Here is a 69,225-nt window from a genome sequence, read left to right as displayed (position 1 = left end):
TAGCAGCAAGGAATTGTATATTTAAATATTCAATACGCAAACCTCTTAGCAAACCTATAGGCTATAGTTTGCAAAGAGGTTTGTGAAAAACATATTTAAGGCCGATATTTATAAATAAGTTTCCCTGTGCATATTTTATCACCTCCATGCAGTCTTTGGGCTCAGTCAATGGAAGTACAATCAAGTATATATAATACATCCATGCTCTGTTTTTCGGTAACGTGAATTTGTTTATACATTTTTAATGGCATTGTCAATTTGTGTTATTTCTGCATAAAAATGTAACCAGGATCAAATTATTTCTTTCACGATAAAAGTGTCTTGTATTAATCACTGTTAAATTTAGTCGCCCCGCTTATACATTAATTTTAGTTATTATAATCATAAACATAAAATATTTGAGTGTAAAAATAAGTTCCTAAAAATAACTTACCATGATTAGTTTTTCCATTTCGATGTTGTTTGACAAATGGGTAATTTATTGAATACAAAGGTTTTTATGAAATTTATCTGTCAGAACTGGATTTTTCCAGTAATACGCTTTATCTAATTTTAACTGTCTAAAAATAGAACATAGTAAAACCCAAATATAGATCTAGAAATTGCCGGTAATCACTTTTTTAGGACTCTTTGACTATTGTGAAAGTTTTCTTTATTAATTACGCAATTTACAAATATGCGCAAGCATAATCATGTGCATAATTAAGCTCAGTCATATTGGCAACATAATTCTTAATAGAATGGCACTTGTATATGTTTTAGTATTTAAGCTAATGATATTTTACTGTTAGTTCTAATATACAATATTTTTATCGAGCCTGCGACTTTAGTTGCAGAAAGCTCGACATTTGGATAGTGATCCGGCGGCGGCGGCGGTGTTAGCTCACTTCTTAAAAGCTTTATATTTTAGTAGGTGGAAGACCTGGATGCTTCATTTTTTGTATATAGATGCCTCATGTTACAAAGTTTCCGTCAGTCACATGGCCAATGTCCTTGACCTCATTTTCATGGTTCAGTGACTACTTGAAAAAAAAGTTAAGACTTTTTGTAATGTTTAATTCTGTCTTATTAGTAGTAATAGGATAACTATATTTGGTATGTGCGTACCTTGCAAGGTCCTCATGCCTGTCAGACAGTTTTCACTTGACCTCGACCTCATTTCATGGATCAGTGAACAAGGTTAAGTTTTGGTGGTCATGTCAATAACTCAGATACTATAAGCAACAATAGGTCTTGTATATTTGGTGTATGGAAGGACTGTAAGGTGTACATGTCCAACTGGCAAGTGTGATCTGACCTTGACCTTATTTTTATGGTTCAGTGGTTATAGTTAAGTTTTTTGTGTTTTGGTCTGTTTTTCTTACACTGTATGCAATAGGTCTTCTATATTTGGTGTATGGAATGATTGTAAGGTGTGCATGTCTAGCTGGCAGGTGTCATCTGACCTTGACCTCAATTTCATGGTTCAATAGTCAAAGTTAAGTTTTTGAGTTTTGGTCTTTTTTTTTCTAATTCTTATTCTATATGCAATAGGTCAACTATATTTGGTGGATGGAAATATTTTATGATCTAATTGTCAGTTGCGCACGTTTTATTTTACCATGACCTCCTTTTCACGGTTCATTGCTCACTGCCTGGCATTGTCCATCTGACCTTGACCTTATTTTTTAATGGTTCATTAGTCAATGTTTAGTTTTCTTCGATAATGTTAAGTTTATGTGACAGTTGTAATAAAGCTTTATATTTAGGACTATCTACAAAATATCAATGATTAGTAAAGAAGGCGAGACATTTCAGAGTGTGCACTCTTGTTTTATAAATGTTATCAAATATTTCATGTTATACGCAATGTTTTATATGTATATTGGAATTATAATGTTATACAAGTGGTGAGAATTTAATAAAATATTGAATCTTCAAGTTGAATCTATTAAATTTGTGTATGATTCATCATGTTAATTGTTAAATTAAAATTTATAATGCAGTTTTTCATAATTAGACCACCTGTTGTCTAATTTGTTAATTGTATTCACACCAAAGACAATAATAAGATTAGTTAGATTGCTTTCGATTCCCAAACGAATTTCAACGTAGACCTAATCTTAATTAAAAACGTTGTTCTGAGTTTCATTTTCCGTCAAAATCTAACAGATCATAACATGCAAAAATGAGTGGAATAAAAAGTATTTCCTTTTCCTGCTTGCTGAATTTTAAATTTGACGGTGATAGTTCTTACATAATATAAAAAAGAAGATGTGGTAAGATTGCCAATGAGACAACTATCCACAAAAGACTAAAATGACACAAACATTAACAACTATAGGTCACCGTACGGCCTTCAACAATGAACAAAGCCCATACCGCATAGTCAGCTATAAGGCCCGATAAGACGATGTAAAACTGCTAGAAAATTCCTTCTCTAAAAATTTGGAATTTTAAATATTGTAACAGTCATGCACATTGAGAGTAACTTAATTTAAAAAGTCCAAGTATTAAATCTACAAGATTTGTATCTAAATTCATGTCTCTTTTTAGCAGCTCTCACGATAGGTTAGAACGGCACTGGACTCATCTTTTGAATATTTAAAAAAAAAATGCATATCATTGCATCCAAATAGCAGCCTATCCGGTGCAGTGCATGCATAAAGTGCAATAATGCTAGTGTTTTTATTTTTTTTATTTATATGATTGCTTGATTATTTAATTTGTAACGCTTTTTTGTTTCTTTATTATCTGCATGGTGTGCTTAATATTCGTAATCAAACTTTGTTTTAATAAATACTTTCTTTTAAAATTAAGTTTCCCATAAATATGACTGAAACTAATCTTCGACTAGCTGTCAGTAACTGTGAGCACTCTAAGATCTGTATACTTATTATCTTTTTGTTATGGGTTGTATAAGTACCGTGCCACCTCCACTCTTTTTTTATATGCAGCTCTGCTTTGGATCAAATTGATAAGTTAAGCCCTTTTCAACTGATTTGTATGGTTTCTTTGTATGTTGTTCTGCAGTTCACAACTGAACAAGATTAGGGGAGTTGGCGTCGACCGTCAAACTACTTTATTCTATAATTCTATGTTGCTTGTACATAGACAAGGTCCTGGGATTCGGTGGATATCGTTTGTTGATGTATATCATATTTTTTTTTATAATAATTTTGTACAGCGCATAATCGAGCCGTTACTGAGTTTTCTCATTTGAAGTGTTATTACATTTGTCATTACGGGGCTTTTTAAAGCTTCAACACAGCGGCCGAGTAATTCTTGAACACAACGCGTGCATGTATATAAGATGAAGACGATTTTTACTTGTTTTTGGCTCCGCCATGTTGGGATGGTGTTAACTGCAATTACCATGATAAATTTAACACCAGTGGAACAGCAAGCTATATAAATGGTCACATAATAGCTAGTGTAAAGAAAATAAACAGGAAAACCAACTATATAAACTCAGATCTAAAAAAAACATGGTTAACCCCGTCGCATTTATGCGCCCGTGTCCAAAGTCAGGAGCATTGAGTATTAATTTGTTAATCATTTAGTTCATTTATATTTTTTTTAGAGTTTAGTGTGATTGTTCATTTTCTTTATATTCTCATCTGTAACTATGTGCTATTGTGTCCCTATAATAGGTACATACATGCACGTACATGTACTGTCATATATAATTGTAACCATGCACTCAATGACCTCTTAATTTGATAAAACTTATATTGTTTTGTATAGGATATGATCCTTGTGTTCTATTTTATTCTACTATACAATGACCGCCTTCAACAAATTGAAGATTATGTAATAGGAGGGAACTTACAACAAGACATAGATTGATATACAGTATACAAAATAAAAAAATATATAGGAAAAATGAAAAATGCTTTGTATAATAAAGTTTGATGTCAAAGTTGAGTTAATATCGATGCTTTGAAATATTTGAAAGACTTTAGAGTCTACTGAATTGCAATTTACAATGTTATCGGGTAGTTTGTTCCAGCTGTAATAAAAAGTTCTTGGAAAAATGAATTCTTTTCTGTACTGTGTTTTGCAGGATGGAATTTGTAAGCTGTTCAATTTATTATGTCTTGTTTTATTTTTTTGAGCGATTAATTCATTATTTTTAGGTATATTTATGTATGAACTGAATTTTAATGTGCGTATTGTTATGCGTTTACTTTTCTACATTGGTTAGAGGTATTAGGGGGGGTTGAGATATCACAAACATGTTTAACCCCGCCGCATTTTTGCGCCTGTCCCAAGTCAGAAGCCTCTGGCCTTTGTTAGTCTTGTATTATTTTAATTTTAGTTTCTTGTGTACAATTTGGAAATTAGTATGGCGTTCATTATCACTGAACTAGTATATATTTGTTTAGGGGCCAGCTGAAGGACGCCTCCGGTTGCGGGAATTTCTTGCTACATTGAAGACCTGTTGGTGACCTTCTGCTGTTGTTTTTTTTTTATTTGGTCGGGTTGTTGTCTCTTTGACACATTCCCCATTTCCATTCTCAATTTTATTGCAATCTTTTCATGTTCAATTTTATAAACATATACTTATATTGAGCCTGTTCTTTTGTCAGAGAGGCTGCGCCATTTAGTGTTGTAACATGTTTCCAACGCTTGAGGGTTTGCTGTATTTGTTGGTATCATAGAGCGCAGCCCTCCTTTGAACCTTTTTTGGAACACATGCTTGTTTATTTATTGTGTTTGTTGTTAATGGCAATCCATATATTGTGTTTTATATGAATAAGCTATTTGAATGTTACTTTCTTGAAAATACTATGTGAACTGATCTGATATAAAGTTGCTCTCACTAAATGTGACTAGAATGAAAAACATGTTTACTGTTATAAGTGTTTAACAACAATGTACTTTAATAGAATATGTGCTAATAAATGTGGGCTTCGTCAGTGTGGTCGACTTCTAACTTAAAAACTTTGGAATCAATATGTTTTCAAAAGAAAATTAAGAAAAAAAAACAACTGTGAAATCAATAACTAGCCAAATCTAGAAATATGAAAGAATATAATTCCTAAATCTAACAAAAAATGGACTCGGTGAGAAAAATACAATTTCTAGCACAATGTTATCGATACTAAAATTAACTCAGATACTATATTTAAATATTTTTGAAATTGGGTAAAAAGATTTAATTTTATATTTCCAACTTCAAATCTTAATTGGTTATACAAATGATTTAAACAATTAGTCCTTAGGCCACTTCTTACGATAAGATTTTCAAAAACCGGTCAATACTGGTATACTGGTATTGCTCAGGCCAGCTTTAAATTCAGGGAAAATACTGGATAATACTGGTCAATGCGGGTGATAGTTTGATAAGCCGTTACTATGGGAAAGATAACAGTTCCCACCTGCTTAAAGGGATAGTAGCTACGATTTTGACAAAATTATGAACAAGTTTTTAAGCTGCAAAAATCAAAGATATGTACTAAAAATAGGCAATAAGATCGCTAGAATGTTTTCAAAAACTGCAGAAGTGTTAATAATTGATAATTTAACGTGTTGCGTGCCTGTTCATCTCATTAATTATGCATCGGGTTTACTTCCCGAACTTTGCCGACACAGCGAGTGAGCTAACCAAGATAATAATAGATATAAACACGTGCTTTTTGTTTTCTTACGTATTTGATAATTACTTTATTTTAAACGTACATATTTGACGCCATTTATCAAATTATGTAAATAAAAAATATAACAAAAACCGGCATATTATTCCAACCCAAGATTCTCTAGCAATGGCGATATTATACACTTGTTATTACATTTGTATGACCAAACCATGCCGATAACGTATACACGTGTTAGGTTAGTGTGTTGAATAGGGGCCTCCGTGAAGGATACAAGTGAAGAACAATACTAAATTGTAGCCGTTGATTTCCATTTTTTCTAAGGTGGGAGAATCCTGCCCGTAAATTTATCAACATATTTTGACAATAATGAACACGTTGCGATTTATTTTCATATGATCTGGAATTTTTATGTAATGTAAAAGTTAACAAGTTACGCAAACAGTCGGCTACAGTCACTTCTGTTTGACTTTGCCTACGTCGCAGGTGTTTTGAGTGATTTTAATTATCGATCTCATCGCCGTTTTTTATTTTTAATTTACAATAATTTGTCTGCACCTCTTTTTTGTTTCTTTTCTCGCAGAAACTGTAAATTCACGTACCATTTCCGCGATAACATTTCCCTGTTCGACAAGTTTCCCTTCGAGGCACAATGTGCGATTGCGCATTGGGAACAGAAGAGTTCAAATCAACATAGGTCATATGAATAAGGGTTGGGCTTAACATCGAATTATTATCTATAGACAAGAAATAAATTTAGGTGTTAAACGTTAAAAAGCTTCTAAATGATAAATGGAGAGTAACCAGTAGTTGTTTTAATCATATTTATAAAACTTTTTGTACAAAATCCGGCATATAGCTTAAAAAAGTAATTTTAATGAAAATCGTAGCTACTATCCGTTTAATTACTAGGACAATATATAGATAATGACAATGCACAGAGTTATTTAATGGTCCAGTTAACAAGTTTTTGAATACTTGATTTTTTTTAAAAATGCTTTGCACAGTTTACAAAAAAAGTCATTTTAAACTCCAATTAAAAAAAAAGTAATGCATGTTTTTTATAACTATAAGGCTAGTTTTTATTATAAAACTTAGTAAAAAATCTTTATTATTTTCTTTTATAAATTTAAAAGAAATTTCATTTTTGAATTGATGGCTTCCAGACAACAATTCGCCGACATGTTTTCCGTATGCAGTTACCTCTTGTAAAATCTGGTGATCGCAATATGCAAGTGCGAAGGGAAAACCCCAACTGGCAGAGAGAGTTAACTGCATATCCATGCTTCTTTGGTGATTGTTTACAAAGGTGACAATCGGTAAACTTCGGCTTCAAAGCAAGACCATTAATTAGTTGCCATATTTTCACAACAACAATAAACGAGTGAAATTTTGAACAAATTTACAAAATGGATGCGTAAAAAAAAAGATGAAATCGTAAAATATGCATGACTTATGCTTTCCTTCTATTGGCAAACATGTCATGACATTTTAATTATATATATTCTTGCTGCGTTGAAGACCCATTGGTTGTTATGGGCTGTTTCTGCAATGTTGTCAGGTTGTTGTCTCTTTGACACATTCCCCTTTCCATGATCATTTCTTTATAGTCATGCTTGATGATTTTGACGCGGACTTTGTACAGCAGTATCTGTGTTATGGATTTCCACTGCATATCAAAAGTATAGATGAAGATGTAGAAGTTATATGTGTCAATGGTGCAACAAATGGATTAATTGACATATGCCTTCCTAACGTCTAGTGGCACATATTTCATGATCATTTGATTTTCAGATATATATTAGTCACACTTTGATACTAGTTATTATATATGTGTCATAGGATGGTATTCAGTATGCATTTGGAAAAAAATCGTGATGTAAAAAGTTAAAAGTGATACTGTCAAGGTCACGTGTTATCAACATTTCGGAATGTTACATGTTTTATTTCAGGAAGTTAAATTTAATGACTTGTAATAATATATTGAAATAAAATATAATGCAGGAAAATCGTTGATGGGAAAAGTATAAATATCCTTATTTCAACTACCTCAACGCTGTTTCGATTGAAGAGGCAGACATTTTTTCCATTTAGATTTACAAATGACAAAATATATATATAGTTGGCTTGGAAAACACTTTCACAAACAATTTCAAAATTGGAATATATTTCAGTGGCGGATCCAGGGTAAGTGTTCCAGGGGTTGAACCCCCTGTTTTTGGACGATCAATGCATTTGAATAGGGACATTTAGTTGGACCCCCCCCCCCCCCCCCCCCCATATATTTTTAGTTGCATTGTTATGCGTTTATAATTTAGTGTATTTCATGAGGTGGTATTGTATGGGCTGCGTAATGCCATGAAGAAGTTTAACTAGCTTTAGTCATGGATGCTCCATTTTAGCAAGTATATTCGTAAAAGGGGTCATGGTAATCTAAAGTTTAACATTTTTGCCGCGATAATGCTAAAACCCAAATATCAATTCTATACGAACGTTCAGATTACGGTTTCTACACATTGGTTTTGTAAAGTATCAACCGTGAGCCTCAATGTGAGCCTTTGTCTAGAGCGGCTTATATTTTAAGATATATACACAGCAACCCCGATAATCTGTTTATCGAAACTATTTTTTTTTCTCCAACTGTAAGAAGTTAAACACTTGTCAAAAGTAAAACGTGATCATGTCTCCTTTCACATTGTTACTTGACAGGTGATATAGAAAAAGGAAAGCAATTTCTTGATCATACTCGCAAATATCCTGTGGTTTATTTGACAATAAACATGAATGAAAAGAGCATGCTGACTCTCCAAGAGATAAAAACGTGCGTCACAATTATTGTAATCGACAACAAATACATTTCCAGCAGTATAACTTGAACTTTGTGGAAATCTGTTAATTTCTTGCTCTTCAAGTTGCCAGTGACGGACTTAACCTATAGATTTCAACCCACCCTCTTTTAATTCAGACCAGTGGACTACATACACGCACATAAAATATCAAACAGGAAAAGTCATAACAGGAAAAACAATTAACATTTAAAATATGCATTAACAATTAATAGTACTGTTTTATGTGGTTTGTTTGTTCCCGGTGGTAGCATCCTTCTAGTTTGAACAGACAGTAGATTATCCCTCTGCCCGCCAGAAATGATATAGTACATTATGTAATATTTCAGCAAATTTTAATTGGTATTCTAACGAAAGAAATAGCCCGGAATAATGTAGACCGGTATTTGTCTAATTTTTTGTTCCGAAATTTCAAGTATACACACGGGTGCTCCGGAAGGGTTAAGCAGATCATGATCCATAAGACGCAATGGGGTAAATTTGTATTCGATACACTATGAAGTCGTTATCCAAATACATATATATTATTGTCGATGCATATTGATAGTTTTCAATAATTTAGGCGATTTTATCATATGCTATCGAAAAACATAATAAATGCATGGTATATAATTCCACATATGTAAGTTTTTATGTAAAAAGAATTTATAGAATGAAAATACCTATTGTCGCAGGAAATATTGTTTAGTCACGTTCTAGGATGTGACAACATGGCACAAATCATGAGGGCTACTATTAAATTAGTCAGTATCCGGTTAGTCTGAAACCGGAAACTTGAAGAAGCTTATACCAATTGCATTTTTCTGGAAACTATTTATAAACTAACATGAAACTTTCATTTTAATTTCTGTTGTGAATCAAGCAGGTTAAAAGTTTCACAGTATTTGAAATACAAAGACAGGCTGACCAGTACTTATACGAATCAATGTAAACTGACCGGTCCTATGAATAAACTTATTCTTAAAGGTTATCAAGTTACCAATATAGTATAAGATCTTTATCAGTACGAACATTGATTTTATTTTTGAAAGTTTAATACATGACTTAACATGTATATTATTAACCAGTAATTAAGACGTATCGTCCTGCATCCTGTTGATATTTATATGCTGCCAATGGCATATCTCAAGGTCAGGCTATTCCCAGACTGCTTATGACGTTTTAAATCTAAATCCGTTATCGGTGAACTGCTGGATATTTAAGTGAGTGAAACATGGTCAATTTATTAGTAGAATCTGGGCGTTGAACTTGCTTTTAGTATAGATCTACGAGTACACTTAAGTCGGTACTCTGTGTCCAAGGTCATTTTAAAATTTCGATTTGTGATTTGTTCCGATCTGATGATCGAGTTCCCTTTCGACTAGTTTTATATAGTGTGTTCTGTTGACACCACTGCCTCAGGTTAGTGGGAGAATTGAACTCTTACAAACATTTCAAACCCCGCCACATTATTTGTGTGCTTATTACGAGCTATGCAGGAACCTGTAATCATCCAGTGGTTTGTTTTGGTTTATTTGTGCCATATATTTGTTCCTGAATAATGATAAACATGAGTTGGTTTTCTATCAAGGTTTTTTCTTACTTTGTATCCAAGATCTGGGAGCCCTTTATTAGCTACCACACTGTATGAGTTCTGCTAAAGTATCATCAAACCTGTTGTTTTTACATCATTGCCCTTTGTTTTTATGGTACAGGCATTCGTCTCCGAATTTTCCCCCCTATACACATTGTACTTTTATGTTATATATAAAAGTTTAAAAAAGGAAAAAAAAAACAAAAGTCAGAGACGAGTGCCTGTGTTTTATGGTGGATAATTGTTTCATGATAAAACGAGGAGATGTGGCATGATTACAATTTTTGTCTGAACGATATGAATGAATGTAAAAATATATATATTAAGGTCACCTACGGCATTCAAAACTACATCTCCTTGTTTTTATATGGGACAAATCTTTAAATTTGATATTTTGGATAAAACTAGTTCTTACACAATAATTCAAGGTTTAAAGTACCTGTTTCTTCATGCTTTAACTATTTAATAGACAATTTAAGTGGAATAGTTCAAATGGAAATATACGAAAACATTATCATGAACAAAGGTGTTAGATATATAATACTTTCTGTTAAGTTTGTACAGGTAGATATAATATGTAACAAAGATACAAGATTTGACAAGTTATATACAATATAATTCAGGTATCACAAATTTACCTATTTGACCCACTTAACTGCAGGACACTGACCTTAATAGTAAAACTAATGGGAGTAGTATACCTTTAGGACATGAGTGTCATGTGCATCAGGAGCACTAGAGGTTAACAGGAAGCCAAATTTTCAGGTTGACATAACTCAAGTGAGGTTGTTGACAATATAAGCAGGGCATAGTCACAGGAAGTTATTGGGTTAGGTCGTTTACCGACTTCATGTCAACCAACTAAAAAAGGATGTACATGTTCTTCCATTTACTAGTTCTAAATTTTGGCATAGTATTTTTTTTCGATAAGACAAATCCCCAGGACAAATCTAGTACTCACATACAGATTTTTGATGTCAAAGTACGTAGGGTTTTGGGGTGCAAAGTATGTATATTTTTTTGGGGTGCAAAGTATGTATATTTTTTTGGGGTGCAAAGTATGTATATTTGTTTTGGGTGCAATCGATGGAAACAAAACTAGTAGATATCAAAAGTACCACAACAAGGAGTCGATGATTTTGAATATTTACAACCATAACTGAAATCAAATGAAAACCTGACTAAAAAGTTACTTCTAACATCGAAATATTTTGTTTAGATAAAAAAAACAATTTAAGTGATTTAAGAAAAAAAATTGACATCTTTACTATGAAAGTACTGACTCATGCAAACCAAGAAGTCTGAATAGAGAGAAATTTAAATGTTTAAAACGTTACATTCCTTATAGGTCACACTTGATGTACCGAGACGGTCAAAATACCTTGTAAAATGTAGACAACACACCTAGTAACATACAAGAAATAGATCAATCATTGTCGGCCATACAAAAAATACAGAAAGTGCATTGGATTTTAATATATAATAAATACGTCTACCTATTTCTGCATATGACAATTATTAAACCGCAACTATATTTGAAATTGCATATATGCAAAAGTTAGAGGATAGTGAAAGTAAAACCTCAACCAAAAGATATAACAAGACAAAATTAGACGCTATCAATCAACGCAATAATGAAAAACAGCAACCATATTCCCGACTTAATGCAGACATTTTCGACGACAATGGTGGGTTAACCCTGGTTTGATAGCTACCTAAAAATTCCACTTCATTAAGCCGATGGCCAAGATGGACAACACAAAAATTCACCAAGCACATTCAGCTGAAGAGTTCGGTCCAGCAATAATAAAAAAGGCATGATTACGATTCATTAAAAATATCCTATTAAAGAACAGACACGACTATGGATAAAATCAATTAAACAAGTATCTGGTCTTAGGGAGGGATAAATGTACAAATAGAACACATTATCTCTAATTCAAACCAAAAAATCTTTGAAATCGACACTATCAAGATACATTTATTTCTTGATTGACACCATATTTGTTACGTTTGTGTGATGATTTTTCAACAAACAGTCGGCATTCCCATGAGACCCAACAGTGTTTCTGTTATTGCCTTCTTTTTATCCTTTATTCATATGATGCTGACGTCATACAGTAGCATCCTAAGAAGAATGAAAGTACGCTAGCATTACCGTTGAACTTCACTTTTCTCTTTGAAGATGATTTCCTCTCATTAAATCATTCAAAGTTATAGGACTATTGAACCTATATATGCTGAACGCATATGTATATACCATTATAAATATCAGAAACATCTATTTATTCAGATTTATTAAAGTTATTTATACATTGAATATATTATACCGTTATTTCCATTGAATGCAATTAATCTAAGACGTCAAGACAATAATGACTACCTCAAAATCCAATTTAATGCAATGATTGCTGGTTTGCCTTTGTAACACTTAAGTCGTATCAATCGTTGATTATATTGTGCTGTTGCAATTTGCATACAGAGTACAGCGGAACATTCATGCTGAGTTTGTTTTCATAATGGGTGCAACTATAAATTTCAGAATAATCAGTGTACAAGTATAACACCTTTGTACATTTATTCTTAACTGCTGTCTAATATAAATTATATGAGTTTTAATTAGAATCATAACGAATTGATACATTTATCAATGTTAGCGTCGAATTACTAAATAATTATCCTGTTCACATTGCGTTTTACTCAAGGTGTAATACCACCATTGATTGTCCCCTATTAGTCTTTGTTAAATTTGCACTTTCAAAAAATTGTGCAGAATTTATCTTTGTTTCAAATAAAAAAAAAAATTGGCATGAGTAAAGTTTTATCCTGTCCAGTTCTATAGAAAAAGTTTCACATAACATTTCATTGCATATAAGAAAATAACCATCATTGGAAGTTAACCAATCAAATTTCTCCCCTTATTCTATCTGTGTATAAGGTTTAGTCACCATGTAACCTCAAAATTACAAAATTTTCTATAGAAATCACAAATAAAAAATAATGGTGTTTTGAAATACCCAAGACATATGTTTATGACACAGAAATAGTTTTACTGCAATAAAATGTAGGATTAATTACCTACAACGGTCAAATTCAAGGGAATATTTTTTAGACCTACTTTCGTATGCAACCGGATGTGACGTACCATGATTTAGTGGTATTACACCTCAAATAGTTATCAAAAGTACCAGGATTATAATTTAGTACGCCACACGCACGTTTCGTCTACATAAGACTCATCAGTGACGCTCATATCAAAATATTTTTAAAGCCAAACAAGTACAAAGTTGAAGTGCATTAAGGATCCAAAATTCCAAAAAAGTTGTGCCAAATACGGCTATGGTAATCTATGCCTGGGATAAGAAAATCCTTAGTTTTACGAAAAATTCAAAGTTTTGTAAACAGGAGATTTATAAAATTTATAAACAAAGCATAATCAAAACCTTTAGATATTCAGTGCTCATCAACTTCGAAGTTGGGTTGGCCTTCCAGCAGTTGGATCATCACTGATGTGAGTTATTTAGATAAAAAGACGCGTCTGGCAAATAAAGGCAACAGTAGTATACCGCTGTTCGAAATTCATCAATCGATAAATCTCACGTGTTCCTCACATCTCTGTTTTATGCTAAAAACATACCTACCTATACTTTTCGATACTTATATTTTGGAATGTTAAAAGATCGTGTTTTTCTATAAATATAATGTCTTCATTACAATATTTCCATTGAGGTTTCATGTATAACGATTGCTATTAATTGTTATGTTTTGCGCACAGGGACTCGGTTAGCAGATTAAAATTTTGTAAATCAATGTTTTTATTTTATTTTTTATTATTTCCTGTCTATATGCATTACTATATTAACGTATTTAAAGTTGCCATCACTATTTCTTTGTTTTCTGGCAATGTGCAGTTTACTATCCATATCCTTATACTGAAAAAACCTAAAGGGATCTAAGTCGCCATCTTGGATTGCCTTCCCTACTTTAGATAAAAAATAATTAAAAATATTAATAAATTACTCTTTACCTTACAACAGCCATCATTTTCTTCCGAAATTATTCTTCTATCACATGCATATTTTTATTTGTGGATTAACAGAACCCTTACGCAGCTTCAGTTGCATTCGTGTCAGAATATTCAAATTTCCCGGCGAAAGCAACGTATCATTCGGAAACTTCCGGGTTGATGCGTTTACTACAACGATAAATCCTTATAAACAGACGAGTGCTGTCCCCTAACTTCATACCTACGCCACACAAAGATATCCTTCATATCAATTAAATATCAAACAAAAATGACTTTGAATAGTTAGTGCATGTATTGTTTCAATATCAGATTATCCTCCTATACACCTTTCGGAAATAGCGATATTATCGCTATTTCCTCTTGACCCGAGAATCTGTTCCGCTTGAACTATTGGCGTCATACAACAATCACTTTTCCATTGTGGCGTCAGACATTTTGAATTATGACGTCAAAATTTTACGGGACCCTGTGTGATGTCCAGTAATGGCGGACAAATAGCGATAAGGTGTATTCTTCCGCTCATTGAAAATATCAAATGATTGTCCCAAACTATCGGGTTGTATTTCTGACAATCGTCCTGATATTTTTCAAATCATGGATTTATGCAGTACAACACTTATATAATCAGAGGAATATGTATGTATATGGGAAAGGGGCCTTCTGATTGAACTTCATACATGCATGTATATGATAAGTTAATATACTTTTTCAAAGTATTACTCCAAGTTGATCAACCAACCGGCCCTCCCCCTTTTTTATATCCTGTTACTGTTAGTAAACCTTATAAATCCCATTGAACGTGAATATTTTAAGTAACTTCTTCATTTTATTTATGTGTCTACGAAAAGTCAATGATTTATATGTTACCCCGTTTGAAGAAAGGTTCTATTCGTTAACATGGGTAATAATTTTGCGCTCGATATGTAATAATAAATCAGGGGACAGCACTCGTCTATTTATAAGGATTTATCGTTGGGGTAAACGCATCAACCCGGAAGTTTCCGAATGATGCGTTGCTTTCGCCGGGAAATTTGAATATTCTGACACGAATGCAACTGAAGCTGCGTAAGGGTTCTGTTAATCCACAAATCAAAATATGCATGTGATAGAAGAATAATTTCGGAAGAAAATGAGGGCTGTTGTAAGGTATAGAGTAATTTATTAATATTTTTAATTATTTTTTATCTAAAGTAGGGAAGGCAATCCAAGACGGCGACTTAGATCCCTTTAGGTTTTTTCAGTATAAGGATATGGATAGTAAACTGCACATTGCCAGAAAACAAAGAAATAGTGATGGCAACTTTAAATACGTTAATATAGTAATGCAAATAGACAGGAAATAATAAAAAAATAAATAAAAACATTGATTTACAAAATTTTAATCTGCTAACCGAGTCCCTGTGGTTTTGCGTACTCTCATATCTGTGCTTTTGATCTTTAGTGGTTTTGTTTGTTGCTTTTGTGTATTGTTTTGAAATGATGAGTTGAGCCCTTTTCAACTGATCCAATACATGATGGACAGAGGGAAACTGTAAACAGTTACATAATTAATTCAGCCACATACTGCCTGTAGAAGCACAATCTATGGCTTGAAGGATTCTTGATAGTTATTAATAAAACACCACACGAAACCCCGAAAAAAATATCATAATTGATAACAACACTTATATATAATATTTAGAAAACATGTATTAAATCAAGCCGATAAATCAACGCAATGCGTGTACTTACACACAATGAACAATTTCACTGTAAAATACGTCACAGTTCAACTCATTAAATATTTAATCAAAACATTACTACCTGTGACGTACGATAAAGTATTTGACTTGTCAGAAAATCTAAAATAGAAATATCGTTCCTCATTTAGCAACAACATTAAAATAAACAAATGATGCGTTAAAACTATCAACAAGCAGTTTAAGCTAAATATATAATACCTTTCCATGGTAAAGCCCATTGCAGAAATCAGATGTTATATTTTGTAAACACAGCTCTGCTAAGCTAAGCAAAAGTAAGAAGCAAATACAAATGAGCATTCATTCTTATCTCGTATGAGGTTCAAAGGTTGTGTCTAAATTACTTTTTACATCATATGCAGAGATTTGGTCATACTACCCGTATATCAAAAGCTTAATTATAGATACTTTGCAAATACTTATATAAAACTTAAAAAACTTTCAATCTGAGACCAAAAATCAACTCTCCATTTTTTTCTCTCCTTCTAAAAATGTCCTGTACCAAGTCCGGAATATGACAGCTGTTATCAAATTGTCTGACGTCATTATAAGCCTGGTACCTTTGATAACTATAAATGTTTGATGGCGTTTGTTTGTTGTAGTTCAGTGTTTCTGTTGTTCCGTTGTTTTCCTTTTTTATTTTATTTTTTATGGCTAACGTCTTAGTCTTTGGTCTCTGTCGGAGTATTGCCTTATTGCCAATCATACCACATATTCTTATTTGTATATTAACGTGTGCAGGAGAACTAAATCAAAATGATATAAGTTTTAGTAAAATGTTAGTAGAGTGGAAGTAAGCAAGTCATTCAAATCAGGAGTATGACAGTTGTTAACCATTCGTTTGAAGTTTTCATGCTCTTGATTTAACCATTTGGTAATCTGGTAACGGACTGTCCGTTTTTAATTTTCCTCGGAGTTCGGTATGTTTTTTATTTAACTTTTTTCAACTTCGTTTGATGTGATACGATGCAATTATATCACCAAACAAAGACTTACAAAATCACTCGTCATCTGGCTCATTTAAACTCTTCTCTAAAGTGATCGATTGTGATCAAATGTACATCAGAAGTTGCTAATTCTATTACTGGAGTATTATCATTGAACGGCATTAACTTAATCAAACGTACCGGCAATGGGTTTTACCCAATTTGATGCTGAATCATATATGTATATATTGATTTATTATTGTATTTGCTATAAACCAGACAATTGAGACCAAGCTTTGTATGTCGATTTGATGCAGATTTCTAACATCATTTAGATCAAAGAGTTTTAGTTTAAATTCGTTTGGGCTAAAAAATACTGTTGATGTTATTTGATAATAACAAAAGGCTATCACCATAATCCATAACTACAGGACTATAAATGCAACCTAGAAAAGTAAGAAATATTATTACCGAACATTGACTATATCATTGAAAAGTCTACAACTAGCCATATAAAAGGAAGACCAAGTGTTTTACGATACTTAAACTTTATCTAAACAGAATATTAAACGGATGTCTTGAAGGTGGAATCAAGTACATAGCACAAACATTCCGAAAGTTCCAAAAAGAAAAAGTTAACATATAAGAGATATTTCTTGTCAATTTCTTGAAAGATTATCTGACCTTAATTAAGATATTAAGGTACTTTTCAGTAGTGTACCGAGAATCAAGGTTAAAAAAAAAACAGAAATTAACATACACTTATAAATTATTGGGATGCCAAATGATTTTAATATAATGCAATTCCTCAAACGTAATCCAAAAAAAAATAACTTCATATGTGACAAGTGTTTCATTGTGTTTTTTCTCTCTCGTTCTCTCTTTACTGTAATAATGCACCATTTAAAATCAAGCGATCATTATACACTTAAAAGGTAGAACGCCATTTAAAGTATGCATTCGTAATGAATTATTTATCTAAACCAAATATTGAGTCTATCAAATTCGATATAAGTCTACGTTCTACATTCTTTAAATTTTAAATGTCAATCAAGTACGGCAAAGTGAGCACCGGTATATCACCTGTGTACGTAATATCAGTATACGTCACAGAATTTTGTAATCTGAATATAAAGTGAAGAAATGGGACCAATGGAATTAGGCTTTGTGGAAATACAACGAGGTGCCCTAAAGAGTAGTAGTTTCATTAGTAAAAATATAATACCAAAAAAAATGTCAATGAATCAATTATCTCCCAAAGTCAAAATGAAGGGCAAATAGAAAAAAAGTAAGATAACAAAACTAACGAACTACGAGAAAAAAAAATCAACGGAAAGTTCCTGTTTAAAAAGCAAAATCAAAAGCTCAAACACGTCAAAGAATTGGATAACAACTGTCATATTCCTGACTTGGTACAAGCATGTTATCATGAGAAAACTTATACGTATTTTAAGCAAGCTTATGGCATTCTCTAAACAACGAGAAAAGACCATACCGTATTGTCCGCTATAACAGACACTGACGTATTAACATGGATAAATGTGACGTGAAAACCAGAAAAAGTGCTATATGTTAAAATACAAAACAAATTGCAAAATAAAATCAGTTATTACGAAATAAGAGATGTTGTACATGGTTGTCAAATTGTAACCTGTTGTCAAAAGAAATAGAAGAATTAAATAAACTCATCATAGATACCAGGACTAAATTAGTATACGCCAGACGCGCGTTTAGAAACCATTGTTTGTCAAATAAGCACAACAGAGGTGAACTGTACAATTAACGTTGTGCGTTGAACAAAGTATCCATGGAATTCATATATATTGGGTTTGGGGCCTATGGTTTGAAGATGGTGCAAAATCTCAATCTTAAAGATGAAAACGTATGAATAAAAGGAAACGTTTGTTATACATCAATGAAACAGAAACACAACGACAACAACAATAAACGTGTCCATAAGAGTAATTCAGAATTATGTGCAAACTTAATTACATAGAAGAAGAATCATATCATTTTTGTGTAGATTGTAAATAACAAAAATGCCAAACTCCATGTAAAATTAAAAACAGAAAGTAAGAAATCAAATGGCAAAATGAAAAAAAAGAGCTCAAACTCATTAAAAGAATATGTAACAACTGTTATATTCCTGCCTTGGTACAGACATGTTCCTATGTAGAACATGGTGTATTCAAACTAGTTTTATAGCTAGCTTAACCTCTAACTTGTATGACTGTCACTTAAAATGTCATTATATTGACAACGGTATGCGACCAAAACAAACAGACATACTATAAGGTAAAATGCCAAATAGAGGGGTACAACAGTCCCCATTGGTTTGATATCTTAATCACCATAAAAACAAACAAATGTTTAGTAAGTAACAAAGAAACACAAAAAAGGCATATTGACAAAGCATATTAGCAAAAAACAGAATATAAAAATTTACCACAGCACAGTAACACAATGACGAGATGTATAAGTACAGAGCCACGTCATATGTAACAAAGAAACAAAAAAGTTACTTAGTATATAGACACAGCACATTAGCAAAAATGAAATACAAGAATACAACAATGTTTCATAGGACAATAACACAATGACGGGATGTTAAAATACAGACCACGTGGAATGGGTTTTACTAGATCTTGACAGTAAAAGGAATAGTTAGAACATATAAAAGAACATTCATAACGAGACGTTATTTGGCATACCAACTGGTTCATCAATAAACTCATAATAGATTGAAATTTTGTATTTGCAGGTATATTCCTTAGGTAGAAAAGCCTTTAATGGGTTTATAAGTCTCACTAGCAGCTGCAAGCTCTTGAATACCGAATAAGTTGGTAAATGTTTATCCCATATGCAGGTAAATTCTGGATATTGCTACTGAGGTGTGGGGGGATTGGAAATTTCAATACTAAAACTGTTTTGTTTGTCATTGACTATTGTACTGAGATGACCGCGTATGTCAAGTTCGAAGTATAAGTTAAAAATTGAGGCGGAGGAAGCCGTGCGTGTTGGTTTTTTTTATCCTGATTCTTGAGGATATAATAATGAAATCCAATCAGAAAAGTTTGGATTGTTAATGAAAAGAACATCATCAATTTATTTGAATGTGAAATTAAATTATCTGACTTCTTGATCTATTTATTTTCGACAAGTGTCTGGTGGAACTCTGACTCATATAAAAATAAGAAGAGGTCGGCAAGGAGATGTGCACTATTTGTTCCCATATGTATGCCGACAAGGTGATACAAAAAAGACGTCCTCCAAATTTAACAAATATGCTGTTTGTAAAAATACTTTAGCATACTGATTATTTGTTCCTCTGTGTAGCATGTTAATACCATTTGTGGATTCAGAATGAACCATAATCTATTTTTTTCTATAGTGTTTAGTAGGAAAATTCGATTGTATGAAAGATTTTATGAGTATGAAATACAACGATGAAACCGTATTATGAGACACACTTCAAATGCATATGGGAAGTTCTTCTTTGGAAGATAAAATATTTATTATACCGTACCTACTGAATAAGTTGTCTTCATAATTGCTATAGTTAAGACATAAAAAAAAAACATCATAAAAAGTTGTGAGCTAGAATGTGAAACTATAATTGGACAAAGATTACTGGTGGGGTTTTCCTCTTGAATGGTTTTACCAGCCAATGCAGTCGTCAGCAAGTCTGTGTTAAAATTATCATTGAAATATCGAAAATTAATTGTCCACACAAATTTCAATTTTTCGAAAATAATTAATGATTTTCAACAAGTTTTATCCTGGTATCTATGACGATGAGCTTAATAATACAGCTGCTCAGAAATCCAGAATTCCAGAAAGGGGAAAATTTTAACTTGCTAGTATACATATTAACATATCTGCTATAACTATAACATAGAAGATATTTTGACTACATGAAACAATACTCCAACGAATTATGAATGTATTAAAGGCATACAGTTTTCAATGCTATTCTACATAAAAAAATTTAAAGAAGGTCTTCGATGATGAACCAAACAGTTATACAACGGATGTTTATATAATAGTTGAACCGTAGATAACACATGTAGGTGTATAACTGTAATATATTGGCGAATAATCTGATTACACACAGTTTTGAGTTTAATTCTTAATAAATACCTTTGCACTGTAGAGTCACAAGGGATTACCATAGTACACGAAGTGCATTCTGTTTCACACTTACTTTTACCCATCCTAATTGACCATACCACCAATCGATATTTATGACAAAGATCCTTAAAGCATTACAAATGTAAACTACTAATTTCAAGTACAACTATTCATCTAATCAATATATGGTCAAATTAAAAGAAAAAAATCACAAAGACACAAACAAATAAAGACAGACAGATAAAAAAAAATAAAGGCAGAAAAGATGCGGAGAAACTGTTCATGATAAAATCGAAACACAAAAATTCAAAGAATAAAGAAATGTTCGCCCTCAAAACTGAGAGTAAGATCAAATAAATCACATATGATGCCAATTAAATGACTTTTTACTCTAAGATTGTTTGTCAAACTAATCTTAACAGTTTGGTATTATACTGTACTGATATTCCACTGTCCTATGTTATAGGGGAGGGATGGGAGTCAACAAACAGATTTAATCTCCGTCACATTCATATTCAGTATCATATCAAGTTAATGCAGTGTAATTCAGTGATGTAGTCGGTTGATGTCTGTAGTATTTGTTTTTCGTAAATTCTTTGTTATAAATCAGGTCGTTGGTGATTTGTTTTTTTCTCAATTGTTTCTCATTCACTTATATCGAAACTATTTATAACTTACTAAACTTAGATTTCTCTCGTTGTTGGCGGGATACAGCCTATAATTGCATTAATCCACCTCATTTGAACTCAATTAGATAGTTGTCTCATTACCTTGGTAATCATACCACATCCCCTTGTTTACCACCACAAATAGCATTAATTTGAGTAGGACGTTTAACACCCCAACTATCTAAATAATCTCATTCTCTTTATATTGGGATTAGGGTGTTCAGGGAAACTTGCAGTGGTTAAAATCCTTCAATAGTTACTTCCCGAAGGAACCCGAATCAGATAATACTTTCGGTTAAATGGCATTCTAAATTAAAAAGGTAAAATATTATGACTGCTATATCTGGTCTCAGTCAAAACAAATACATGTATCACATACCATAGAAGGATACTCCATCATATATCAAATTTACTGAACAATACACACTGTGTAAATTAAAACAATGAAAATCAAATTCCTAAATTTTGAAGTCATTTCATCTATTCTGGTTTTGCTCTTGACAATTACCTTACAATATTACAACTATTGAATATCAGTGCAAAAGCTGTTTCAATGTTCATTTTGATATATGTTGAATGTGTTCAATCAATCAATGGTCATCGAAAGTTACAGATTAAAAATAAACTGACAACGCCGTGGCTAAAACACATTGACATGGTACTGCTGAATCTCTCTATTTTATTCTTAGAATTTTAATACTATATTTCGTTCTGTATCCTAACAATACGATGTTGGTCACGTGCAGTTATCTTTTCAATTTATACACCATGAATATTTACAACATGAATTGTCTGGATTACTTACAACAATGTTTTAAATGCATCAGTTGTTTACTGATGTTCAAGAATGATTCAATATTAAGGTTCATCATAACAAATGGACAAATATGGCTATTTTTTCACCTCAAAATTTTCTTGGTTTTTGATGGACATTTTTTTCCTTTCTGCAGAAGGTGTAAAATTAAATAAACACCTGAATTACTTTGATACTGTCCACTCACTAACTCAGATAAACTCTTTAACTCACCTATAGTTGTAAAGATACCTATTGGTCCAAGGACACAGTTATCGTCCTTTGGTTTTCGTTGTCTACGAATATAGTCCCTAGTGTAAGCAGTGTATAACTTGCATGTTTTATTTGATACACTTTCCCAATTTATTTCTTGATATTAAATGCATGAAATATTAAGTAGGGGGATGTAATTACATGTTAAGAAAATTTTGTTGCTGAATCTTTATGTTAAGTAGTGATTTGGTCCAGTTCCAAAAGGTCAAATTTTAGCACGTCTGAAGCTAACAAACTGAATTTTACACCCCCTTTACACAGAATTGTCAATATTTTGAGTTAGAGCTGGTAGAAGTTTCTATAATTTTGATATTATTTGTCTCACTGGTATTACACTACACTGTAAAAATCTTTTTGAGAAAGAGCAGGTGCGATTTTTTTAATTTGAATTTATTGTCTTAAAGAAATGCACTACGAAATAACTGTGTTCTCGGGCCTCTTGTCTATGTCAATTAAGGACAATCAAGACTGTTTTTTACCTGAGGGAGCATCACAACTTAGCTAATTTTTACACCTTTTGCATGAAGGACAAAAAATGCCCATCAAAATTCATAAGTGATTTTATCATTCTGAAATACAAAATGCAATTGACTTTATTATATCTAGTGAATGCCAGGCATTAGAACTTTTCCAACTTCACAGATAAGTCTGTCCTCGGATTAGTTTTTGGCATGACAATACAGCCATATTTGTCCGTTTGTTATGAAGAACCTTAAAATTCTTAATGAATGGCCATTATTTATTTTGAATTTATTGAACCATGAAACTATTTTTGACTCTTCACATTGAATAATCCGCGAAGCGGATTATGTAAAATGTGAAGAGTCAAAAATGGTTCAATAAAATCAAAATAAATTATTGCCATTCATTATAAATAAATTTTTATCGAAAATAAGGCTCAAAGAACTTTTAATATTATTTATCTTGATAATAACAACGTACACACATGCTGGCGTATGAATACACAACGTCAGAGTGGGCGTGTCGCCATCAAAATTGACAACATTAAAAATAAAACTAATAATTTTAACCAATCAGAAGACAGTAAATACACAAAATTTATTTATTTGTTTTTGTTGACAAATTTGTTTTATTGTATAATTCTTTATTTGCAAAACATACAAAAACCAGTTTTGGTTATGGCAAATACAGTGACAAAACAAACAAAATCATACATAATGAAAACTCCACAATATTATAAGAGATATGGAAAAAAACAGTTACTGTTCTCCTTTCCTGAGTTCTAATGATTCTTTAATAAAAGAAACAACTGCTTTTACATCATTTGGTGTTGATGGATTTAGTATTATCCCGAGTTTATCAGAAGAATTAAGTGTATTAAAATTTACATATTTTTGTATATAATATTTTAGAAAGATTTCTCTTTATTTTTTATTTATTTTACAGTTGAAGAAAAAAATGAAATTCATCATTGCAAAAAATCATGAAGTATTTTTGATCAAAGAAACTGTCTAGTACTTACCTAATTCAAGTTGTGTGTTATAATCCAATTGATCATATTAAATATATATATATGTATGTATGTCATGATATGTGTATTTGTTTTGATCGTTTAAATCACGTGTCAAACAACCGTATGTTACGGTGTGTTTGATGACCTATATTCAATTGACCTATATATATGTTTATTTCAATTTTATTCTGTTATTATACAAATCTTATACCACTTCTGTCAAGCTGTATATTATGTATATCTGCCTCTTGTAACAGTGTAAACTGTCAGAGTGTACAATAAAATCTTGAAATCTTGAATCTAAGTTATTACATATTTTACATTTTCTTTCATTTCGTGGTATTTTTGTATACGATCGCCCAGTTTCTATTAAGAGACATTGATCGCTTATTCTAAATTTGGTTAACATTTTTCTTGTTTCTTTACTTGGTTGTGATAGGTTTGTATTTCATTTGGTTATGTATATTAAATTTAAGAAATTTATATAGATATATTTTATTATTTTCGTTTAAGTTATTTATTTTATCATCAATTAAAGAGTTTGATAATAGTTTGATATAACTTATTTTTAATTTGGGTTTTAACATTTTAGTCTGTTTTAAAGTTTTAGTTTCCTCAATAAGTTTAATGTCAATATTTATATCTTGTAACACATTTTTTGCAAAAGTATACCAAGAGTATGTTCCCTTAGTATCTAAACTTTTAGTTAATTTAAAGGCTTCATTAAGAAGTGGGTTTAGATTTTCATTATTTAATCTAGATAGGTACATCATAGTTTTGGTTTTTATGAAAGTTTCTAATGGCAGAAGTACTATTTCATTTCTAACAGCTAGATTTGTTGAGCTTCTTTTTATAATAATTAAGATTATAACACAATGATGAATTTTGTACCCCAACTTTTGACATTTTCCCAATTATGTCTGTTAGTTTTTCTCACGTATTGTTGTCTATATAAAGGAAGTGTTTGCGACTGTCATACAAGTGGTAGGTTTGCCTGGCTATAAAACAAGATTATATAACCCATTCTTCATACAAGCACCAATGGGAAAGTCTGGAATATAATAATTGTTTTCCATTCGTTTGAGCTTATGATTTTGACATTGATAAAGGTCGTTCCGTTTTCAATTTTCCTTCCGAGTTCCGTATTTTTGTTTTTTTATAATTTATATCTTAAATATCAGATGTTTGCTAGAATGTTGTTTACAGACCAATTATTTCAGATAGAAATCTAACATCTAACGACAAATAAATGTATGCAGTTCACAAATGGACTACGTTTTATCTTTATGAGAAACTGGTGAGAACCTACAATTGCGTAAATAAAGGCAACAGTATATATCTTTAATACCAAAGTCTAAATAAACTACAGGTACACATGTGAATTTCATCAACATCAATAATGCATACAATACATACATTAACACAAACTATTTGACAAAATAGCAGAAGTGGTTGTAGTAACACATAAACATTATTTTATCATTTCGGTTCTTTCCTTAAAAAATCTAAACATAAGTTATAATTTACTCAGCTCTTTTACTTCTGTGCTGACATAAATTATCTTTTGATTTTTTTGAAATACTCAGGCTTTTCTACCTCAGGAATAGATTACCTTAGATGTATGGATTTTGGTCCTCAATGCTCTTCAACTTCTTGTTTTTAACTTTTTTGGGATCAGGCATCACTGATGAGTCTTTTGTAGACGAAAAGCACGTCTGTTGTAAATACAAATTTAATCCTGGCATGTATGATGAATTTATTTATATTGTATTCATAAGTTTAATAAATTTGTACATCGAGGTTTTCCCCCAATAAGGTCATAATAAATAATAGGTTTGTTTGCCCAAACGCTACCATCCCAGAAAAAACTGCCTATTCAAATTCTTTTATTGTCCTGATTTGAAGAAGGTTTTTTCAATCAAATAGGCATGAAGACTTATAAACATCTGATACTTCAATATCTTTTTTTTTGAAAAAAAAATGCCTACCTACGTACCTACCCGCTGTCTCAACCTTTGGGTAGGGTTTGGGCAAGCCAAAATATTTTTAAGTGTGGCCTAATATGGCTTAGTATAAATTGTTTTAAAACCTTGAACAAATGGACATTTGAGGATGAAATTATACTCATTATAATAAAACATTACTGAAACATGTACCAATATTACCTTGAATTTGTATATATTTAATTGATAATTAAATAGTGTCTCAATGGAAAAGTGCTTTTCGTGTCAAAGTTCTATTTGACATACGCTAGAAGGTGTTTAACCATGAACCAAAAGGACTCCAAATGTTCGTTCAACCTTACAGATACATGAATATGTTATGTTTCCATTTTAATCGTACCAAATAGTAACCCGATCACACACCGTTTAGGGTTTAATGCTTAACAATCACTTTTTCACTGAACAATCAAATGGGATCAAAACAGTACGCGTAACTCATCGTATGATTATAACAACAATCAATATAGTTATGATAAATATCCGTAAGGCATTCAAAATATATAAATTTAAAGTTTTCGATCAGCCTTTCCTTCTTACACATTTAAAAAACAATATGAAATAAAAACATGCAAATAGATAATTAAACAAAAACACAAAAAAAACTTATAAAAGAGTACGGAAAAACATACATATAATAGCCATTTTCAGCAAATAAGATAAATCAAAATTGTGATTGAAATTCATATTCAAAGTTTTATTTAAAGTCGAAATTAAATAAACTAAATAAACACAAATTTTAGTTAGCTTTTCGAATAACAGAATATATACACACATACAAAAGAAGTGAAAACAACAGAACCCTAAACGTACAGTGCATAGTGAGGTACCATAGATGACATATACAAGTTAAAAACATAGCATACAAACCAAATGATGCCAATTAATAACTGTTTTCTGTAAATAATCTGTGATTAACAAAACCCATGTCCAATGTATATACAAATAATAAAATAATAATAATAAATAATAATAAAAATAATAAAAATAATAAAAATAATAAAAATAATAAAAATATATATATGGTAGGGGGACTGACGTTTGTATCATTACAAATACAAGTAACACACCAGAGGCGAAACATGATATTAGAGATTATTTGAAAGGTATGTATTTCGTGGGCACATAATACATATTGCCGAGCTTGGCGAACCGAAAGTTTTATTCGGTGAACTCTGTTTTGCTAAAAATAATATAAATCATAAGAAATATGATATTTGTTTTCTACTTTGGTGATCAAATTGGGGTGTATTCGCTCTTAACCATATCCTGGGTCCGCTTCTGTATTCATTAACCGTTTACACGACGATGACCTTCCAATGACGTAACTGACCCTTTAAAACTATATTACAACACGTTGCTCAAATCTTACATTAACAAAATTTTCACAATAGAGTGATAAAATTTCAAATCACGTATACTATTTATAACATTAGTAATAACCATTCCTAAAAATAGTACTTGCCTAATACGGGTGTATTGTCAAATCTACTTATGACGTTAAACCCATACATAATGTATATCATATGATATGACAATATTTTACAATGTACAAATCTTTAAACATGAATGGTATGTGGGTCATATAGCAAAGGAGTTACGTACTGGTTTTACTCGAGTGTAAAATCTTTTTAAATGTCTGCGTAATCGGCCTACAAACTACCTGAATAATATTGTTTACTTAGATATATCGTAAATATTTTTCAGTTTATAAAGTAGGCGTATAGAATTTCGTGACCATAAATGTCTTTTCATTGTCCGCTTTAGGAAGTACGCAATGACCACACCTAACGTGTCCACTATAGTCCAAACTAAAAATTTTGGAATCAAGTGATCTTGGTGAAAAATTGGCACAATATCAAATGGACTATAGATTCTTTATTTCGTATAAAATATATAACCGATCGTTATCTATATTCGTGTTAACCCTTGTCCACATTTTCGTAAGGTGGCGGGATTTTTAAATTAATATCTTAACGTTTTACATGTTCACAAAAAAAACTCTCATATAGTACACATCATTAGCAGTCGATAAGCTCGTGTCCTGCAAATGTGTTTTTATGTAAGAATTATTGTACCTTTTAGTACACGTACTTCTTATATATTATATATTTTATAGGTGACATTAAGATAAGGTAAACAAAGGAAGTCTATTTATAGAATTTTACTTCCTTTTCTCGATTTAAAGTTCAACGTATACGGATTAAGATGTAAGTAGTTGTGGGTATGGGTTAGTCACGAACATAGGTCATAAATATAAGTTCAAATCAGTGTATAATAAATATAACCACAAAAATACTGAACTCGGAGGAAAACTCATAACGGAAAGTTCCTTATCAAATGGCAAAATCAAAAGCTCAAACACATCTAACGAATGCATGATAACTGTCATATTCCTCACTTGGTACAGGCATTTTTCTAGTATATACAAAATGGTGGATTAAACCTGGGTTCAACCTCTCACACAAACTTCAATTATATTGACAACGATGTGTGAACCAAAAAAAAACCAAGACATAGTGGGTAAAAATGTAAAAAAAAAGGGGGGGGGTACAGCAGTCATTATTGAGTTATAAACACACTCTTTATTATAAAATAAAAGTCTTAAATAAGTGTTTTAATATCATATTGAAACAGTTTCTTTTTATTTCGAAATGAAGGGATCATCGAATATCATTAGTGAGATTCAATTAAAAAAAAGATAATGCTATAAATGGGGAATAGAATTCAGAAAAGGATGACATTAACAAAAAAGTATATGAAAGACAGAAACCATCGAAGTCGGATGAAATATTTTATGAACAGACAAATGACAGAAACAAAACATTACCCTGAAACTACTACTTAAACAGCAGTTGTCCAACATTTAAATCGGGTCAGCTCTTCCCGAGTTATGTGTTCCAGTTTAAGCTTTTTATAAGAGAGGGACAAAAGATACCAGGGGGTCAGTCAAACTCATAAATCGAAAAAAACCTAACAACGCCATTGCTTAAAATGAAAAGGACAAACAGACAAATTACTTTTGGAGTGTCAAGAACTCGTTGGAAGTACTTGATAAATTGCATGCTTATATTGGTGATTTTGAATCTGTTCAAAGTTTTGATTTTTCTACCCTGTATACCACATTGCCTCACATTCTCATTAAGAAAAATTCACACACCTAATTAAATGGGCATTCAAAAAATCAGAATGTGAATATATATGTTCAAACTCTTTTAGGTCATTTTTTAGTAGCAATAAACAAAAAAACTATGTTAATTGGACATGCTTTGATACTATATATGCCCTTGAATTTTTACTAGATAACATTTTTGTTCGCTTTGGGGATTCCGTATATCGTTAGATTATCGGAATTCCAATGGGGACTAACTGTGCACCACTTATTGCGGACCTCTTTTTGTATTGTTATGAGTTACAATTTATTACAAAAATAAGCAAAGACCCATCAAAACAACATCAGATAAACAAATTTAATAATACATTTAGATATTTGGATGATATTTTGGCTCTCAATAATGACGACTTCAGTTTGTATATTAATGAAATTTATCCTGCTGAACTTACTTTAAATAAAGCTAATACTAACAATGACCACTGCCATTTCCTCGATCTTGATATCTATATCACTAACGGAAAGCTGAATACTAAATTTTATGATAAAAGGGATGATTTTTCATTTCCTATTGTCAATTATCCGTTTTTAGATGGTGACGTTCCCTTGTCACCATCTTACGGTGTATAGCGGGTTATTTTCGCGGGGTGTAAATTTTCGCTTATTTTCGCGGATAGAACAAATGCGCCAAAATAAATTCCGCCAATTTAAAAGTGTACATGCAAAGGTAATGTTTAAAATGTTGAATCCGCCAAAATAATAACCGCCAAAATTTTTCGTATACCTAATTCAATGAAAATCGCGAAATTTTACACCCGCGAAAATAACCCGCTATACGGTATATCTCAACTTGTACGATTCGCTCGTGTATGTAACAATGTTTTAGATTTTAACGAGAGAAATTTATGTATTACTGATAAATTATTACACCAGGGTTTTCGATATCACAAACTAGTCAAAACAGTTACTAAATTTTATCATCGGTATAAAGACATCATTCGTAAATATAGCTCAACATGCAGACTTCTTATACGTTCAGGTATTTCACATCCAATTTTTTATGGAAATATTCTGTATAAAGCACAAAGGTGTCAGTATTCACCTCAGAAACTTACAAAACCTTTGAATAGACTTATTAAGAAGGGATATAATTACGATACTGTTGTCAAGTCATTAAAGATTGCATATTTTGGCGTTAATATTGAGTCACTGATAAGGTCTTTGCGTCGGAACTAAACACATTTATTCTAAAAACAGTTGTTGGCATGACACGGGTTATGTTCTTCTCATATATGTTATGATGGTATGATACTAAACCCCTAACAGGAAGGATTGTGCCTGATGTTCATATGATGAAATCATAATCTTTCAGTCAGTTTAATTGAAGTCTGGAGCTGGCATGTCAGTTAACTGCTAGTAGTCTGTTGTTATTTATGTATTATTGTCATTTTGTTTATTTTCTTTGGTTACATCTTCTGACATCAGACTCGGACTTCTCTTGAACTGAATTTTAATGTGCGTATTGTTATGCGTTTACTTTTCTACATTGGTTAGAGGTATAGGGGGAGGGTTGAGATCTCACAAACATGTTTAACCCCGCCGCATTTTTGCGCCTGTCCCAAGTCCGGAGCCTCTGGCCTTTGTTAGTCTTGTATTATTTTAATTTTAGTTTCTTGTGTACAATTTGGAAATTAGTATGGCGTTCATTATCACCGAACTAGTATATATTTGTTTAGGGGCCAGCTGAAGGACGCCTCCGGGTGCGGGAATTTCTCGCTACATTGAAGACCTGTTGGTGACCTTCTGCTGTTGTTTGTTTTTTATTTGGTCGGGTTGTTGTCTCTTTGACACATTCCCCATTTCCATTTTCAATTTTAAACAATAGTACACATGACACAACATAGTAAACTAAAGAATAAACAACACGAACCCCACCAAAAACTACGGGTGATCTCAGGTGCTCCGGAAGGATAAGCAGATCCTGTATAATGTGTGATGTCATTATATAATAAAGCTTACCATTATCACCTTGTCGTGTTGTCCGAATCAATGTTTCGTTTTCTGTTGAATTTATTGTAAGACTTTGTATGTCTGTTTTGCCTAATATTAAAAAAAAGACATATATACGTCCGGTGGCATAAATAATTGCCTATACGTGAATATACTACCCCTCATTTTAACTCTGGTGAGACTGGTGAGTGGCTGTCTTATTAGCAATCATACCACATTTCCTCTTTTTTTTGTAAAATACAACCACCTTACATGTAGTTCTATTGGGATTAATTTTATAACACCAATTTTTACAATCGATCAAGTTTACTCTGGGGTTGCAGTCATGAAACTTTGCTCAGTGTTCCGAGCACAAAAATCATGCTCAAATGTGAAATCCAACATTTCGATTGGTTGATTTTTGAGTTTGAGTACAAATAATGACTAGAAAGTCATTTTGCTGATGTTGAAAGAAAACCAATATCTTCAATAGTTAGCCTAAACAATGGACTGGTCGTGAATTAAAAGCAACTGGATCAGTCGAACTTTAAAGACATGCAATCATGCATTCGTGCAGTACTATTAAGTTTATGCTTCTATATGTGGACTGATAATTCATAATTGTGTGGTTCACCCGGCATTTAAGCCTGCAGATAGACTGTTTATTTCTATGAATATCGGACATCCACCATTAACTTGATGTTTCTGCATGTAGGTCGCTTATTTACATGGGTATCATTTACCCAGTATTGGGTGGGTGCTTAAATAGTTGGACTGCTAATTCCTAAGGGTTTAGTTCACCCAGCATTAAGATAAATTAACTATATATGGACTACTAATTGCAGTAATTTTTCATGCAGATTGGCTCTATGCAAACTTTAATGTCAATATATAGATTTAAAAATATCAGAATTTATATATAACTTGTAATTAATGGTAGCTTCTTGTCATTAACAAATATATTATGACGTCATATTTTACGTATTTATATAGAAGTCATATGCTCGTGTGTTTATTAATAGTGCTGGTCGATATCAAGCCTGGACAATTTTAAATGGATGTCAATGACTTCAAATTTTACAATAAAGGAAACAAAATCTGTAACTAAGAGAAATAACAAATAATTAATTGCCATGTTACTTAGAAATATTGATAAAAATCAATTTTATTTGATTTTACAAAACTTAGACGCAAAATATAAAATACAACTAATAAAACAACAGAGACATGCAAACAAACAACATTGAAAATTAAAGGTATACAAATGGAATTTCCATGATGGGAGTGAACTCTAATGCTCCTAAGAGATTTAACAAATCAGATTATGGAGAAATAGATGTACATAGGTTTAGCACATAAGCAAGTAATATTCAGCAACGCATTGTCACTGACGGTGAGCTATTATATACTAGTATGCAAAATTGAAGTTTATGTCCAACACAAATTTCTATAAGCAGCTAGTGAAAAATAATCAGATATAACTCACATAATTAGTTATTTTGAAGAATTAAAAAATATGGATTTTTTTTTAATTTTCAGTTTTAGTTCTTCGAGTCAAATTTACAGGCAAAATTTTACCAAAATAAGTGATATATAGCACATTTGCTGTAACTTGATGGATCTTAAACATTTATAAGTCTATACGACAGTTTCTATATATTTTTGGCAAAATAGTACACATATTCTTTTGCTTTTTTTAATTAGATCCTTGGTTTCTGCAACCATTTAAACACAAAAAGAAGCAATACAGGAACCGATTAACATAGTTGATAATCATGATAATTTAATCAAAACCCTGGGTAAAGAACTGAAAGTTAATCGTGTTCCTAACTGAAAAAAACGGGATTTTATCAAGACAGGTGTAACACCTGTAAATGTTTGTACACAGAGTATATACATACATCTGCATATCTGTAATTATAAAGATGTGTTAAATTCATATAAAAAGATGTCTTATCAATTTACTAAAATTTCTAATGCGAGTTTATAGTTATTTTCATTGAAAAATTTAACCAAAAGAGGCATCAGACTGATGGCAAAACTGAAACACTAGTTCTGTGATGTTGTTGTATCAAAGTAAAATACATAACTATTAACATTTACATGTAAGTATCAAGTAACTGGTAGATATTATTACTGCTGGACTGATAATCACCATTGATAGAATTCGACCGTTGGTAATGTGGTTGTATATGGTAAAAAGTGAAATCACAAAAATACTGAACTCCGAAGAAAATTCAAAACGGAAAGTCCCTAATCAAATGGCAAAATCAAATGATATAACACATCAAACAAATGGACAAACACTGTAAAATTCCTGCCTTGGTACAGACATATTCAAATGTAGAAAATGGTGGATTCAACCTGGTTTTATAGCGATAAACCTCTCATTTACACGACAGTCGCATAAAATTCCATTATATTTATAACGATGCGTGAACAAAATAGACATAATCGAGGAAACACCTTCAAAATAAGAATACAGTAATCATCGCCGTGTCAAAATCTCCGTTATCGGTATTGTTCTATACATTGGATTTGCTCTTTGCATTTCAATGCGAAGACAAAGCCGATTTCGGAAATTTCTACTTTTTTGTGGACCATGTTGTTGTAATAATATTACTTCAGATGTATGCATGGTAATCAATTAAGACGACCTCGGGTCACTTCGAGATATGTTTTCTCTCTATGCAGGTCATACAGACAATAAGCACAAAGGGAGATTACTTTTATATTTTATAAATCGGTATTATTTCAGCTGTTGCAAAAGTATTTTGTAATCTAGGCTTCATAACCAATATCCAACTTTTCGGAACACTGCAAATACATTATACAATCATAGATAATGACTTATCAGTAATACGTATCACAAGATGTCTCCATATTACATAGACTTACTGAACTTTATCGTCGATATTAATATCGAGTTTCACTCAATACCACATGGTTGCCATGATCATTATATCCCTAAAGCTCAATAGATACAATTCAGTGGCGGATCCAAATGGGGGCGATAACTGCTAATGAATGGGGAGATATGGTTGGATTCCCTCTTTTAAATTGACTGGGTCCGCCCCTGTAATTTACTGTATTGCCATATGAAAATCTCAAGTGAGTGACTTTGTTGAAATTTTTAATTATCGAACTGTGGAAAGACAAAAAAAGGGCAAAATTGAGAACTCGTGCAACACATTTTTAAAGGTCGGGTTAGGGGATGGAGGGGATCGAAGGTGTTGGAAATACCAAAAAAAAAAACGACATAACAAATAATCTTCTTCAGAGCCTGCTTGAAATAATGTGCCGATCCATAAAATGATGGAAATAGTTGTGCATACTATAAAGAAAAAAAGACATCCCTCCCCCAAACCGATAGTATGACATGGTCGTCCCTTGTGTCAGTTTTCATATTATGACAAAAGGAAAGTAATCATAACTGTGATATCATATGTCATCTTATGAATCGGTCTAAAAAAAGGTCACAAGATACGTTCTAAACCCCAATGATTTCCGTCAAGATGTTGCATATTCTCAACTCAAACACTGTTGACATTTCGTAATGATTAATTTAAATAATGTGTGGTTGGTAAATAATATCAAGTCATACCACAAACAATTCTAATCTCTGTTGTTAAATTACCTGAATGGAAAAACGATTTCTAATAATTAGCATATATTTGTTTATAGCTGAAGGGAATTCCCCAGATTACTAGAACAAAGAAATATATACTTCCTTGTATCCAACACGACAACTTACTGGTTTTATTACAAGAAAAAATAAATCTTAGTTAGTAAAGCCAAGATCAATATAGGTTAAATGTTGACATATATCCCATTTCTCAATGTTTTATCCATGTTCATTTATATCTTATAAATAGCAAAAATTGTTAATTTCTTTGTAATAATTAATATATCCTGGATAATAAGCAGTAAACAAAATTACATTGTTCTAGTATATTACATTGTCCATCAATATTTTAGTACCTCCATAATTCTATTTTGTAAAGTGACCGGTTAAGGCCATTTCGCGTTTTCGCCTTTAATATTCTATCGGGCGAAAACGCGAAATCGCGTAGTCGAAAACGCGAATTCCAAAACGCGAAAACTCGCAAAACCGTTTTGCGTTAACAATTTCGTCTTTTTGCGTTTTTGCCTTTTTGCGAGTTCGCGATTTCGTCTTTTCGCGTTTTTACGATATACGTGTTCTTATAACATAACATTTTAAATATAATTGGAGACAAGACAGTAAGTATAAGTCATTCAAATGATTGTCATATAAATTTCATATCTGTGACGTATTTTAAATATTTTTATAAATAAGACAATTTTCTTACATTCTTTGTTGCTAATTACTTAACAAATTTAAAAACAGATGCCTTTGTATTAAATGCCTTTGAATATACAATTTGCTGGAAGTTATAGTTTGGACATTTTAAAATAAAATAAAATAGATGAAATTAATCATTATTATCGCCATGGTTACTTAAAATACATAATCTTTCATTTAATGCTCTTGTTGTGAATCTATTTTTTATTTTTTTTTACTTTTTGAATTAGCTTGTGTGAAAATAGTTTAAAATTTAATACAGTGTGGAGATAAGACTTTTTTCAAATAAAAACTTGGGACGGTTTCGCGAAGCTATCCTAAGACCTGTTATAAGATACTAGAATATAACAGAACTTACAGGAAAAAGTATTTCCTCAAAGGAAATAGTATTTCCTCAAAGGAGAATTTGAAGCCGCAAATTTCCTCAAAGGAAACAGAATTTCCTCAAAGGAAATATTTATGCAGCAAATTCCATAAGGGAAATCTTTTTCCCTTGAGGAATAAAAAATTTCCCTTGAAGAAAAAACAATTTCCCTTGAGGAAAAATCTTTTTCCATGAGGGATATTTGATTTCCCTTGAGGAAAACTACTTTTCCTCTGAGGAAATTGTTGGAAAAGGGGCATAACTTTTTCAACAGTAGTGCTAGAGCCAAAACATTTTAGGACAAATATCAGGGAACCAATACCAACCAAGTTATCAACTTCATTTTGACTTAACTCCAAAAATTAACGTGACAACTTTTTCACTCAGCGGAATTGCAAACCTGTCCCGGAGACTGTTCATGTCTTATGATCCTCTTAGGACTATCCCATACCTCGCCTCTCAACTGTCGTAGGTTGATCTTAGCAAAGATATCATAAACCTGTCGCATGTTCTTTTAATTTAAACAAAAAGTAACCTGGATTTGTGGCAATCCATGTAAATGTAGAATGTGTTTCCCATATATTACTAAACTAAGTTTTCAAGAAAGGAATTTGTTCATCTACAGGAGACACCAAGGGACAAGGGATATACTGTTGAATGCGGTAGACAATAATTCAACAATCCTCCCCGTGTCAGAACCAGATTAACAAAACAAATAGAGAAACTGAATCAAGTCAATTTACAAATATATTTTAAAATGTCAAAATATGATTTCAAACAAATTGTATACTCAAAGGCATTTTGTACAAATTCATTTGTTTTTAAATTTGTTCATTAATAATAATAATAATGTCGGGTAAGATACAAAATTATCATAATACAATGATTATATAAACATTAGTGAAATACACAATACGTAATAATTACATTAGATGTAAGTTTCATTATAATACGTTATTCTGATTGGCTAACATGTTATTCCGTAAACAATTGCATCAGACAATAACATTTATCATGCATGATGACACGAGGTCCCACAAAAAAGTGCACAGGTGAATTAAATAAAACTGGATAAAAATCGTGTTTTCATGATTTTAGCTAAAAAAATGTAATTATAAGTATTGAATACTTCTTTTTGAAACTTTATAGGGTTGTAAAAGCGTTGACCGTGCGTACATTTTTAGAATGAAGCGCTTCCGCGTTTCATACAAAATGTCCTTCGGTCAACGCTTTTACCACCCAATAAATTTACAAAAAAAAGCATTCAATTCTTAAATACACATATAATAAATTGATAATATAAGCAATGTAGGATATAATTATGGTAAGAGGCATTGAGTGTAATGAGGCCGATTTAATATTTAAAGAATATGATATAAAGTTTATCAATAGGGAAACAAAAATAGTAAAAAACTAGTATCTCAATTGTTTGTAAAACAATTGAAAGGTCTTTCCTGTAAAAGTGATGTTTTCGTTATGTACTTTGTACGACCTTTCGTTTGATATACGACAAGCATACCTTTTCAAACTTTTCGCTTTTAACACTTAATGACCTCATCCGCCTACAGTTTTGAGATCGGAAGTATGATATATGTAATACAGAGTAGATGAGCTTTCATTTGATATGCGACAACGCCATTTTCTAGAAAGTTTGATTTTTGCACTTAATAACCCTATCCAACTAATTTTTTGAGGTCGGGAATTTGATATTTTAAATGTACACATCATGACCTTTCATTTGATATACAACAACCCTATCTTTAAAGAAAATTTATATTTTGCACTCAATGACCCCATCCAACCCATTTTTGGGAGACGTCAATTTGAAATTTGAAATGTACGCTTTATGTTCTTTCATTTGATATGCGACAACCTTACCATCTGAGAAATTTGAATGTTTGCACTAAATGAACCCACCCTGCCCACTGGGATGAAAAGGGGGTTCAAAATTTCCATTTTTAGGTAGAGTTTATTTAGACCTTCAATTTGATATATCAGATGACCCCATTTGACAAAGTACAAATAATGATGCAATATCAACTATATAAATAGAAGTTATGAAACTTACAAAGTCAATGCAAAACTTGAAAATTTCAAAATGATTTTTTGGTGTATTTTTCCATGGAATGTTTTTGGTATTTGGTCAAACATATAACTATGTCAACCTCTTCAATTTCTTAAACATTTTAAGTGGTAAGCTCTTGTTGATTCAGAAATACATGCCTCCGCTCGCAAAACTTTAAACTGCAGTATCTCTATAACGACAATAGATATCTCAAATCTGTTAAATGATAAATGATCTACAGTTGAAGGACAACATTATAGAAAAAGAATTGGGACAATTTCAAAGTTCACCAAGGTCACAATTAATCATCAAATATATGATGCAATACCAAACTTGAGAACCGGAAGTCATAGAGACATGGGACTATCACCATTCAACTCAGGACCACTTGACCTTTCAGAGATCACAATGTCAAGGTCATAGTATAATGTGAAGGTCAAGGTGAAATTGCATCATGACGTAACATTGACCTCAAATTGAAGGTCTTGAATTACTGATCATCTTTGCAGTATATAGTAGGTTGATATCTGTTACCTTAAAAAAGATATACACAAAATACTAGATTTTTAAGAATCATCCCGTTGTAACTTTTGAACAGACGGTCGGACATTTTTCGGTTAATAATATAAAATGTAGAGCTCGTCGAGAGGAACATTTTATACGCTGTATGTATGCAGCAAAGTCTTATCGTTTTCCTAATATGTAAGCTTGAAATTGCAGCGTAATTTTTTTTGCACTCAGTGACCTTTGACCTTGGGTGCATATTCAAGGTCACATGAATTACAGATTATTGGTGCAGGTCCCAAGTCTCTACGACTTCCGGTTCTGAAAATAAAAAAATTCTAAAACTGTTCACAATTTTTCAAGGGGAATAACTCCTTATAAGGGTTAATAACAAAATGATTGTATATGTTCAATAACATTGCCATCTGTTCTTGTACATGTTACCGTTTTCAAATCGATTCTGTCTTGAATACTTTTTGCTAAAAATGTAAAAGAAAGAAATTGCTTCAAGGGGACATAACTCTCATAAGGGATGATGAAATCCTTAGCAGCCTCATATGGTAACATATCATGATAAGATCTAGCTATTGTCCAAATAAGGTCATGATATCTTTTAAAACATTTAAGGGGGGCCATGTTGAAAAAAATCAATAAAAGGGAGATAACTTCTAAAGGGGATGATGAAATCCTACAAAAGTTCATCTGGTAAAAGTTCATGATGAGGTCTATCGATGGTCCATATTTGGTCTTGATAACTTCAACAGAAAGGGGAGGAGGCCTTGTCAAACAAATGTTGGAAGAAAAAAAAGAAAAAAAAGAAAAAGAAAAAAAAACATTAGAAAAACAATAAGGTCTTTCCTCACCTAGGGGAAAGACCTTAAAAAGGAACCAAGAATATAGTATCTCATTCTGGTGTAGTAGTTCTCCTCGTGACCAGTGTACAGCAGTGATGGACTTTTACATCACAACAATACAAAGGTCATCAAGGGGAGATCCTTCAGACCTAGCTACAGATACATGAGATTACTCCAATAGTGATTCTCCTCATGACTAATGCACAGCAGCAAGGGTTGACATAATTAGGCCATTTCAGTTAATATCTGATAATGGGGGATGGATGTTTCTTTCTGAGGGGTGTAAAATTTATACATCTTAGGGGTGAAAACTTGGGTTTTTTTATTTGACAGGTACACTTTTACGCAACAATATCTGAGGGTCTTGCGACAGTAAATAATTAAAAATAATTACATCTTAGGGGTCACAAAAAATACCTTTGTCAGATCGTAGGGGTGCTTTGGAATGTAGACAGTTTCCTATTATGTATTATCTGGTATTGGATTTAAAATTCTGATGGGTACAATCCTTGCAGTAAAAAAATCTGATAGGTCAACTTGTCCAATGAAAGCCCATCCACCCAATTTGAACAGAAACTCTACATCTGATAGGTCTTAATTTATAGATCTGACAGGTAGTTTCTCATGAAGTTTTTTTCTGATAGGTATGAACAAAAATCTCCCCATCCATCCCCACCTGTCAGAAATTAACTGGAATGGCCTATTGCTACTTGGCAATATTCATCAAGGGACGGTGCTCTAGAACTCGCTATAGAAAAAATATAAAATTTCAAATTACGAGTAGTAGAGGGAGATAAATCCCATTAAATCTTTTCATATTTCTTAATGAACATGCATAATTCTGATAATAAATTCTCATCTTCATTATTCATTAACCATATCCGTTTTTGTTTAGGGTCAAGATTTTTAAAATTCTTTATTTAAGGAGAGTAACTCTTTGGATTAAACCAATTTTAAATAAGGTTCTCTAAGTACAATATCAACTACATGACTAAAACATAATTAATCTACTAATATACACATGTAAACAATATATGTATATAAACAAAATATAATTACAACACCAAACACCGCCTATAGTTTACATTGTGGCTGACACTTTTAAAAAGATAATGACTTGTATTTGAAACAAAGAATGTGTTAAAGGAATTGTCTAATTCATGAAAATATCTAAGTAAATCATAGATATGAAATTTATATCACAGTCAATCATTTGAATGACTTATAATTTGTAGTCCTGTCTCCTATTATATTTAAATGTTGTTTTATAATTATATGTATTTGGTAAAAACGCGAAAGGCGATATCGCGAAGTCGAAAATGCGATCGATTTCGCGATTTCGATTTCGTCTTTTCGCGTTTTCGACTTCGTCTTTTCGCGATTTCACGTTTTCGACTTCGCGTTTTCGCGCTAAAGAATATGAAAGGCAAAAATGCGAAATGGCCTTAACCATAATTTGGGGATATCCTTTTTAAGATTTCAGTAATAATGGTGATCCTGAAATTGAATAATTGAGGTCCTGCAATATTTTATATTGCCTTTGATTTTTTGGGGTATATTTTGATATTTGCAACAGCAACTCAATATCCCCATAAGTACAATAAGGTTTTGTTGAATCTGTGTCTCATAATAATTGTGGTTGGGAGGCAGAAGTTACCAAAAGGGAGTATGCTTACTAATAAGAGAGATCATAAGATGAAACAAATTGACAATGACATGGCAGAAAAAAAAGCAATCAAAAGACTATAAAGTTAACAAAACACAATATTTATACTGAGCTAAAAACTAAAGACCGAGCATCAAAAAACCCAATTAAATCTGGGGTTTATCTCTGCATGATAAGCAGCCTTTATTTCTTTATTTTATATCATTTAAACTTCAAATAGTGTCCGTCAGAGATTACATATAAAATAAAAGAAAAGGTCGACGTAAAAAGTACAGAAATGCGGAGGCAAACCAGGAACAATAAAAAGAATAATGGTAAACAAGGGGCAATAAAACCTTACTACTAAATCCTGAATTAGACTTACTTATTTGAGTTTACCCTCTTTAAATAAAGAATTTATTATTATTATTATAACTCATAGTTCTAACATAATATAATGGGATAAATGGTTTCCGGATGGTAGCTGCATGAGTTTCCATTAGCTCATTGAAATAAATTTTAAACAGATGAAAGATTTACATACAAAAAAGTATAACCAATGATTTTGGGAGCAACAGGTCAAATGTCAAGGTCACTGTTACTACTATATTTTTTTTATGAAAATGGTTTCCGGATGTTGTTTCAAGAGTTTTACATTTTTGATTGCAATAACAATTGTATACAAGTAGCATATATATATTTGTTTAGAGGCCAACTGAAGGACGCCCCCGGGTGCGGGAATTTCTCGCTGCATTGCAGACCTGTTGGTAACCTTCTGCTGTTGTTTGTTCTATGGTCGGGTTGTTGTTTCTTTGACATGTTCCCCGTTTCCATTCTCAATTTTAAATTAAAAATATAACCAAACATGTTAAAGACAGAAGCCAATTGTTTATTTTTTGCTTCAATGGCCAAGGTCGCTGTAACTAAGGAACGTAAAATGTAGAGAAAATGGTTTCTGTGGATGGTAGATCGCTCGTTTTGAATGAAACCATATTACTGATTACGATATATATAGGGAAGATGAAAGCCTAATGAGCTATTGTTCAACATTCAAATGTGTTATTGAAAAAAAAAAAACCTCATTTTAAAGTTGTTTTGGAGAATGGGTACAGCCTTGTGGGTAGTATCTGGCTTAGGCAAGGATAGCCCATAAGCAGTACAGACCAAGTTTTAGCATACTTATTTTTCGTTAGAACGATGTCACATGTTTTGAGGGAAGATTGGGAACATACAAATTTCTCATTGACAATTGTTCTACATCTTGTGTTTTAATTTTGGTTCTTTATATATATATATATATATATCGCTTAGTGAAAAATGACACTGAAAGGAAGCCCCTTTTCCCATTCGGACGTCGGTCGGGGCCATACAACAAAAATCAATCCAACAATACACAAGAATTTGTTCGAAAACTTTTTTTTCTTGGATATTGATATTTCATTTTGTACCTGCTTACCACTTAGTGAATATTGTACAACAAGTATCAAATACTTAAACGCTTGAACAAATGGAAATTCTAATTTATCCAAGCTGTTACTACCTTTCCAAAACCACCTGCTATAACAAGAGAGAAATATATTTGTCAAGGAAAAAGTAGACTTGCAACCTTTTTAGACAGGTATTGTATTCATTTATTTGTATTTGTTACAGTTTTTTTTTTATCATTTTTATTTCAGAAATATTTAATTGGACATTAAAACAAACTGTATGGTCTTTTTAATGGTAAAAATGTTCGATTGGATTTTGTTCTTTCTTTTCTTATGTAAATGTTTTTTTGGCCACGTTTATATAAAGCAAGCATCGAAGTGCATGAATCGTCTAGAATAACAAATATTAGGAAAGTGTATATTGAACGAGCCTTGACTGCCTGTTTAATATCCTGTATCATGTTCGTTTGCTGAAAAATATGTAGCTTATACTCTTGTTCAGTATGTTAAAAGAGTGAAGTTGTAACGGCAAAATAACCAAAATTCAGGCTCAGTAAAATCATATATACAATTTTTTTAACTTGAAGTAAAGTTATAAATTAATTAGACTTAGGAAACGAACATTGCACTTTAAAAAGGGGTCCTAAAATATATGCTGATCCCCATTGCAGGTGAGAAAAACAATAGCGTGGTTAAGCAGATGAAGAAGAACAATTCTGAATCCGGATTTCCCCCATACTTTCTAGTATCAAATTTTGAAAATTAAAATAATCTGACCAATGATTTATATTGATAGCGTCGAAAAACTGAAATAAAAAATCGCGTTTTGACAAAAATAATATATTCCCCACTTGAAGTTGGTTGCTCCCTTATACAGACTATGAAATTTAGCTATTAAATGTCTCTTTGGATGAAAATTCAAATTGACAAAAATCAAGTTTTAAATTCTCATTCTTCAGCCAAACAAACAAAGATTGAAATAAATTACCACCTAAAATTCCAAGCAAAACTTCTACAGACAACTTTAAGGATGCACTTACATTTCTGTACATAAAGAAGAAATAATTTGACGATTTTTTTTTTCAAAAGCAAAGTTTTGTAAAGGGAGTCAAAAGTAATAGTAATTGCTGCTGAAACATACATTATCTATTTCTTCATAGCTGCCACAGGTCTTTAAGAAAGCAAACACCAATCAATCAAACAATTTCACGAATAACAAAATCTCCGATCGGATAAAAGTAACAGGTTTTAGTAAATTTCTGAATAAAGGGACATAATTCAACAGAAAGAGGGCGCTATTTAAACCGGAAGTTTATAATTAGAGTAGGAAGACGACGTGTTTTTTGTAAATAAATGAATAATTTAAGATTAAATTGAAGACCAAATAAATCCATGAAGAAACATGTAGGTCACTTCACAGATGATTAAAAGAAAGTTTATGTCTATATTCAAAATCATCAAAAATGTATCTCTTTTAACATGTTTAAGCAGGAAACCAAATTATAACTTGCGTACCTCTATATCTTCCTCAAGTGGAAAACTGGTTAAACTTCTATTACTTAACATTATCCTGAAGAAGAAATCTCACTAAGTACAACTCACATCTGAGACTACTATAACAGTAATAGTAGTCTCAGCTCACATACATGCACATTAGTGCCTCAATTTTTTTAAAGAATGAACATATACTTCCACTTTAATCATGATCATACACCTTATCACATGACACTATAAATTAGGGAAATCTGTCCCTCTAGACATTTTGATGTCCTACAATAATCACTTTCCATTGTGGCATCAGATATTTTCTATAATGACGTCAAAGTTTTGTGGGACCTTTTGTGACGATCAGTAATGCATGTAATGGACAAATTGCTATATAAAGCCATAATAAGGTGTATTATGTGGAAGTTTAATTAATACACTGCCACCTTAAATGCAGTGAATGCTGGGAGGACTCTCACAGGTGCTTGTAATTATTGGTTCCATATGATGGTATGTGGAAAGAATGAGCATTTATATACTTTTTTTTGTACATTGACATTTGTCCAAATTGTGTGAAGTTTCCATTGATGCATGACTGTGGGGAGTTGATTTTATTTCTGCCATAGCAATGTGATGTTGAATAGGCACAGCAATAAGATTGTGGGCTACTGTATACAAGAGGATTATGTCTCTGCTAGTTGCTTTGAATTTTTTTTAAAAGACTATTTTCTTCTCTTTTCAGATATCTGTACTACAAGATGAAGAATTTGATATTGGTTTGGTGTCTATCATGCCTATTGCATACAGTGAAATCAACTCTTGTAGATCCTAAAGGATACATTATGTATTGTCCCTGTATGGGTTAGTTGTAAGCTGGAGCAATTATTTATCTTTTTTCATGAATAATAAAATAGAGAATGGAAATGGGGAATGTGTCAAAGAGACAACAACCCAACCATAGAACAGACAACAGCAGAAGGTCATCAATAGGTCTTCAATGCAGCAAGAAATTCCTGCAACCGGTGGCCTTCTTCAGCTGACCCCCAAACAAACACATACACTAGCTCAGTAATAATAGTTATCTTGTGCAAAACCAAAATTAATATCAGTTCTGTAATATTTTAATCGTCATCTGGTTCATGGGGAAAACATCATTGTATTGTTTTGTCATTATTTATATTATTATGCACACCCTGGTATAGATGCACATGTATATAATATACCATTATTCACTTGAAATTCTGTAAATAATATATACATTGTATTCATTCATATTCAATCATCTCTTAGTTTTTCGTGAAAGTTTTAGTTGCAATGATAACTTCTAAGTAAATCAACCACCATCATCATTCAATGTGAAAATATGCCACTGAGATTGATTATTGACTTTTAAAATCACATTGTACAATGTTGTATATATGCATGTGTTCCTTTTTAAAAACAAACATGTGATTTTTGTGGTGATGTACTTTTTTTTTTAGGAAGATTTGGAAACCAGGCCGACCAGTTTCTTGGTGCCTTAGCTTTTGCCAAATCATTAGACAGAACACTTATACTACCACCATGGGTTGAATATCACTGGCCAAATCCTAAATCAGTATGTATTTATATACAGATCATTAAACACACCATATTTCTTAATTATTTTTTTTTAAATTACACCTCATTCATGCTATTGGGTAGAATACCATTTATCATGATCAGTTCTGTATTGAATAGGTTATGTCATACCCTACACTGCAGTCAAACATCTTCTCTGATGGATAAAAGTAGCAGGTCTTAGTAAATTTCTTACCAAGGGGAAATAATTAAACAGAGAGAGGGCATTGTTTCAACCAGAAGTTTATTATATACATGTAAATATATATTAATAACGCACATTTTTTTTTATATAAGACTTCAAGAGCTCATAAAAGGTCAATTACCAAAGTTTAAACGGATTCTAGATTTCTTTTCTCTCACTTTAACATGTTTGAGACCCATGCAAATAATTCAAATATAAGGTTTAGTCAGAGTGAGTCTTTTCCAGCCATTTTTAAAATCAATATTTTTTAGCTAATTTTATTCCTTAATCAATGTTCTAACTTAAAGTAACAATCTTTAATTCTAGATTATTTTTTTATTTAACTTATAACATCTTAAGCTCATCATCCATGCCATCATAGTTCTAACTATATTTTATTTTATGATAGGTTTAAAAAAAAAATTGCATTTCTAGCACATGTTTATTACACTATGACATTATGTTTAAGTCCTTACATTTCATTAAGAATACTAACAGTGTGTATTCCGGCTCATTGTTGAAGGTACAACAAATAATTTATTAGCCTCTTGGTTACACTATATTTTTAATTTAGCTGTTTTTATGAAAATAAGAAGGTATTAAATAAGACCCACTTTTCCTCACACTTCTTGATAAAAAATATTTATTAAAATGTTTGTTTTTCTTATCAATAGATTGTAATATTCTATTATTCAATCTCAAATACTGTTTATATTCCAATTAAAGGTCCAAGTGCCGTTTGACAAATACTTTAAAGTTCATTCTCTAGCAGAGTTTCACAAGGTGATGACGATGGAATTATTTATGGAGCACTTAGCACCAACTGTCTGGCCTCCAGGAGAAAGAATAGGTAGGTTTCCCCTCTAAATATGAGAGGAAAGACTGGGAAAATTTAATACAGAGACTTGGGAGAGTTTCAAGGTGTTAAAATAGAGAGAGTTTCCTATTTTCAGGATCACTAATTTTCCTGTTTTTGTTTTTCTTGAAAGTTGTGTAAATAACATGCAGTTAAGTATTTATTTTTAGAACATCCTTATCTTGTCACATGGATATCTATATTATTCAATTGTTAATACCCTGGTTGGTTAAAGTTAAATAATATTCAAAACATTGTTGTCCAAGTGTGAAACTATAGAAAAGTATTCCTGGTATTTCAATTCGCCTTTTCAGAATCTAAAGGACTAATGGGTAATCTCATCTTACTACACCAAAATAAAAATAAGGTAACTGCATTGGCTCAATTTCCATTGTTTAGAACATTTTAAAACCAATCACCATGGTTTGGTGTACACATTTGAAAATATTACCCATAATGCATTAGATTCTGAAACAGCAAATTATATAGTATAAGGAAAACTTTCATTGCAGCTTCATCTTTTATTTTCAAATGACAAAACTTAAAATCCACCTCAAATTATCTATGTTCACATTTTTAGCTCACCTGGCCCGAACTACTGGGCCAAATTAAACCAAACTTGGCCACAATCATTATTGGGGTATCTAGTTTAAAAAATGTGTCGCGTGACCCGGTCAACCAACCAAGATGGCCGCCACACCTAAAAATAGAACATAGGGGTAAAATGCAGTTTTTGGCTTATAACTCAGAAACCAAAGCATTTAGAGCAAATCTGACATGGGGTATAATTGTTGATCAGGTCAAGATCTATCTGCCCTGAAATTTTCAGACGAATCGGACAACCCTTTGTTGGGTTGCTGCCCCTGAATTGGTAATTTTAAGGAAATTTTGCTGTTTTTGGCTATCTTGAATATTATTAGCTCACCTGGCCCAAAGGGCCAAGTGAGCTTTTCCCATAACTTTGCGTCCGGTGTCCGGCGTCGTCCGGCGTTGTTGTTAACTTTTACAAAAATCTTCTCTGAAACTACAGGGCCAAATTTAACCAAACTTGGCCACAATCATCATTAGGGTATCTAGTTTAAAAAAATGTGTCCGATGAACCGGTCAATCTACAAAGATCGGCCGGCCGCCACGGCTAAAAATAGATCATAGGGGTAAAATGCAGTTTTTGGCTTATAACTCAAAAACCAAAGCATTTAGAGCAAATCTGACATGGGGTAATATTGTTTATCAGGTCAAGATCTATCTTCCCTGAAATTTTCAGATGTATCGGACAACCCGTTGTTGGGTTGCTGCCCCTGAATTCATAATTTTAAGGAAATTTTGCTGTTTTTGGTTATGATCTTGAATATTATTATAGATAGAGATAAACTGTAAACAGCAATAATGTTCAGCAAAGTGAGATTTACAAATAAATCAACATGGCCGAAATGGTCAGTTGACCTCTTTAGGAGTTATTGCCCTTTATAGTCAATTTTTAACCATTTTTCGTAAATCTTAGTTATCTTTTACCAAAATCTTCTCCTCTGAAACTACTGGGCCAATTTAAACCAAACTTGGCCACAACTATCATTAGGGTATCTTGTTAAAAAAATGTGTGGCGTGACCCAGTCAACCAACCAAGATGGCCGCCACAGCTAAAAATAGAACTTAGGGGAAAAATGCAGTTTTTGGTTTATAACTCAAAAACCAAAGTATTAAGATCAAATCTGACGGGGTTAAATTGTTTATCAGGTCAAAATCTATATGCCCTGAAATTTTCAGATGAATCGGACAACCAGTTGTTGTGTTGCTGCCCCTGAACTGGTAATTTTAGGGAAATTTGGCTGTTTTTGGTTATTATCTTGAATATTATTATAGATAGAGATAAACTTTACACTGCAATAATGTTCAGCAAAGTAAGATTTACAAATAACTCAACATGACTGCAAATCTGACATGGGGTCTAATTGTTTATCAGGTCAAGATCTATCTGCCCTGAAATTTTCAGATGAATCGGACAACCCTTTGTTGGGTTGCTGCCCCTGAATTGGTAATTTTAAGGAAATTTTGCTGTTTTTGTTTATTATCTTGAATATTATTATAGATGGAGATAAACTGTAAACATCAATAATGTTCAGCAAAGTAGGATTGACAAATAAGTCAACATGACCAAAATGGTCAACTGACCCCCTTAGGAGTTATTGTCCTTTATAGTCAATTTTTAACACTTTTCATAAAAAAAAATTATTAAATTTTTATTAACATTTTCCACTGAAACTACTAGGCCAAGTTCATTATAGATAGAGATAATTGTAAGCAGCAAGACTGTTTATTAAAGTAAGATTTACAAACACATTACCATCACCAAAATACAATTTTGTCATGAATCCATCTGCTTCTTTTGTTTAATATTCACATAAACCAAGGTGAGCGACACAGGCTTTTTAGAGCCTCTAGTTATATAACCTATGTATATTTCTCCTGGTATAAACCACCCATTAATGTAGACATAAAACCAATACTTGCACCAAATAAACAAGTATAATCAATACTTGTACCAAACATCCAAGTATAACCAATACTTGTACCATATATCCAAGTATATATGTACACGTATACACTCTGAATATAAACGCCACAAAAGGCTATAATAAATACCAAAGACTTTGTAAAGTGGATAGTCGCATGACAACGTCGATGCTGAACCCAAAGAACGGGAAGCTATTATTACTATTTATGGAAAATTATTTAGTCCAAAATGTAAAATAAAACAAAAAAAAGATATTCATTTCCCAAATTCTGAGAAACAATCCTACGTTCTGATAAATCGTCTTTCACATAGCCATCCTTTGAAGTCTTGTATCTGAAAAACCAAACCTTGCAGCGGTAATAGCACCACAAGATCGTAAACTATATAATCCATATGCTTTAATATCGGTTCACAAATGGAGAAAATTGCATCAAAGAAAGTTCCTTCATCCTTATATAGCGTAAAGGCTAATTTGTTGAACGAAAAACTAAAAATTCTTTCACTTGTGACAAATTCCTGAATGAATACAAATTTCAATCAGATTAAATGCTACTCCATGCATATATAATTCCAAATTAGGACTGGACGCAAATTTGTGCGTTCTTCACAATAATAAAACAGTTTCCATCTCTGTAAATATCTGTTTTTTCGATAAAAATTGAAATGTGTGTTGACTTGCAATTAACTTCATAATAACGCAAATTCAACAATTCTGATACAGGCATACAACCTAGATATCCCAATATACACGCACCAATGGTACGTTGTGTAAAACAATTATATGCACAAAATAACTTAATATACGGATCCTGTAATAACTCATCGGCTCTTCCTTCCAGATTTGTAGGCCTAATTTCTTTTCAACAGCCTCAAAAAACATATTACACTAATTGAAAATCTGTTCACAGGAGAATCTACACCAATAATCAAGTGCGCCCCTCTATACTATAGTATATGCATCACATACAGGACTAGACAAAGCAATATCGTTTCTGAACACCTGGAAAAAAACATATATTATAACATAATTTAAATTGATATGCGGTTCCTTCCAAGCTTTCACATAGTGCATCAATACAATACATAATACACCAATAAAATGAAAAATTACAATAAAGCACATGCAATAAAAATGCCCCAATACATGAAACTATCACCAAGTTAATACTACTGTAGTTCATTTAATGCCACTCTAAACTCCATTCTAATAGCCAACTACCTAAATGGTAAATCCATATACCAAATGCTGATTTATTCCCTCTACCAGGTAAAAAACTAGCTTCGTTAGTAAGTAGGTAATGTAAAACCCAACACCTGATCAATAAATATATCTCCTTTGGGACATAAAAACGGCCAGTAAAACGCTGATCTCCACAAAGGTACAATAATAATTCTATATGCCTTGTACATGTATACATAAGGACTTTCAATAATAGGCAAACTGGGGGAACATACCACCCATTTAAACCTTGCCAATAGATAGTGAACGCATCAATACACATTGAATGTACATTCCAATACCTGGAGTAAAATACAGGTAATTGATGGTTATGATCACTAACAAACCATTAATTTCACAAGGACCCAAACAGGGAATCCAAATATTCAAAAATATGTACTGCATAACAGCAGTCATCAGTATTTATGATACAACTTATATAGTCTGCAATTTCATACTTTGTCCTAGGTATCCATTCAACCTTTAAGAACAAGATTTTAGTGTGCTTTAACAAGTCACATAAATGGCATATGCAATATCTTGCAAATAAGGCTTCATACAGCCCTTATATGAACAATGGAAACAAAGTTTTGGTTATCCGTAAACCATTAATGCGTTTATCTCTCATAAAATCTGTCAAAGAAACCATATACATTTAACAGCCGTAAGTTCTTTCCAAGTAGAACTATGGTGTACATCGTGTTCATGACACATACCATGAGCAATATTCTTAGGATTTTCTACTGAACATCCACCATATCTAGTTCTACTGGTATCACTATAAACATAGTGTGACACGAAAAATTAGATACAAAAAGTTAGAATAACACATCGAAGACTTTCCAGCCAGAGTATAAGCTGCTCTTTACTTTGAACTGAAAGTCCATTAGGCTGATATAACATCAAAACTAATGATTCAATCATAATATTAGCCACATTCCTATGACATATATACGAAATGGATATAATCTGACCAACGGAAGCTACAGTTCTCCCATAAAATGAACCTAAATATTCTGAAGATAGTTTAACTTGTTTTATGGTATCAACCAGTTATCACAGTCTGTCAACTGGTATGCTTAAGATAACTTTGTATCAATGAAATAACCAAATACCGGTATATCAATGTATAACTGGGAGACCATATGGATACAACCACTTTGATCAATAAGGTCTTGTTTAACTCAGGTGGCAAAATCTGTACACACGCTAATATCAGAATCGGTGCCAAATCCATAATCTATATACATAAAATGTCTTTTCATTCATCTCAATTAAATTAGTGGTCAAGTAACTTAAGTAAATACATAATAAGCAGAACTTCATCCAAAAAAGGTGAACGAGAGTAAAAATATATAAACTTCCATCCAAGGATTTGTAGTCTTAACTATTATACCTCGTCATATGTCCAGTAAAAACCAAGCTAATAAGAAGATCGTATATGCCTATATGGTGATAAGCTGAATTTCAAACTTAAAACAATAAAAATCTGTTTAATTAGATTGCATATCTGCCAAGATATCTTCAAATTCCACAAAGGTGTTTTCCATAGATGTAAATTGACATGACCTATATCTAAAATTGAAACTGTCATAACCATTGTTTAGAACAGAGGTAGCAAGTGATGGCATGTGAAATAGCAAACCAATGGTTTATCATCAGTACATTTGATAATAAGTCCTCTAATCAAAAGATCTTCAATAGCTTATAAAACAAAATCACTGTATGTAATAGCAGAATAATAGTTTTGTAAACAAACGGACAGCCGTGTAATACAAAAAAAGTATTTTATAAGCGTGTAAAATGTTGTCGGTATATAAATTGTCGGTAATGAAATCATGACAACCAATGTTATACCAAACATCAATACGTCTCTATAATCTATCTCTGACGATAATTTTAGACTTACCTTGTTCATATTCAAAATAGTCGTGAGTTAGAAAGTGTGCACTCGATTGACTACCAATAGAAATAATAAAATACTCATCTTAATATATAAATAATTCCGTATTTGGGCTATCGACTGCTTTTGGGTTGAATAGGCATCTATTCCTCAAATATTGGTTATCCACAACCATAGCAGGCTCCTTCCTGAAACTTAAGACTGACTTCCGCTCGTGCTAGACATGTTGCAATATAACGGGAAAACGGCATATACAACCGGGATGAGGTTCTCCCAAAAAAAAAGGCAAGACATAACTTTTTCACCTTTTTTTTTCAAAATAACAAGCTTTTTGTAAGATTTTTATTAATTAATAGCATATGAATGAAAGAACTTTAAAAAAGAATAAAAAATGAAGGGTGTATGAGCTTTTATTCAGATGTGAGCTAATGAAAACTTGGCCGGAAATGATTCTCTAGATTTTTCTTACATTTAACATTGGCATATTTTTTTCTTTTAAAAGGTATTAAAAATAACAAGAATTTTATAAGATTTTCAACCTTAGCTTTTTAACTTTTTGTAATAAAGTTATGAAAAGAAAAGTAGGAGTTAGTGGGCAACATTTTTTATGGCACTTTCATGGATAAAACCAGAGGATTCCGAATATCTTGACAAAAATTAAGAAATAAGAGGAGGTGAATACCCTTAAATCTGAAAAGCATGAAAAAGCAAATCATTTATTCAGTAGAAATAATATGGAACCAGTCTAAAAAGTATACTTTCATTTGGTGTTATGAGAAATTTATTGTCTACAAGTGAGAAAAATGGAAGGAACACAGAAATGTGACATACATTTTTAACACTTAATTATATTATTAAATAGTATGAAATAGAAAAAAATATAGAAACACGTACATAAAGACCCAGCCTCTTCTAAACAGGTTAGAATTACAAACTGTTGCTGGCCAAACTATTAAGGAAATTTTTCTGCACATACATTGACATTTACATTGACATTATAAAATAAGTAGGATGAAAAAAAACAATATCTGACCGCTGAACAGCTGTCTACATGGGAACTTTAGGTATTTTGTTGACATCACAAAACCTGTAGCGCTAAAAACATAATTGTAATTAGTGATAAACCTTTTTAATGATTTTCACATGTGTTTCTGACATTACTGTAGATGTACAGTGTACGTTGCTGACATCATTGTAGATGTTTTATGTAAACAACACAACAAACTGTCAATTTTAAATGTTCATAGAAAGTAGGACATGTAGATCAAACAAATTAAAAACAAAAAAATCTCTCTCAATAAAAGGATCCTTGTTGTTGATGACTAAAACTAATTATTGTTGAAATCCAGTTTATTTGAAACACTGAGATTATGTTTGCCAAAAACTGAAATCTAATTTTGAGGTAAAGTTCAACCTTAAAAACTGAAATAATGTTTGCCCAAAAAAACTAATATCCAATTCTTGGGTATAGTTCAACCTTAAAAACTGAAATAATGTTTGCCAAAAAAACTGAAATTCAATTTTGAGGTAAAGTTCAACCTTATAAACTGCGATAATGTTTGCCAAAAACTAAAATCCAATTTTGAGGTATAGTTCAACTTTATAAACTGTGATAATGTTTGCCAAAAAAACTGAAATTCAATTTTGAAGTAAAGTTCAACCTTAAAAACTTGAGATGATGTTTGCCAAAAAAACTGAAATCCAATTTTGAAGTATAGTTCACCTTAAAAACTGAGATAATGTTTGTCAAAAACTGAAATCCAATTTTGAGGTATAGTTCAACTTTAAAAACTGAGATAATGTTTGTCAAAAAAACTGAAATCCAATTTTGAGGTATAGTTCAACTTTAAAAACTGAGATAATGTTTGCCAAGAAATGAAATCCAATTTTGAAGTATAGTTCAACTTTATAAACTGCGATAATGTTTGCTAAAAAATGAAATCCAATTTTGAGGTAAAGTTCAACTTTATAAACTGCGATAATGTTTGCTAAAAAATGAAATCCAATTTTGAGGTAAAGTTCAACTTTAAAAACTGAGACGATGTTTGCCAAAAAAACTGAAATCCAATTTTGAGGTATAGTTCAACTTTAAAAACTGAGATAATGTTTGCCAAAAAAACTGAAATTCAATTTTGAGGTAAAGTTCAACCTTATAAACTGCGATAATGTTTGCCAAAAACTAAAGTCCAATTTTGAGGTATAGTTCAACTTTAAAAACTGAGATAATGTTTGCCAAAAAAACTGAAATTCAATTTTGAGGTAAAGTTCAACCTTATAAACTGCGATAATGTTTGCCAAAAACTGAAATCCAATTTTGAGGTATAGTTCAACTTTAAAAACTGAGATCATGTTTGCCAAGAAATGAAATCCAATTTTGAAGTATAGTTCATCTTTATAAACTGCGATAATGTTTGCCAAAAAATGAAATCCAATTTTAAGGTAAAGTTCAACCTTAAAAACTGAGATAATGTTTGCTAAAAAATGAAATCCAATTTTGAGGTAAAGTTCAACTTTATAAACTGCGATAATGTTTGCTAAAAAATGAAATCCAATTTTGAGGTAAAGTTCAACTTTAAAAACTGAGATGATGTTTGCCAAAAAAACTGAAATCCAATTTTGAGGTATAGTTCAACTTTAAAAACTGAGATAATGTTTGCAAAAAAAACTGAAATTCAATTTTGAGGTAAAGTTCAACCTTATAAACTGCGATAATGTTTGCCAAAAACTGAAATCCAATTTTGAGGTATAGTTTAACGTTAACACTGAGATAATGTTTGCCAAAAACTAAAATCCAATTTTGAAGTATAGTTCAACCTTAAAAACTGAGATAATGTTTGACAAAAAAACTGAAATCCAATTTTGAGGTAAAGTCCAACCTTAAAACTCTCAAAATATCAGTAAGGCGAAGAACTGATCTCAAATTCAATAAGACAAGAAATGCTAAAATGAAATAAAAAAAATTCTCCCTCTAGATAAAATGAGTTCACATATGGCAATATATAAAAATTAAATTACTTGGTCTTGTATTATAAATATATTACGGTTGTATATCTCTGTGCACTGTTCGTTGTAGTATTTGTGAAAACCACTTACTAACTGGAACCATAACCCCTTATCTCCATTTAACAAAAAATACGTGAAAAACAAAATTTGTCTATGTAATTTTGAAATAACTATCTGATATGGTCTTGTGTAACCAAACCCCTCACCCTCATGTGACCCTCTGTAATCAACCCCCTCACCCTCACGTGGCGCTCTGTGATGAACATTCTCATCATCATTTTACCCTTTCTGATGAATTGTGTATATATATAAAGGTCATTTGCACGTAATTTACTTATCTCAACATGATAAGATTTAATTACCATCTGTTTAGGGAATTGAAAATCTCCGACGAGGTATTGAAATGTTAATGTGGGTAGATGACGATATTTATTTGACTTCTGTAGGTCATGACTTTTTTTGCTATTATATGATAAATTTGAATACCACCACACCAACCCTACTTTTATATAACATAGGAAAGTTGTTTTTATAGACATCATTAGCAAATGACATGGTATAGTTTTTTTTGGATTTGATTTCTCAGACAATGATTCTGATGATTCTGATGGACAAAATGAAGATGAAAGTGACATCACAGTAGCATCATCTGAAATAAGTGATTAAGATTTCCAACAATTCTCTGGAATTATAGATCTGGCCTCACGGTCATAAAACTTTCGAGCATGATTTTTGTACTCAGACTCGAAAATTAACCAATCAAATGGCTGGATTTCATGTTTCGAGCATGATTTTTGTGCTCCGAGCACTGAGCAAAGTTTTAAGCCTTCAAGGCCTGAAATATTGCTGTGTCCACAGGCTGCAATTCAGGCACTCGTCTCAGAATTTCCCCCCCCCCTTATATATCTTTTATAGAAAACAATTCTGAGACGAGCGCCTGTGGCTGCAACATGACAATTTATCAAACAATTTAAACAAAAAACCAATATCAAATTTATGACAGATGATATTGATATTTTATTATACTTCATGTCAAAATGCAAGATTTTGATTGGATAAAACGAGGGTGTCAATTTACTCTATTACCTTTCATAGAGACGCTTGCTCAAGTGTGCGCTTTATTAAATACGACTCTATCCTATGGCAATTACTCTATTACCCTTCACGGAGACGTTTGATCAAGTGTGCGCTTTATTAAATAAAGATGGTTATGTACAAGATGTCATAGTTTATTACTTTGAATTTTAAATTTAATCGACAGTAATAACAGAACATTCAGTATAATAAATTAAATAACACATAGCTGAGAGGGTGATAGAGCACATTGGAACCCCTCGAAAAGGCATTGTCAACCTTGGCTTCGCCGCGGTTGACACTGTTTTCTCGGGGTACCAATCTGCTCTATCACACTCTCAGCTATGTGTTATTTATATATTGTTATATGGTGGTGTTTTGTATAACTGACAAGAAAGTTTTTGAAAACTCTGCTTTGCTTATGACAACCATTCAAGATCAGAACTTTGAATCCAATAAAATTGTTAAGGTTATGATATAAACTAGGCATGCAGATGTGTAAAACTTTCATTTGAAATAACATGAAAACTAATTTAGATTCTGTCTTTTCAGTATTTTGTTTTTCTGCTAGAACCCACTATGTTGATAAAAAGACATCAGATGAGCCAAGCTGTGCAGCAAAAGATGGCAATCCATTTGGTCCATTCTGGGATACATTTGAAGTAGAATTTGATAAAAATGTCTTTTATGGACCTCTTACTTATGATTCTTATAATCCTCATGAAATTCAAAGATGGCTGAAAAGGTATATTTAACTTTCTAATAATATTAGTTTAGTCCAAATTCTGATTTTTATAGAGACGTCCAAAGAAGGCTGTAATCTTATACAACGATTGTATTTACTTAATAAAGTTGAGGTCAACATGGGAAGAAGTAATGCGGAAAATTTTTGCACAATATGGTTTTGAAAATATAAAGTCCTTATTAAATCTATTATAAGGTGTTAATATGGAACACATTTGAATACATTTGTACTAGTTCTTACTTATAGTTGTAATAAACTTTTATTGATCTTATGCTTAACTTATTGATTTGACAATACATGTACTGCTTGTCTTTGTTTTAAAAATTCCAATAGGGAATACTGATAATACTGTTTATGTAAAAAAAAATATAGTTTGGATATTTTATGTTAACTGTTCTTGAAATACTTCCATGCTGTTAAATACATTGAAAACCATGTATCCTTATGATATATAAATCTGCTAATGAACTGGAAAAGGCAGTTCCAGAAAAAAAACAAGTTTAGCCTGAAAATAGACCCTACTAGAGAAATGATTAACAACTTTTCTTTATATAAAGCTGTTTTATTAACATTCTAAGACAACTTTAATTGTATCAACACTAAAACTGTGAACAAGTTATATGTAACTTCCGATGTGACAGATTTGTCTGTACTATTGAATCGAACCAATAGTTCAAGGCTGTAACAAACAACATAAACACATTCTAATTTATGATATTGATACTTAAATTTTAAAATAACAGTATATTTTCAATTTATATGTATGTATTTTTGCAGATAAAAAAAGATACTTCCAAATATTATATAAAAAAAGACTTCATTAAAATCTGTAAATAAAGGTTAGATAACTCTAGGGAAAAAAAGAACCTGTGATGTGCTATATCTAAGCAGTATAGGGTGAACAGTATTTGAGGCTGCAACAATCAAATTTTTCTTATTTCCCTTAAAACTAAATTTTAAACTTTCAAGCAATAGATTGATGATGATGGTAATAATTATCAGTTGAAGCGGAAATTAAATACAGTACTTGTAGTTTGGATCTATAGTTTCCTTCTCTTGTTTATAATTGTGTATAATTATTTCAGGTACCCAGCAGATAAGTATCCAGTCCTAGCATTTACTGGTGCCCCAGGTGCATTCCCTGTTTCTGAGGGCAATGTTCGTCTCCATAAACACCTACAGTGGTCTGATGGTATTGACAAAAAAGCAGAAAGATTTATAAAGAAGAATCTGCCTGATGGACCATTTGTCTCTATACATTTAAGACTTGGATCAGATTTTGTAAGTTAACTACTGTGGATTCATTTATTTTCGTAGGTATAAATCTTTCATGGATTGAGAAAAACTTGCATGTTCACGGATGTTTGATTTCGTGGTTTGACAATCTTTCCATACAAAGCCTATATAAACTTGTAATTCATTGAACATTTAAAATTGTGGTTCACCTGTTTCCACAAAACCCACGCAAATTTGTATCCAAGGAATAATGATGAATCCACAGTAATATTATATTTAGATATTGTTAGTGACACAAATTTGTATTTATGATGTGAAAATTATTGATGTTTCCATTTGAAGTCAAGAGCACTCTCTCATATGAATTAAAGAAGATGTGGACAAGAATTTGTTAAGTTTGTAATCAATGTTATATGGTGTCTTACTTTTCTTATAAAAACTTAAGATCACATCTCTTGACAGTGTATCCCAAACTGTCTGACTGACAAAATGCCAGACAAAAAATCTTCCAGTCAGACAGAAATTATTAGATATAAATATTTATATAAAAGGTCAAATTTCTTTTTCGGTCTGACAAACCATGAAACAGTTTGGCACACACTGTATTTCTTGATTGCAAGTCAGCAGGGACAGTGAACAAATATTTCGACAATGAAAGTTAATTGTGACCATGAATTTAAAAAGGATTCCTCATATCTTGACTTACATTTATACTGTTTTATCAACTCAAATGCAACTGAAAGAAAACATATATATAGTCAAGTGATTGATGTATCAAAAGTCTGTGCTGTCTCGCACATATTTAAACCAGGAAATTCTGGAATTGATATCCTTAAATTTGTTTCTTATATCCAATCAAAAAGAACATTACAAAAAGTGTTGAACACAAATGAAATATTTATAACATTATCATGACTAAATTAAAAAAAAAATCAGCAGCAAAATAACTCGAGTAATTAAATTGAAGAAAGTCTTCTTCTTTCAAAAATGTATTGTTTTATTTACGACTGTTACAGTCTGTATTCTTTAAAAAACAATGAATGTGTTTTTCAGCAAAATGCTTGTGACCATTTATCGAGCTCGCCAATGATGTTTGCAGCTCCCCAGTGTTTTGGGTACAGACAAGAACATGGGACACCAGATAAAGAGATGTGTTATCCCTCAGATGCTGCTATCGTCAAACAAGTAAAGAAAGCTGTTAAAAAGGTCGGAGCTAAATCTGTGTTTATAGGAACAGACAGTAGAGACTTGATAGATAAAATGTCTAAAGTCATCAAAGATGTAAGTTTGATACTAGTTTACATGTCATGGCGTTTACTTTATATACTCTAGATTCATTTATTTTTGTTGATACCAATTTTTGTGTATTGAGGAAAAAATGCATTTTTGTGGAACTTTGATTTCAGAGTCTACATAAATGAGCCTATATATAATTAGTACTTCTTAACAATTGTGGTTCTTAGACATTTACTAAATCCATGAAAATGGTAAACCATGAATAATATTATTAATGAATCCACAGTACTACAAAGTTAAAGGATTTATTGATTGAGTAGAATTGATGATCTCAAAGTCAGTAAGCAGCCTGTAAATAAAAGGCTTTCTCTTTTTAAATTGATGAATTATTTCATATAAATGGCGAACAAAAACATAAATATTAAATGGTTTTGACTACTTGTTTTATATTTTGTACATTCTACAATGTTTAAAATCTGATTAAATTTTATAATTTCTTTTCTTTTTTTTTAGGTGAAGTTTATTAAGTCAAAGAAAGACAACCCACATCTAGATCTAGCTTTAATGGCTAGAGGTGACATCTTTATAGGAAATTGTTTCTCAACATTTACAGCTTTTGTTAAAAGAGAAAGAGACGTTAAAAAATTACCATCAGAGTTTTGGGCATTTAAACAAAAAACTATTCATGATGAACTGTAGTAAAAAAAGATCAGATAAAAATAAAAAGAAGGTCACACCATTTTTGTTTTCATTTCTTTGGATTTAAAAAGGTCGGAGATTTACTATATTGTTCATTTTTCTATAAATTTAATAGCCCCCACCCCTACTAAAAAGATCTTTTTTCAATCAATATAGAAATATATATCAAGCCTTTTTGTCAAGTACTTTAGAAAATTTGAAAATGAAAAATAGATTTAGTCTAGAGAAAATTTTGTAGACATTGAATCTTAAGGTCTAGAACCTTGATGGTGTGACCAAAGTTAATAGTGCAATATTATAATTACAAGAGGGTGGCATAAGTATTGAGGAAATTGTCCCTGCCATACATGGAATTGTAATTTTACATTGCTTATTTCCTTCAATGCATGTGCTCAATTTATATAGAACCAAATATGTATTTCCTTTCAAAACTTGTGAAATACTTAGTAGTTTTTTTCCAAAGTTAAAAGATACATTAATTGGCCATTTCACAGATTAAATGAGGATTTGGATGTGTATAGATAATTTTGTGTACTATCTGAAATAACCCTTCATATAAAAGTACAAATGTATAGAATGCAAGTAAATAATGAAAAAAAAACTATTTAGGTAATTATAACCTTAAAGGCAAACAGATGATTTGAGATTTTTTTCACTTCATTGATTTATAGACCTATTTTAAACTTTTCATTGAAGATTTGCCATTTAGAATTCTTTAATTTATGCTTGTTTTGAGAAAACTATTGTTCTGGATATTAGATATTCACTTTTGTTATACACAGGATAAGGGGAAATATACTTTTATTGTCTGGATAAGAAATATGTCTATTTTTAGATACACATTTTGACTTTTTGTTTAAGGATATGGAATATTTTTTTGTCAGTTTCTTTTATGAAACGTTAAGAGATAAAGGACATACTGAACATGGTGCAATTAAAAAATTCATTCAAAGTACTATGATATTTTAGAAAAGATTGAAATGAATTTTGATATGCTTGCAAAATGATTTATCTGAAACATTAGTAGAATATTAAACATGTGATTTTTCAATTTTGAAATAATATGAGTTATAAATATGATGTATAAACTAGAATGAGACTCATAATACCACTGGAATTTATCCTAGCTAAATTTCATGTAGGACAGGAAATGTTAAAACCAGTGACACATATGGTCATTCTAATTGAACTTTTGTTAATGTCAATAGAAAGAAATACTCTGTTTTGTCATGTATACAATTATGATGATATGTCGCGTGATAAATTTATTGTAAAGCAATATAATATTTCCTCAAGAAAGTAACCAAAAATTAGCGTGCAATGAATTCCAATATTGCACTAGTGCAATAAATCTTCAAAATTCATGACGTCACCAAAGACAAAATCTTAGTTTAAACTAATTTTTACTTTCAAATATTATATTGCTATACAATAAAAGGGTTATTGCATGAATATTGGGGAATATTGTCCCTCGTAGAACAAATATTGCACTCGCAAGCTTGTGCAATATAAATTCTACTCGGGACAATATTCCCCAATATTCATGCAATAACCCTATAACATAAATGAATATATAGATAATACCATTTTTATTTTGATATTTTTGAATACAGTAGTGACTTAGGGTTGTTAATTTCTTTTGTTTAAATATGAGTGAATTCTAATAATTTCTTAGTATATAAAAAGAAGCTAGAAAATTAGATATTACAAGTTTCTTAAATAAAAGCCTTGTACATTTCATATGTTTCTCTCATTTGTATAAATCAACTGAAATGTTTTATTTGCAAGAATTTTTCAGCATTTCTCTCTATGAAAAATTGTTGACAGGGAAATTTAGCTGAATATGGGAGATAACTCTTGATCAATCTCTCACTGTGATGAACAAAAAAATTTATATATTCAAATGTAAAATAAACTGATGGTTGGTTTCAATGTAATTATTAGTGTGTTTTATTAAATTTATAAGATAGCATTATATTATTGTAATGCATGTGCCATACTTTTGCAAACAGGTGCCTTAATTCTTTTTAACATGAATATAAGTTTGTTGTTACTTATGTATCTGCTTATATTTAATAAAAAATCAATGTTGTAACTGTTAATGAAATAAAAGTGTAAAAGTATAAAAGTTTGTAAAGATCTTCTACAATCCTACATAGCATGAAATTTGTTTGTGATTATTTGATTTTTAAAACCTTTAAATTTTGTTTATTTTGGTAACTCTTTTTTAACTTTTGACCAAAAATCGAAAGAATACTATGTGGTACTTAGACGGAACAAACAATTTATATATTTAGATTATTATAATAAAGATACCTTTTTGTAAATGCGTGTTTGACCTGGGATCCTTAACAAAAAATGGGTCAAACAAGTAAAAAATAGAAAAGAATTGATAAAAAAAAAAGCGGATGCTCAAAAATGAAAATAAGAAAATGATGGTCAAAATAAATACATGTAGTAAAATTAAAAGTAGTCAATATTATTTGTAGAATAGCAGAATTACATATTATAAGGGAAAACTTATTTTTGTTCAGCTTATATGTTCATACCAGATACTGTGCTCAAATTGGGACCAAATTGTGCTATTTTCTTTGTTAAATTTTCTGTATATTGGTAGAGTTTTGTATTTGTTTTGATGTTTTAAACATTAATGGTAAATGGTGCTTTAAGCCTTGTTATTTGTTGTATTGTTCATTTTTTTACTTAAATGTCTTCATATATCTGGTATATATTGTATTTGTTACATGTATCTGTCCATGTGGCAAGCAAGTTTTTCTTGGTTTAAATCAGGATGAGTGAATTTATAAAATACTTTTTAAAGTTTATCTAGAGTACAAGATAATTGGATAATTGTGATTTTTTAGATGTTAAAAATATTGACACAGTTGATTAACATTACTGGTGTCTTGTTTATATTTATCAAATTTATTCAGCTTTTTCCTCAGGAGTTACTTCCCTTTCTAACATACTTATTGCTAGATTTTCATTAATGCAAATAATAGGACAAGGTAATTATTGGAATAATAAGAGTTTGCATTCTGATATCTTATACATTTATCTGTTTGCAGAATTTCCTGAAATGAATAATTTATTTTTTTGTCTATTTGGAAAAAAATCATCAATTTCTGAATTTATGGTAAATGAATGCAGACATATCTATCTAATCATGAATTCAAATATTTATGAGGCACATTTATATTTTTATTTAATCAACATGTGGTTTGTTAGATCTCAGTTGTTCATTGGTTAAAATTTGATTATGATGTCAAATTTTCTTGCTTTCCTCTAAAATTCCTATTGTGACGTCGTGAAAAAAGGCGACTTTGCCTGATAATGTCCCATAGAAAGAGCACATCTGTTTAAAGGTCGTTTGAAAAGAAGGATTACTATTGTCTGCTTTTTGTTTAAAAATCATTAGAGAAACTGATTCCACCACCAAATCTTGTGCAATACGATATTTATCCACTCTTGACAGAATGGATAAATATAGATTCTTACATTGATACCAGTGGATTATCGGATTTATCCAATCGAGATAGTTAAATTATCAATTTTAAAGTTCGAGCCGCCTCGGCGAGTACTTTAAAATTTATAATTTAACTATTGAGATTGGATAAATCCCATAATCCACGAGTAACTATGTAAGAATCTGTTTCTCTAATGATTAAAAAGACATTTTCTTTTTTTGTTTACCGAAAATCCCCTTCGAGTGCCTTTCACATTCGTGAAGTTGTCAATTTCATTAACACCTGTTATCATATTTTCGTTCATCCAGTCAGCCAAAAAGGTCATGACCCTTAAAATCATCCAATGATCTTCTGAGATCACCAGCAACCACACATTGATTAAATTTTTTTATACAATGGGTTCGAAAAGGGATAAATTTCCATAGAATTAGAGAAATATTCTTTAACACATGATGCAGTGGTAGAATCTATATATATATACAACCATGTAATGCAGTATATTAAAGTCATTCTGTAAATGTATGATATTTAATCCAACTCCCTTAATGCCTAATGTACATATATGATAAAGTTTGAAGATTAGGGCAGCATGAGAGTAATATGGAGTCAAAAAGTTTGACAATATCAGTATGACAAAAGAATTATCAGCAAAGTCTGACACTTTGACCCATATTACAGTCAGCTTTAAAAATAAGAACATTTTAGTTCACATCAAGAAAATCTCAAATTAAATTAGTAGAAAAAAAAAAAATCTGTATGATATGGATATCATAAAATGTCAGTTGCAAGTTTTGAAGCTTTGATGTTATCTATATTTGGAAAGTCTAGTAATTTGTACATGTATAACATAATGGTTTATTGCAAATATTGCTAAGAAGTACTATTACTTTATGACATTCCATAGAAAATAGCTGGAAATTTATTACATAATTGTGAATTTGTCTTTTTGGCAGCAAGGTTTTATTTAATAAAAGATTTACCATATTTAACTTTGTTGCTAGTTGTAGTTATAGTTTACGATACATGTTATGAGAAAATATTTAAATTTTCCTGGAAAAGATATTATTTTGTCAATAAATGCTGTTTTTTAACATCCCTTTGTAATAAACAGAAATTAACAAATGCATGCAGGGACTTACAATGACAAAATGTTAAGCAATTTAAATAAAAAAATAACAGCCTGATTTATGTACAAAACAAACGAAAAACCAATATGATAGACAAACAACCACGGTCTACAACTAAATTACAGACTTCTGACTAGGGACAGGCACATACAGAATTAGGAGGGTTAAACATGTTAGTCTCATTGGCACTCACACCACATCTTCCTATATCTAGTAACCACTTTACCTTCCCTTAACCTTGAACAGTACATAAAGACAAACTTTTAAGATTATTTGAAAAAGGCTGGTCTTTTGTGGATAGCTGTCTCATTGGCTATGATACCACATCTTCTTTTTTATATGGACTTGTCAGATTGTTTCAAAGTACAATTAACAAGTACCAAAAAGACTAGGACACAAAGTATCTATTGTTCCTGGAATATCAATTTTTGTGTGGATTCATTATTTCTTATAGGTTCCAATTTTTTGGGATTCAGAGTGAACAACACATGTAAATGTTTATGTATTACAAAGTATCTGTAGGCTATTACAAAGTATCTGTAGGCTATTACAAAGTATCTGTAGGCTTTGCAGACTTTGGCATCAATAAATCAAATGTTCAACAAACAGCAAGAAAATTTAAAACCACAGAAATAAATCAATCCACAGTTGTTCACATGAATGTAGTGAGTCTTCTAAAATATTTTAACCACTTAGAGAAAAAGGGCAAAAAAGAAATTTCAATATAAGACTAAACCTATATTTATGCCCTACTTTTATCGACCTACAATAGTAGAGGCATTGCACTGGTTGGTCTGGACTCCCATCTGTTTGATCGTCTCGGGTTCAGGTTAAATTTTCTTATTAAGGTAGTCTTTAATGAAGTTGAAATCCAGTTAACTTGAAACTAAGTTCACATGTTCATTATAATATGGTCTTTCTAATTTTAATATCAAATTAGTTTTTTATGCCCACCTATGACAGTAGAGGGACATTATGTTTTCTGGTCTGTAGGTCCATCCATTCCTTTGTCCATCTGTTCGTCCCACTTAAGGTTAAAGTTTTTGGTCAAGGTAGTTTTTGATGAATTTGAAATCCAATCAACGTAAAACTTAGTACACATGTGCCCTATGATATGATCTTACTTAATTTTATGCCAAATTAAGAGTTTTTACCCCAATTTCACCATCCACTGAACATAGAAAATCAATCTAATTGAAAACTGATCTCTCATGCTCCCGTTTTCTGATATGTCGAGTGGGAGCGTGACATATCAGAAAACGGGAGCATGAGAGATCGGTTTTTAATTACTTCTTGGCTTCATAAAAGACTGTAATAATAATATAAATTTATTTGGCCGAAAACATAAATCTTTACATACATGAATTACAATAATATAAAGAACAAGTACCAATTACCAATAAATTTCGATCTGATTACTCTAACGTATTCTAATGTAATGACTAGGAAAAAGAATTCACTTTAAAACTAAAGGTGGAGTGAACACAATTCAAAATCAGTTATGCAAGAATATCAAATGATCGTAATTACTAGTTTTTTAGAAAAAACAAACCAATTAGATTGATAGAAAATGATAATGTTTCAGGTTAAAGGTTTTGGTCAAGGTAGTTTTTGATGAAGTTGAAGTCCAATCAACTTGAAACTAAGTATACATGTTCCCTATGATATTATCTTTCTAATTTAAGAGTTATTTTCACAAATTTCATGGTCCACTAAACATAGAAAATGATGGTGAGAGTGGGACATCAGTGTACTATAGACACATTTTTGTTAACACCTATTTCACTGAACATGAGTGTTAGTGTGGCATCTGTGTACTATTGACACATTCATGTTTCTACAGGTTATTGGTGTGTAAACTGGGGTGATTACTGTAAATTCAGAAACTATGCGATATTTCATTATAAACTCACATTTTGGATTTTATTTTTATATGAATAAATCAAGATTTTTGAAAGCATTTCAAAAATGATAATCACATATTGGTTTTAAAGGACAAAATTGCAATAATATATACACATGAATTTATAGTAATCACAACTAAAAATCTGATGTAAAGTTTGTGAGTCAGTTTTCAGACTTTTTGACCAGTGTAAAACTGAAGTCTTCAAGAAGCTACAATCAAATCAAATGCTGGTTTGTAAGTTTGAGAAGTCAGTTGTTTGTTGATCCTTTTTTGTTTGATTAGAAGAGTTATCCACAAGTTCTGGAGATTAAGACCATTCCTGTCTCAAGGTTCACCACTGAACAAGCTGGTATCATTTCTGTCTCAAGGTTCACCACTAAACAAGCAAGTATCATTTCTGTCTCAAGGTTCACCACTGAACAAGCAAGTATCATTTCTGTCTCAAGGTTCACCACTGAACAAGCAAGTATCATTTCTGTCTCAAGGTTCACCACTGAACAAGCAAGTATCATTTCTGTCTCAAGGTTCACCACTGAACAAGCAAGTATCATTTCTGTCTCAAGGTTCACCACTGAACAAGCAGGTATCATTTCCGTCTCAAGGTTCACTACTGAACAAGCAGGTATCATTTCTGTCTCAAGGTTCACTACTGAACAAGCATGTATCATTTCTGTCTCAAGGTTCACCACTGAACAAGCAAGTATCATTTCTGTCTCAAGGTTCACCACTGAACAAGCAGGTACCATTTCTGTCTCAAGGTTCACCACTGAACAAGCAAGTATCATTTCTGTCTCAAGGTTCACCACTGAACAAGCAGGTATCATTTCTGTCTCAAGGTTCACCACTAAACAAGCAGGTATCATTTCTGTCTCAAGGTTCACCACTAAACAAGCAGGTATCATTTCCGTCTCAAGGTTCACTACTGAACAAGCAGGTATCATTTCTGTCTCAAGGTTCACTACTGAACAAGCATGTATCATTTCTGTCTCAAGGTTCACCACTGAACAAGCAGGTATTAAAATATTTAAAGGCGCAATGTGTGAAGCAGGATCAACTTACCCTAATTCATAAGCAGGGAAACAAATTAAATCAATGTTTTTATGTCAAGATTCCGCAGTGATCAAATATATTTGCCATTGGATGCTAAACATCCCTGAATATTAAACAGTCATATGACTTAGACCCTGTTCACACTGAGACTAAAACAAGCTTGAAACAAGCTTATTAAGGATGTTTTCTTATCATGTTTAGGAATTTTTTTCAGATTTTTGGAATCCTCTGGTTTTATCCATTTGGACGCCTTAAAAAGTTTAATAAAATCTTATTTATTTTTTAATAGTTTTTTGAGCACTTTCACTGGTCAATGATAAAACTATGAAAAGTCAAGAATAATCATTTTCCTGCCAAAATTCCAATGGCTAATATCTTGAAAACAAGCACATTGACCCCTATTTTCTTATTGCTTATTTGATTCCTCAATTATTCCCCTATCAAGATATAATAGTTTTAGGGCTATTCCAGAAATAAATGTATGGGGGGGTTGGAAGTCACATTGTATTAATAATACATGGGTGATGGGTATCAGAGCAACTTTTCACACTATAATTCTCAATTACAATTGTCTGGGTGGCGGGTGATGACAAAAACTGCCTTCCAACCCCCCATACCGTTTTTTTCTGGAATAGCCATTATTGAAAGTTATTTATTTTGAAACTGAGCAGGGAATTAATTGAATTTTTGAACTTTGTTATAAATAAATACAGTATTTTTTCTGGAAACACAGTCTCAGCTATTAATTTAATTAATTTTGAATTTGAAATTGACTACATGTTAAACAAATAATTTGTTTCTACTTAAAAGATGTATACAATACATGTGCAACTTGTGTACACAAAACATGTTTCACAAGAGCAATGTGAATACGGCCTTAATATACAACCAGCTTAATGCAGTGTGGTGCGGTATTGGTATGTTACAGACATATAATTGATGGATTTTTGCTAAATTTGCTGAGGCATTTTAAAAAAAACTATTGAGATAAATAGAGAGATCAAAATTTTTATTAGACACATAATATATGTTTAATAGAAAATATGCAGTGAACAAAAGACAATGCCAAGATTCAGATGAAATATTTCATACAATTTTGGGTGATATAATATATAGAAATCAATCTACGTTTATACAATGTATCAGAAACTTAAAGAGTGACATATGATTCATAAATTCAAAGCATACATAAAATATACATATACTAAAATTTTATTTTTCTATTATGTACATGTATGATATTGTTCTCCTCATTGACAGATCTGTACTATAATAAATTTTTTCTTAAAGATTTTAAAGTTAAATTAGAAATATATCTGACCTTAATTACTTTTTTTTTATGAATTGTTTTTAAAACATTTCATACTTATAAATGTCAAAGGAAAAATTGTTCTTTGGTGAGAAAAACAACAAAACTTATTGAAAATATTTTAGAGGTGTTAATTTTGATGCCCTTCAGAAAATATTCAGAAAAATTGGGCCATTCATATTTTTTTACATTTCATAAAAAAACTTTAATTTGCATTTACATTTAATTTCTTCTGACTGACCTACTGTGTAAAATCTATTCTCCATGGTCATCTTCATGGTAATGAATCTTATACAAAATCT

The 69,225-nt window shown here is 31.5% G+C and overlaps 2 protein-coding genes across 2 annotated transcripts in view; one reads left to right on the top strand and one right to left on the bottom strand.

Moving 5' to 3' along the window:
• The window catches only part of LOC134708188 (uncharacterized), a 3,240-nt gene extending 2,694 nt beyond the window's left edge, over nt 1–546 (bottom strand). Inside the window, exon 1 of the mRNA XM_063568523.1 lies at nt 434–546. Within this exon, the coding sequence (XP_063424593.1) occupies nt 434–451 (18 nt within the window). The 5' untranslated portion in view covers nt 452–546. The remainder of the gene's footprint in view (nt 1–433) is intronic.
• A 43,057-nt stretch (nt 547–43,603) lies between these two features.
• LOC134708187 (GDP-fucose protein O-fucosyltransferase 1-like) lies at nt 43,604–64,518 on the top strand. The gene is made up of 8 exons (XM_063568522.1): nt 43,604–43,717; nt 44,541–44,659; nt 45,280–45,395; nt 46,308–46,431; nt 56,701–56,893; nt 57,979–58,174; nt 59,183–59,410; nt 59,879–64,518. Exons 2-8 carry the CDS (start codon nt 44,557–44,559, stop codon nt 60,062–60,064), a joined length of 1,146 nt encoding a protein of 381 aa, XP_063424592.1. The 5' UTR covers nt 43,604–43,717; nt 44,541–44,556; the 3' UTR covers nt 60,065–64,518.
• Nucleotides 64,519–69,225: the final 4,707 nt, after the last annotated feature.

This window comes from Mytilus trossulus, chromosome 2 (genome assembly GCF_036588685.1).
Source record: "Mytilus trossulus isolate FHL-02 chromosome 2, PNRI_Mtr1.1.1.hap1, whole genome shotgun sequence".
NCBI lineage: Eukaryota > Metazoa > Mollusca > Bivalvia > Mytilida > Mytilidae > Mytilus > Mytilus trossulus.
The sequence above is the reverse complement of the archived record's forward strand: the minus strand, read 5'-3'. Positions and strand labels throughout refer to the sequence as shown.

Bases quoted from the DNA above. Each gene is read 5' to 3' on its own strand.
- LOC134708187 (XM_063568522.1), top strand. From the start codon at position 44,557: ATGAAGAATTTGATATTGGTTTGGTGTCTATCATGCCTATTGCATACA. The intron at 56,894-57,978 runs GTATATTTAACT...TAATTATTTCAG, and splicing joins ATTCAAAGATGGCTGAAAAG to GTACCCAGCAGATAAGTATC. The intron at 59,411-59,878 runs GTAAGTTTGATA...CTTTTTTTTTAG, and splicing joins TGTCTAAAGTCATCAAAGAT to GTGAAGTTTATTAAGTCAAA.